At 40.4% G+C, this 67,564-nt stretch overlaps 1 protein-coding gene across 1 annotated transcript; it reads left to right on the top strand.

The window, feature by feature from the left end:
* The first annotated feature begins 4,606 nt into the window (after nt 1–4,606).
* On the top strand, nt 4,607–43,081 carry ddc (dopa decarboxylase). The gene is made up of 14 exons (XM_077208083.1): nt 4,607–4,747; nt 6,529–6,737; nt 8,749–8,862; nt 9,503–9,622; nt 14,900–15,034; nt 15,367–15,510; nt 16,364–16,430; nt 16,544–16,638; nt 20,485–20,552; nt 22,159–22,235; nt 28,434–28,453; nt 29,361–29,459; nt 30,649–30,750; nt 41,059–43,081. Exons 2-14 carry the CDS (start codon nt 6,537–6,539, stop codon nt 41,257–41,259), a joined length of 1,443 nt encoding a protein of 480 aa, XP_077064198.1. The 5' UTR covers nt 4,607–4,747; nt 6,529–6,536; the 3' UTR covers nt 41,260–43,081.
* The last annotated feature ends 24,483 nt before the right edge of the window (nt 43,082–67,564 follow it).

Here is a 67,564-nt window from a genome sequence, read left to right on the forward strand (position 1 = left end):
CAGGGCACTGGGCTAGGAACCAATGTTTATTCCACATGATCAAGGAACGAAGGCACCTTCGTGTAACCTTGATAATGAAGGAATGAATGAGGCATTTGTATAGCGTGTTTCATATGTATTACTGTACACGCAAAGCGCTTTACAATCATGTCGGAGTCTCTCCTCAACCACCACCAGTGTGCAGCATCCACTTGGATGATGCGACGGCAGCCACAGTACAACGGCGCCAGTGCGCTCACAAAACACCAGCTATAGATGGGGAGAGGAGAGAGAGTGAAAGAGCCAATTCAATGGATGGGGATTATTAGGAGGCCATGATTGGCAAGGGCCATTGGAGGGAATGTGGCAAGGACACCGGGCCATGGGATTTTTAATGACAACAGAGAGTCAGGACCTCGAATTAACATCTCATCCGAAGGACGATCATACTAAATGATCATACTAAATGGGTTGCCCCTCGGGGAAAACCCCTTGGTGCTGAGCCACAACTGTAGTTGTCTCATGTGCAGCAGGCCAAAAGCTATCAGGTTGGACACTGCTGCCATGAGCACTAACAGTCTCTGGAACTGTTTTAAAGTGATGCGTTGGCCTAGCATTATTCTGGACACCATGGCCAGAATCGATACATACAGGAGACAATTGTGCCCGCATTGTGACCGAGTCCCACACTAATCCTAAATATGTCGTCCATTGGACAGGAGTGAGCATGCCCTTCTTCACGTTGAGCTTCAGCCCCAAGCACTTCATAGATGTCGTGCTGGCATCTCCTGAGACTGTGCTAGTATTAAACAGTCGTCTATGTAAAGTAATTGAGAAGTCTTATACCCTGGAGTCTGAGTGATGCCAGGGTTGCATCCATACATTTCGTGAAAGCGCGTGGGGATAGCGCTAGGCCAAACGGAAGAACCCGATATTGGTATGCTTCAACTGAAAATCAACTGAAGATAAAATAAGACATTAAAACTCTCAAGATCTGATTAAACAACTCCACAAATAGCATTACCAGCTTCACCTATTACTAACCAGATTGTACATCTTAGTCATACATCTACAACAATTCTTATTAAGAATTAACAAAGATTTAGATGTTGATGATTTATTGTTTGTTTGACGTTTCCATGATGGAGATCATTGTGTGCTTTAGTTGGGCTCTTGACCCTGGACTTTTTGAACATTAGTGTTTCTTTGGCTGCTTTAACTTGATCAGAGGACATTGGTTATTTATTAATGGTCACAATCATCATCTAATGGCCTGATCCACTGATCCCATTCAGAGTCTAATTTGTTGACTGAAATCACATGAATTAGGCAGTTTGATACACGCTCAGAACCTGATTTAAAAACAGAAGATTTGTAAAGGTTTCGAAGCTTCATGAAGCAGTGTTTCGAAATCATGCATCACTAGTAGTAATGATGTAAAATTAAAGTGTATTAATATCACAAACTTTTGCCAAGGGATTTCATTATCAAAACACAACCAACAACACCTGATCTATTTTTTCCTTGGCTTTTTTGCCACAACAAATGTCTTAAAACCAAATGGTAACAGCAGCCAAAGAAAAACTTAGGTTAAAAAGTCAAGGGTCAAGAGCACAACTAAAGCACACTCTGATCTCAAATAAAGCAATAAATCATCAACATCTAAAGCTCTGTTAATTCTCAATAAGAACTTCTGTAGATGAGTGGCAGACATTAAGGCTGTGGCTGGAATACAGTTGTAGTTCTTGTGTTTCTGCTTGTCTCTTTTCTGTTCTTGTTGTTTCTCTTTTGTTCAGTGATTCTGCTTGTTAACAGCAAGTGTTCAATTGATTATTTATCAAATAATGATCAATTATCACATATTTATTCGCTGATTTATCTCATTAACTTCAACACTGCTTCAGTGTTACTCTAACACTAGTGTGGTCACATATAAGTGTTCATTAAACACTGAGGATTTTGTTGTGGGATTAGAAGGGTTAAAGGCATAAGATGAAAAAACTGTGAAATGTAATTTAACAGTAATAAACTTTAAAATAATTTAGGGCAACAAACTGAGAAAAATTAAGTAGTTTTGTGGGTCACCATTGTGCTGAAGAGTAGATCCTGTGCTTCAGTCTATGCTAAGCTGAGAAACATAGATATTATGCTGCATGTTGTTTTATTTAAAGGCAGTAACTGTGGAGTTGCTGATACAGTGATAAGCTGTTTGCTGAGTACTTTAGCACATACATATGTTCCCTTTTGAAACGATCTCTCACATTACGTGAAATACGCTTTGAGGAAACTCTGTTTTCTCCAAATACTGAAGCCTGATTAGTTCACGTATGTGCACTGGACGAACATATGGCATTTCAGCCCGCAGAAACGGGCAGAGCCGACTGCCTTTATAAGTCGGTGAAGAATGTCATATCATCAGAAATATTCAGTTGTTGTTTTTTTCATCACCAAACACTTTGGGCAGTTGTGGCCTAATGATTAGATGGATGTTGGAAGGTTGCGGGTTTGATTCTCAATACTGGCAGGAAATTACTGAGGTGCACTTGAGGAAGGCACCCAATCGCACCCTGAGGTGACATGCCATAAAGATGTCTACACTTGTTAACACATAAAGTTATTACTGAGATTCCTGAAGCTTTACAAATCGAAATCAGACTGATTATTAATTCAAGCTTTTATATGCAGTAATTATTTCCTCAAAATTGCTTTAGGAGCATTAGTTTTAGGAATGTAATGACTGATCCAAAATGCTTCTTTGCATTTGCTGGCTTGTTTGTCTTCAGAAGTATTCTTAATAGTTTATCAGCTTTTTTGAATTAGGGTGAAGAGATAACTGGCATACAAATAATTAATAGTTGTCACTGTCACCAACCCTGCTGATACAGCCAGAACTCTTTTAGAACAACCTAACCCCCAATTGCTCCCCGGGTGCCACAGCTAAATGGCTGCCCACTGCACTGGGTGCAGGGGAGGTGTGGCAATCGGGAGAGTCGGGACTTTTCCCGGTGGGCCGGTAGTGTTTCGAGGGCGCAAAGGCCGGTCTGATAATAGTTAAACATTGCAAGTTCTTAGCAACACCATCTGGCGGCCTGGTGTGCGGCCGCTGCCCTCTTGTCAAACTGTGCATCCTCTCGACTCAACCTGTAAATAATTGCATCGATCCACAAAATATTTTGAGTTTCTAAATGGTCTAGTGGTAGATCTTTTGCCAAGCGTGTCAGAGGTTATGGGTTCTAATCCGCACTCGTATAGTTTTTCTTTCTCTCATCAAAACTGAATATGTTCATCAGTGGTTAAAGTCTATATAGAGCAGGGACACGTTTGTGTGCATTTTATTTTGTGATTTCACCGGAATGAATAGAGAGTCTCCGCAACAGCGATAGATTGAAGCGAGTGAAGACTGCGCGAGCCAAAAGATAACAACTGTATCCATGCAACTGATGGCAGCGGCAACGAGCGCTCAGCTTGATTTAAAAAACATCACATTTAGCACTAGATCTCTTATTTAATAGCGAACTAAATGAATGATCTGCTAGTTAACTGGAGATATTTTATTTATTTGTATTACGTACATCCGTGCCTCAATGTTTCAAAAAGTGGTGGGGGACAATATCGATCCTGAGAAAATGTGGTGGGACACGACTTCACTGGATCTAAACAAATCAATCTAACCATAGATGTGACCAGTGGTGGCTTTCTTAATCTATTTAAAATAATTTTGCAAGTAATTTTGCAAGTTATTTAAAATAATTTTGCAAGTAAAAAATATTTTTTACAAAAAAATACTGCCCCCCACCAGGTCTACGAAATTTCCCGGTAGATTTTTTGGTACCACTCCTCCCCTGACTGGGTGTGTCCGCAGTTTGCAGTGTGTGTGTGTTCACTGCTCACTGCTCCTAATGTGTGTGGTGCTCATAACTTGGATGGGTTATGCAGAGGACAATTTCCAAGTAGGGGTTGCCATACTTGGCCTTAACATCACTTCACTTTATATTATGGTTTTATTGATCACATACATTGATTAATGGGTGGCTAGACCTGATAGATGTCTTCAATATGTGGCTTTTGTGGTTAGCTTTTAAATAGTCTGTTTCTGTTTTATACACTTTGGTTCCAGTGCTAATTCACTCAAGATGTGAGAGTGAAACCTGTGATCTAATGCAGATCTAATGACCAACTTAACAAGAAAACACATTTATTCCATCATACAATATATTATTGGCATATTGTTGAGTCATGTTAATGTGAAATAGCTGTAAACTGTACATAAGCACTTCAGATGCTTATAATAACCGCAAAATAACAGTTCCTTTAAATATTGACCAGGATAATCTACGTGAGATCTTACATATGATCTTGTACGTAAACCATTTTTTTCAATTGCTATATGCTATTATTGTAATAATGTGATTATTCAGAGTGATATAATGGTCTGCACTGTACATTACAGAGGGTGGTTGCATTTTTTTATCTGGACTTGTATTGGTCTGTAATTGTATTAATGTTTGTGGAAAGTGAACAGGTTCTCATTAACTCATGAATCAGCTCCTTTTGCCCTGCCTGTGCGCGCTGCTCTGAATGAAAGCCTCGTTCTGATTGGCTGTCTGAACGGTGGCAGGGCTGATAAACCCCCAGGCTTCCCTGCTGTTCCACATCACTCTGCTTTGCTCTCTCTCAGTGTGTGTGTGTTTATATATGTGTATTTAAAACAAACAGAAAGCGTGTGAGGACCGACGAGAGGGACATCTCTTCTTTTTTGCCTGACACTGTAAGTACAATGAAAGCTTTTAAAGGAAAGAGAGAGTTATTATGAGCATAACACTTGTTGAGTGTTTAGAACACAGTCCAGGTACAAGGTCCAAATACAGGACTATTATGGGATTTTATCAGGTTGATGATATGCATAACTACTGAGGTGGATAATGTCTTTACTTTCTATCTGCATTTTTTCTTAATATAAAGCACGTTGAGTTTAATATTCATTTTAAAAAAATGTCACCTTGCCAGTTAAATCTAAAAAGGCAAATGTCAGCAGACTTTAGCCGTTACTGCATTTTTACAACACCTACTTCAGTGCAGCATGACATGCTATAATCTTAAAGTATCTTTACAAATCAAAATCAGACTGATTATTAATTCAAGCTTTTAAATGCAAGTTTTCTTTCCTAAAAATTGTTTTAGAAACATTATGATATTGACTGATCAAAAAATGCTTCTTTGCAATTGCTGGCTTGTTTCTCTTCAGAAATATTCTTAAGTTGAATTAGCTTTCTTTTTCATTTAGGACATCTGGGAATGTATAGTAAAAATGCTTGCAAAATACAAAAATAAATTCAAAAATTTCCTTTTACGGATAGGGTTAGTCAATGTAAGTCCATGATATGTCCTCAAATAGCTCATTTACACGTGTGCAAATATGAACAACTAATAGTACTTACTAGTACGTAATCAAAACGACCAGCCACCTTCTGGATGAGTCATCACTTGCATACACACACACACACTGACACTTCTCAATCCATTTGCATTATGTGGATTAGGGTGAAGAGATAACAGCCATACAAATAATTAGTAGTAGTCACTGTCACCAACCCTACTGATACAGCCAGAACTCTTTTAGAACAATGCTTTCACGGACATACTGTAGTTTCTTTCTATTATATTTGCTCTAAAAAGTAATTTTAACCAATTTAACCAATAGCCTATGTATGATTGAGTGAGGAAAATCAGTGTAATAAATTTGCAAAATGTGTGAAATTAGCTATGCCAGCACACTGTAAAAACTTTAGTTTGGAAAGTTCATATTGTTCATTTTTTATAGTATGTATTTGGCATCCTGTGATGTTCTTATCAGCAAATATATTGCTACTCCTGTGCAGGGATGATGGTTGATTATGTTTTAACATACATTTTGCACTTTATTTTACAGTACTTGCATTTTTTTGTGTGCAAATATTACCTTGGCAGCTAAGTTGAAACAATAAAATTAACTAAAAAAAAACTGTACAAAAATTAAAACTGAAATAAAAATAACCATAAACAGTAATATAAAAAAATAGATAGATAGATAGATAGATAGATAGATAGATAGATAGATAGATAGATAGATAGATAGATAGATAGATAGATAGATAGATAGATAGATAGATAGATAGATAGACAAATAAATAAAGTAAAATAAATGAAAACTGTTAAAATATTAATAAAAACTAGGCAACACTTTATTTTCCATTGTCTTTGTTAAACGTGTCTTTGCTACATGTAGTAACTTTAGACATACAATAGAGTACAACCAAAAACTATAAGAGAAATAATACTAAAATAACACTGATATGTTTTCAGCATTGTTTACTGATCTACTGATCCGAATTCTTAAAATAAAAAAAAATAAAAATACTCATGTCATGTCCATGAATCATGTTGTCCATGAAAACAGTCTCAATCACACTAATATAATTACAGCTCTCCTCATTTAAGGAAATTGAGAAGGAACCTATATATCAGATTGACTTTTATTCTTCCCACTGAAAGACTCTACTCCTCTTTCAGCCAAAACGATGGACACTGCAGAGTTCCGGAGACGCGGGAAGGAGATGGTGGACTATATGGCAGATTATGTAGAGAACATTGAGAAGAGGCAGGTTTACCCTGATGTGGAACCTGGATATCTAAGGCCTTTGATTCCCGAGGAGGCCCCGGAGGAGGCAGAGAACTATGAGGATGTGGTCAAAGACATAGAGAGGGTGATCATGCCAGGGGTGAGTCAGTGTTAACCAGCTCTGACATCATTTTACTGTCTTAAAGGGATAGTTCACCCAAAAATTTGAATTCTGAACACAAAAGAAGATATTTTAAAGAATGTCGATAACCAAACCGTTTCTGGTCAAATGGGGTCCATCAAGTGTTTGGTTACCCATTTTCTTCAAAATATCTTCTTAAAAAGTCTTGATGGCTAATAAGATATTGATAATTTCCACCAAATGTACAACTTACTGAACATGTTTACGTTTGTGACAAAAGCACCACAATAGCAGAGGCAACGACTGTTTATAGACACTGATTAGAGAAATATACCTTCTTATAAAATATAAAATACTAAAGTGAATATGCAAAATATCTGTATTTAAAATGTGTCTATATTTTTTTTTCTATTAATAATATTTGTATCTATTTAACAAAAAATGTGTTAAAGGAAAAAACTATGAAACTAAATTTATGAAATACATAACACAAAAATCAAATCATTATTTTGGTCACTGTAAATAATCAGTAATTTAAATTTAATTGGTAACACTTCATTTTACAGCGTCCTTGTTACGCTACATGTACTTACTATAGTAATAAATGTAAACTATGTATAATTACATGCAACTAACCAAACCCTAACCCTAATTATGTAGAAAGTACACGCTGTTAGTTAATATTACTTCGTACTTAAATGTATTGCTACACATTTACACAAAATAAACATATTTAAGGTAACAAGGATACCTTAAAATAAAGTGTAAGCATTTAATTTATCGAACGTTTGTAAAAACTAATCAAAAGGATAATTTCAGTTCTACATTTATTATAAAGTATACTGTATACCCTTTCCTGAATCTATGTTATGTTGTTTTTTTGTTTGTTCATATGCTTATCCAACAGCTATAGCAAAAATATAATCATTGACATTTTATTTTAGAAAGCAAAATTCACAAAAACAAAGTTGTTGCAATGGGGGAAAAAAACCCACATTTGTTTAAACATTCTAGTTATAGACATAGAGCTCTTTCTAACATCTAGTTGAATCAGTCTTTTTGATCTTTGATGAGCCAGTAGAGCCAGGAGATTGGAATGAACCTTTGCCATCTTTTATCTAAAGTTGTGTGTATTTGGCTCACTGACATTATGCCCGCCATTTAAATGGATAGTCTACCAAGTATTAAACAGATAGGATGATTGAGTTATGTTATTCACAATGCCGATGATGCGTAACCTGGGCAAATATTCATACATCCATGTGATTCGTCTTGTACAGATAAAGATAGCATTTTGTTTTATGGGCCATGCTTTATGTATTTTGTTTTATGGGCGAGTGGCCATATTGAGAGACCCTCAAAGTTTTCCTTCCTTAGACTTACTCAAAGTCCACCTTTTTTGTGGCTGGTAATCTGATAGTAAGGAAATGAATCATTAAACTCTGACCTTGGGTCAGAGAAAAACCTCCCCCACACCTTAATTTCATAGCTCAGAGGAAAAAAAACTAACATTTGAATTCAGTTAAAGGTGTTAACCTTCCCAATGTGTCCACTTAGACCAATTTTCCTTTTCAGAAGTCCTGTTTTAATGCTTGTTTAAAAGTGTGTGCTGAAGCTAATGAATGACTCACAATAGGAAAATCCTGCAAGAGAGAGACAGAAGCACAGTGCCTCAAGCTCTCACCTCTGCTAAACACATGGAATAATGTAATCTAGCCTTCATAATTTCTTCTAACCTTTAACTTTCTGAGAAAAAAAACCCCAAATGTCACTATTTCTGAAGTCATAATCCCTGTTCAAAATAGTAAAGTTGAACAACAACAGAGCAACCAAGCTAAATCTGACAGATCACAGTTCCCTTACTCTTTAGCTTGATAAAATGTTAAATTACAGAAGGAAATACAGAGGTTGGATCAAGATCTAAATCTGGATCTAAATCCAGATCTATTGGATTTTTTTTTTTATGAACACTGAATATAAATTTTAAACAATTGTTTCTACATGTTCTACAATTTATGGACTATTTCAGGTGACTCACTGGAACAGCCCGTACTTCTATGCATACTTCCCTACTGCCCACTCTTTTCCGGCAATGTTGGCAGACATGCTATCCGGAGCCATTGGCTGCATTGGATTTTCTTGGGTATGTTTTCTCTCTATTCATCTATCCATCAAGTTAGCTCTCTGTCTGTGTCCATCCATCCAGCCAGTCAGTCAGTCTTTCTGTCCATTTGTCTATCTATCCATCAATTTATGAACCTAAACCTACCTGTGTGTCTGTCTGTTCATCCGTCCACCCATCCATCTGGTTAGCCATCTGTATATCTACCTATCCATCCATCCATCCATCCAGTTAGCCATCTGTATATCCATCCTCCAGTTAGCCATCTGTATATCTATCTATCTATCCATCCATCCAGTTAGCCATCTGTATATCCATCCATCCATCCATCCATCCAGTTAGAGTTCTGTATATCCATTATCCAGTTAGCCATCTGTACATCCACCCATCCATCCATCCATCCATCCATCCATCCATCCATCCATCCAGTTAGCCATCTGTATATCCATCCATCCATCCATCCATCCATCCATCCATCCATCCATCCATCCATCCAGTTAGTCATATGTATATCCATTATCCAGTAAGCCATCTGTCCATCCATCCATCTATCCATCCATCCATCCATCCATCCATCCATCCATCCACCCATATGTATATCCATCCAACCATAGCCACCTGTCTGTTCTTGTAGGCTGATGCAAGATTTTTTCTTTTGTAGGCAGCGAGTCCTGCCTGTACAGAGCTGGAGACAGTGATGCTGGACTGGCTGGGAAAGATGCTGAAGCTACCAGAAGATTTTCTTGCTGGTACAGAGGGCAAAGGGGGAGGGGTCATCCAGGTGAGATAATTAAGAAAAGATTTTGGCTGCTAGTACTGTAAGTTTATTAGAATGGCATCACTTATACAGGGTTTGTGTGAGTGAACATTAACTTTTAAGCATCTGTAGGTCTGAAAAGGTTGATTTATATAATCAAAAGGTCTTTTAAAACCGACAACTCGCATTGTAATATCGAAAATTTGTTTAAAGATATCTGAATTGACAACAGGATCTTGCGTCAGGTGTCAAAAACGGGATGTTTCAAACCACTTAAATGCCACATGCTCAATCCATGTTTACGGGTAATTTCTTTTGAACAACAACAAATATCACATACATTTCAATGACAGCAATTTGTTTGTCATTGATTTCTTTCCTAGGCCCTGACAATTGTTATGTCCAGTAGAAATTGGCTTTTAAGATGTAAGCTACACATGAGAGGAGACAGTCAGGCAGGCGTGCGTTGAGAGCAGTACTTGCTCATTTCATCTATATTGTTGCAGCAGTTGAGCAGCTGTGACCATTTGGAGAGAGACACAGGAAGCACAGGGTATGGAAAGCCCACTGATGACAGTCAGTTTGATGCTCTGTCATTAGGGCCGCTTTGGAGTGTGTGTGAGTGTCCTTCTCCTGGATGGTTTTGTCTCTGGGCTTTTCAGAGAGCTCACTATGGCAACAGGCATTATTTTCACTGATAGCACACACTAATGAGGAAGTTTGTGGGTTCTGTAAGCAATGCCTTTCAGCAAAGGTGGGCGCAGAAGAGAGGGGAGGAGAACAGGTGTAAGAAGTAAATTATGCAGTAAGAACATGTAGCGTTTGACATTGCAAGTGTTGGAGTGCATTAATTCTCATCACAATATTAATTTGTCAGAAGAATCCTTTTTTTTTACTGAACAGTTTATCAAACCTTTAGACAAAAAAAAAGTTTTTTGTTGAGTGTCATAATTGATACATTAGGCTGTTATGGCTCATATAGTGTGATATAAGAGAATATGGAGCTCATATTTGAGGAGGAAAAACACCTAATTTTTATTAGAGGCCCACACTGAGCAAAAAATATGCAATTTGGTGCAGTTGCTAAAAGTAAAGTAAGGGGGCTTTCACACTGGCAGTTTAGTTCGGAACGGGGCACAGTTCGCATGAAAAATCGCTAATGTGAACGCTATCATGGAACCCGGGTGCGCACTGGGGTATCGAACCCGAGACTACCTAGAGGAGGTGGTCTGAGTTCGGTTGCTTCCGTACCGTGCTGCGGTTCGCGTGTATGTGAAAGCAACATGGACTCGGGTGCCAGTAGCATATATCATTAGTTCCTAAGCCTGAGCTAACTCAATCACGTCGAGCTAGGTGGGCGTGGTTTCAGCAACCAGGCACCTCTGCTCCACCCACATCCCACCTCTTTGCCCATTTTCAGTTATCCGGGAGTGACGTGTGGTGATGCACTGCCAAGATGGCGACGTCCGGCTCTGCCCATTTAAAGCTACACTGTGTAACTTTTTTAGTTTATTCTTTGCTAAAAACACTAAGTTCTTTCAAAAATATATGTGCTCATTAATGTATATTTACTTCGTTCAAGTAATAAAGTATTCTCGTGAGTGTATAATATGCCATTGAAAATACATACGGGTGGGGGGTTCTAATGTCGGTCGCCATGTTGCCCCTCCATCTTGAAAGTACATTAGCCAAAGAGGGACATACGGTTAGTTCAAGCTTCACCTTTCACTCATGGACGAGGTCGAACTGGAAGCCATGCTAATCTTGGACTACATTGGCCACCGTAGGAGTTAAAACGAAATCGGAATTGAGAGGAACAGAAACTAATATTCACTGGATGGTCATATACCTTTTCACCGCTAGATGGGGGTAAAAATCACACAGTGTAGCTTTAAGCTTCAAAAACGCTCTTCAGAAACCTACGGATGACGTCACAGACACTATGTCCATATTTTTTTTACAGTCTATGGTTTTTACGCTATCACTGTTTTGCCTAGTCTGCTTAATCAATTCCTTATGAACTAACCATTCACAAGGTCTAAATCATGTGTCATGTCCGTAGTCCTGAATTAATGCTAGAGTTAATCATTAGCACTAGCAGCTAGAGAATGTGCATTTTATATTATTGCAGCAGCAAGCAGGCAATGTAAGGATACGGAGTAAAGCTTTTCTGAAGTCTTTAAAGTGAAAGGCTTTTATTTGTATCAGATATATAACAAAGCCACAGCATTTCCCATTATTTTTACACCAGCAACAATCAGATTGCAATCTTAACGGATATCAACAGCAGTAGCAGACGTTGCGGTCAAGTAGACACCGTATGTGTTTGCTAATTTGAGTCATGTGTCGGGTAATGAGACGATCATGAAATGTAAACATTACCATTTTTAAAATACAAACAATGTATTCGCCTTATTTACATACGAAGTATGGGAGCAGCTGCATTTTTGGCAGAATTATATTTGGGCATATATTATTTCATAAATACAGGACGAACAGTTATGTATGCTAATGTCGGATACCTTTTGTTTAGACTGACTGCTCACACATAGAATGATAATTGTCATTTCAACTTAGCTAGAGCGTGCAAGGCAGTTTTCATGTATTTCTCAAACTAAAGCAGAGCCCCACAGTGATGCTGTATCATTTTGGTAAACGCTCCACCGGGTATGTGTGTGTGTGTACACTGGAGAATGTCAGGATCCCGGTGCGTTGCGTTTGCAGCGATGGGCGATTTGATCACGGACATGTCATTATCATATGTGGTGGCCATCAGAGGCGTTTATTATCAGTCAAAATCACTCACTACTTGGAACGCAGACGTATTGCCTTAACAACAAGAGTGTAAATACGAGACTCATTGCAGTTTGCACAACTCACTGATGTAGCGGCACTTTCTGAGATCGCACGGGCTAAAGATGAGCGAGCAGTTTGCACGATCTAGCGACTATGTGTCATTCATTGAACAAGTGTTCATGCGTGGTGAGGACAGACAGTCGGGTGCAGCTGCGAAGTTCAGGAGTGACGTGGGATCCACTCTCAAATTGTGTTGTTGACATAACCATTGCATGGGACAGATGAAATGCCAAGAAGTAACGGTTCAGTAATGTAACTCAGTCAACGGATATGGGCCTAATAGAATATCAGCTCAAATATTTGAGTTCTTTCCCAAATTGCGTAAAATAATGACTCGTAAATCTAATGTTAATGGAACTTTTCTATTCTCTTGGTGGACACTGCTATACAGCATCTGCATTAAGCAGCATCACTAAATTTTGGGAACACTGGGTTTCAGAACCAGGAAAGGCAATTCACGTTTAAATATTAATATTGCTTAATCTATGAAACAACAAACAATGAACACAACTTGGTTTAAGAAAGGTGTTTCACAATCTTGCATTTGACACAGGAGTAAAATATTAGCATACAGCAGCAGAGATAGCCTACGTGTTAAGATACAGCAGCAGCAAGCCTTTTACGCAAGGTTACTGCGACTACGCATAGTGGACATGAGAAAATGTTCATGAGAAAACATATAGCCATTTAACTGGGGCTATTACTTTATTTACCAACTTCCAACAACACTTTTCAAGGCTGATGTTTCATTTTCTCGTGCGTGTTCGGGCTCGGTCAGCTGAACACTCGTAGTCATACTCCATAATTCATCAGTTGACTCCACATTTACAAATAGGAATATAGAGGGTTTGACAATGACGATTATCAAACGATGCTAAATCATCATACTATTTGCTCGGGTGGTTGTGAGGGGTTTCTCATAACTATTAGCCTGGAATGTGTTACCATTTGTTAAAGCCACACATAATGCGCTTTCTAATTGGATATGTTTGAGCTTCGGCTCAAGCACACATAGTCATAGGCCACTAGAGTTAAGCCATTCGGCATGGTAGCCCAGACGCACATAGTCACAGGCTGATAGAGTTAAGCCATTCGGCAAAGCAGGCCCAGGCACACATAGGCCATCTAATAGGCCACCAGAGCCAAGCCTTACGGCCCAGACTACTTAGTTTAGTCGCACATATACACTGGTAGACATACGTAGAACACTACATTGGTAAGTCATTAGGGACACTCCTTGAAGAAGGGAAAAAAAGAAAAAGAAAAAGAAAAAAGGGGTACACTAGTTCACATAGGGCAACAGTGCGAGATGCTTCACGCACCTTATATGCACCTCAAGCAGCCCAAACGTCTAACGGCTAGATCTGCTCAGGGGAAGACTGTGTAGGCAGATCTAGTCTGCCTAGACCAAGCATACGCCCCATTTCTCATACTCAACTAAAGGGCCAGGCAGACATAGATAGCATAAACACGTTCCTATGGCTCTTCGAAGAAGCATCAGAACATAGAATAGAATTGAATGAGACATTTATATAGCGCGTTTCATATGTATTACTGTATACCCAAAGCGCTTTACAATCATGTCGGGGTCTCTCCTCAACCACCACCAGACTGCAGCCACAGTACAACGGCGCCAGTGCGCTCACAACACACCAGCATATGTTTTGGCGGTAGATCTGCTGGAGGTGGGGGGTTTTCTGACACACAGTACACTTGGCTTGTATTGTATTGTCAAATACCATGTCACCTGCTCTGTTGGGGGGTAATTCATGTACGCTATATTGTACAGCAGCAGCATGTCTTACTTGCTCACAGCAGCATGTCATATATGTACTGGCAGTAGCAAGTCCCGTACTTGCTCTGCTGCAGAAGCAACAACAATAAAAGCATCAACAGCAGCGTAGCAGATCTAGTCCGCCAAGACCAACATACAACATTGTCACACCCATTACCATGCCAATCACTCCGAGTTCTCTAGACAGAACTACAATCACTGACATTTTCACTCCAAATTTGAAATTGGTTTCATACTTGTGTTGCCAAACAAATGTGGCAGTAGTTTTCCTGTAAACTGAATCATTAGTAATCAGGATGTGGGTGTGAGCTGTCAGGCTGACAAAGGGAAATCAAAGACAGCTCATGACTCACAATGAGCTGAGGTGATCTCTATTGAGGGGTTTCAAGTGGAAGTCTTCTCGTTCACTCATTGAGAACATACAAAACAGAGCTTGAGAGCTGATGAAAATTCATCACCGCTGAATCACCAGGGGATATTGATTGAGGTTGTTTCGCTCAATGAAATATTCAAGATGAGAGAAATTATGTCTCAAATAATATTGGACATGCCAACCAATTATGAGAATGGCTCAATATAGTTAGCAGCAATTGGTGTACTTGTGTAGACATGTTCAAATGTATAAATAAATATTCTGTTTGTTCATACAGGGCACTGCCAGTGAAGCCACTCTCATGGCTCTTCTTGCTGCTCGTTCCAAAATCGTCAAACTGATCCAGGCTGACCATCCTGACCAATCTGAGGCAGATATTACATCCAAACTAGTCGCCTACTCATCTGATCAGGTGAGACAACAAGCCCAGATGAAAGACTAATGCAAGGGTATATTTAACCTACAGTACATAAACTACAAGTCTGCAAGATAATACACATCATTCAACATGCACTTTAGTAGAGTTAGTAGGGAGGAGTATGGATTATTAGCAAGAATTCTCATTGAATGGAAATGTAAAATAATGCAGTGAAGTGCCACTTGTTTATGAATGTGCTTACAGTATATATGTGTCTGTAAAAGTCTAATTGAAAACTAGGAATATTTGGCCATGACTGTAATGGTCGTGTGTTTAAAACAATCATTAATTCAGAAATAACATTGCAGTGTTTTGTTGATTTTCAGGCGCACTCATCGGTGGAGAGGGCAGGGTTGATAGGTGGGGTGAGGATGAAGAAGATTCTCTCTGACAATAAGTTTTCTGTGCATGGAGATGCACTGCAGAGAGTTATAGAGGAAGACAGAGCCACAGGACTCATTCCATTTTTTGTATGTATCTTATCACCACATGCTTCATTTAAACAACACATCACTAGTGAAAAATAATAAATAAAGCAAAGTAGTTTTATTACTTATTATTATTATTATTATTACTCAACATAATTTGTTGATCCTAGAACAACATTTCTGTCCGAAAATGAGACTGAACAAAATTAAGTATTTCTTGGTAATTGGTTACCTAAATTGGTATTATCTAATTGTGTACTTAAATTTACAGATGACAGCTGACAGCTATTCAACCTAATTAATTTGTGAGACAGTATAACAGAAGGATGGTCAAAACCAGTGAAATATCAATTGATTTGATAACTCTGAGTTCTTCTAAACTAGCGAATAAACTGTGATAATGTGAAAAATGTTGGTAAATTTTGGTTTGACTGTACATGTATTGTAGTATAGTAGTACAATTAGTATTATAACGTCCATCCACTATGCTGTATAAAATTAACAGTACAAAATTATAGAATCAGTCAAACATCGTGGTAGAAAGATAGCAGCCACTCAGACTGTTAGAGAGCATGAAATGAGAATAAATTGTACATTTGTCTCTGCTCTTTCTCTGAACCTGTCCCCCACCGTCTGCATGATGGCTAATGCTGTTTGGAGAGCCTGTTTTCTGAATCACATTAGTCAAATTAGCCCCAGGCTCAGCCAGCAGATTTGTGTTCGAAGAATGACAAAATAAGCATGAACAAATCAAGCAGGGATCAAATGAATTTTTCATTGAACATTGTAGGTTGTTGACTTATTTGTTTGAGTAGCACATCAAATATTAAAATCAATACATATTAATTCATATGATTTAATCAAATCCATTTGATTTTCTGGATGTTTCTCTTAGTTGTGTGCGACATTAGGAACAACTCCATCCTGTGCTTTTGACTGCATCACTGAGCTCGGCCCTATTTGTAAGACCAAATACTATTTATTGTTATTTTCTGTTGTAGCTTATTTGTGGTTGTAATAAAATCAATATTTGATGAATATTTTAATGTAAACATTGTCAATATTTCTTTGTCAGGTAATGCAGAAAAAATCTGGATGCATATTGATGCCGCTTATGCTGGGAGTGCATTTATCTGTCCGGAGTTTAGACCCCTCCTGAATGGAGTAGAGGTGAGATAACATTCAAATCACACATTGTGTTCTTAGGCACACTTCACACAGGCTGCTCTTAAACCCTTGAAAGGTGTGAGTGATAACAGAAGAGCAGTCTGCGCTGGGCTCAACAATTGATCCTGTTACTTTGGGAACGGCATGTGGAGGACGGAGTCGCGTGTGTGCGATTGAGAGTATTTAAATGTCACAAATGATGCGAGCTGGCATGAGCGATGTCTTGTGGAATGGGCGGGAAATTAGACATCCCTGATCGTCCTTTGAGTTGACGTGGCACCCAGCTGGGTGTCGCAATGATAAGGCTAAAGTAATTTCCTGAGGCAAAGAAAGACCTTTAGATAAGTTCCCTCTTCCCCCACTAAAGAAATATCACCGTTTATTATTATCACAAGTTCAAACAATAGTGCAGACAGTGCTGCCCTGCTCAGACGATGGTTTTTATTATTGACCGGAATGACAGCAGGCTGCTGTTTCCTGTTTGCAGTTGGTAGCCAGGGAGTGAAAGACAGGCAAGACTCAGCATGGCAACATTCAGACCGTCATGATAGTGTCTGCCTTCTTTATTGCAACAGAGAGAAAGGATATTGGAAAGGGGAGAGTGAGCAAAAAGATTAGACTTTGAGATAGTGGCTCAGTTCGAATGCTCATTGGACTGATGCAATGCATCAAACTCACAATCAACAGCAGCATCTGAGTCAGGACTCAAAGAGTAGTTCATATCCAACAGGTAGGGGATAGATGACTCATCTTTAATTTTATTTTCATATTTCAAAATTACAGTCTTTATTTTTACACAGATGCTTTGAATATTGGGATAAAAGGGGCTCCAAAACTGAGCATCAAGGAATTATTTTGGATTAAATTATTCAAAGTTATTCACCTATGTTTGGGTGCAACCTCCATCCATGTTTTCACAAATCGTTTTTTTCTTGCCCAAATACAAAATATATATATATATTTTTATAAATATTGACAAATCTAGCAATCACTTAATAAATAAATGAATAACAGAATTTGGCACCTTTGTTATTGGTGTTGCTAGATACTGTTAGGACCTATTTAATATGATGAAAATTATCTTAAAATCCCAAACAGTTCAGATGTCATGGTTGTCATAAAGACGATCTTAGCAAAACATCATATGTAAAACTTTAAAACCTTGTTATATCTTCCCCATGTCTTGTTTGGACTTTTGTGTTACTTCCTGTTTCTGTGCCATGTTTCTAGTCCCTTATAATGTTTCATGTTGATTAGTTCCCTGATTGTTCCCAGGTGTGTCTTCTTGTTAGCTTGTTAACACTTGTGCATCGCACACTCTACCTTCATTCACTATTATCTACAGTATTCCACTAATATAGTTACGAGTGAACGAAATTGAAAAATGAGTGGTGCAAAATTTGTGTTTGCTGTTTAAGAATTATTTGAAACTTTGCAAACTGAAAGCTTCAGTAATAAGATGAAAAGTTTTATCTTGAACTCTGTAATGGGTTATAGCATGTATAAACCTTAATTAAACAATTTAATTATCAATTAAAATTGAATGTCCAAAACATTGACATGAACAGAACGCTTACCAACAGTGGTTACACAAACAATACTTGACAAGGACACATGGCAAACATGAGGGCTTAAATACACAAGGACTAATGAATAGCCACTGGGACACCTGTGAACAATGAAACAATGAACCAATGACAACATGACTCATCAGACAAGGGAACACATGGCAGGATCACATGACTATAACAGGGAATCACATGACAAAGACATGAGACATGACCAAAACAAGACGTGCTAGATTGAATGAGTTCACTCGATAACTTCCATTATGGTTTCGGACACCAATATAAATGGCTGTTCCCTCAAACAGAGTCCTATTAGGGGGTGATTTCGGACACAGCCCTTATGTTTCCCTTTTTCCTTGTCTAATATAGATTGTAGATGGTGTGTGTCCTTGTTTTTTGGTTCTCTGTATTTCTCGTGTTGCCTGGCTTCTCGATGTTTGTTTGTTATTAGGGCTGCACAAAAATCGCAATGAAACTGCATGCGATTTGGCAAAGGCTGTGATTATTTTATGCGCAGCTTGTCAGTGCAGTATGGCTGATCAGTAGTAAATGCTGCTCCATCTGAACGCCAGAGGGCGCTCTCATGCAGACACGCCAAATAGGCCCCGCCGCAGAAGTACAATAAAGACAGGCATACACTGTGCGATTTCAGCATGGTTACCTGCTCACACTTAACGAGTAGATTGCATGCGATGTAAAGCCAAAGCTTGCGTTTTATTTGCTCACACTATACGGTCCGATCACCGAGCTGCGACTTGACTGCTCACACTATACGTGTGAAATATGTGCGATAAACCCCCGTGCTGATATTGCCGATGTATATACACCATGATATTGTGTATCCAGCGATATTGTCAAAACAAGCATCAGCTATCAATATCAAGAGTATTTAGCATTTCCAGTGCATGTATTAAATTATTAATATTATTGTATTATTATTAGGGAAGGCCTAATTTTATTATTAAATTTATAAGCTATTATAATTCATTTGCCATGCAATAATTGTTATAGCGCATCCCTGCATAACCGACATGCTGCGAAGATTAGATAGAAGCTTACTCCTCATTGCAAATTCCCTGAAAATATTTAGGTTGATTTCAATGAATTATAAGTCTATAATTAATATTATTAACAGTCTATGTCCGAACACTGTAAAAATCAGGCATCAATGAAAATTAAAAAGAGCTCTATTTAAAAAACAGCTTGTTTAACATGAGCATTTAACAAATTAATAAAAGAGCCACAGTAGCTACATCGCAGGTGGCTTGGAAGACGTGGGTAATATGGTTTATCCATTTTGCAACACGAACTGGAGGTAAGCAACAATAATTTGTAGCTAGTTTGATGTCTACAGAACTTAAAGGGTTAGTTCACCCAAAAATGAAAATTAAGTCATTAATTACTCATCCCCATGCTGTACCAACCCCGTAAGACCTTCGTTCATCTTCGGAACACAAATGAAGATATTTTTGATTAAATCTGAGAGGTGGATCACTGCTACATAGGCTGCCTAAGGGAATGAAACTTGACGGCCCAGAAAGTCATTAAAGAACATGTTTAAATATTCCATGTGCCTACAGTGGCTCAACTATAAGTTTATCAAGCGACGAGACTACTTTTTTTCCGAAAAAAAAAATATAAATAACGACTTTATTCGAATATTCCTTTTCTTCCTTGTGGGCCTGAGACGAGAGTTCAAGAGATTTCCTTGACGCATGCGCGAGAACTGAGAAGAGGACGTTCTTCTTCTAATACTTCTTGTTCAGTTCTCGCGCATGCGTCGAGGAAATCTCGAGGGAAAAAAATGAGTTTAGGTTAATCAGTTCTTAGCTCTGCTTCAACTGTGCGATATAGTCAAGAGTAGCGACCAAAATTTCTGACGTTGCAGAAATTCATCTGACCATCCGATTGCCTGTCCGGGAGAGGTTAATCGCCTCTCGTTTCTGCACGACAAAGCTGATAAGTGGCCCGACCCTAAAAAGGGTCGCACGAGTCAGAATTTGGCTCAAAATCGGACAAAAATCGCACAGTTTACGCCCGCCTTAACACACATCATTCCAGGAAATCCCCATCGCTGTAGCTGAATAAACTTAATAAGCTTAATATTTTAATAATCTGAAGTTGTTGACATTTATGTTAAAAACTTTCTAGTGATCATCCCTGATTTATTTCAAAGTGAAAATCTCATAAATTTTACCAATGGCAGGCAATTTTTGTGACTTTTGCCCACTGTCGCAAGAAGATTAAGTGTTAAAAACATCAAAATGTGTTTCTCTTTTAGTTCGCAGACTCTTTCAATTTCAATCCTCATAAATGGCTCCTGGTCAACTTTGATTGCTCTGCATTGTGGTAAGTGTCAAAAGGCTTATTTAATTTATCCTCTGACCCAATCTACTGTATCCCATCACATATGGGTCAGCTTTGTCAGTCAACAGAGAAAACGGTTCCAGCTGCCCTTCATATCAGCACTAGGCAAACAGATGCGGTCATGGTTATAGAAAGAAAGTAAAGACACAAATTGACCTTGATGTACACTACCATTCGAAGGATTAGAGGCAGTAAGATTTTTATTTATTGAGTTATTTGAATGAAATTAATACTTTTGTTCAGCAAGGATGCATTAATATGATCAAAAGTGACAGTAAAGGCATTTATAGTGTTACAAAAGATTTGTATTTTAAATAAAAGTTTAAATTTTTAAAGTTTAAAACATTTTATTCATCAAAGAATCCTTAGAATCCTGGCACCCACGAAATTTTTTTTAACATTGAGAAATAATAACAATTCCTAAACACTATATCCTTTTAGACTGATTTCTGAAAGATCGTGTGACACGGAAGACTGGAGTAATGGCCGCTGAAAATTCATCTTTGCCATCACTGGAATAATGTAAAAATGTATTAAAATAGAAAACAGTAATTGTAATAATATTTCACAATATTGCTGTTTCATTGTTGATCAAATAAATGCAGCATTCATGAGCTTAAGAAACGTTTTTCAAAGACATTCAAAAAATCTTAGTTCGAATCTTTGAAAAATTTAAATGGTTAATTTAAAAATTCAGAAATGGTAGTGTATACAGTGGCTTCAAAAAATAGTTTGACACTTAAGACATGCACATGTTAAAATGAAATTCTTCACTTTGGAAACAGATCTTGAATCCCTGCCTCTGTCAAACAGTTTATCCTTCTCAATTGTCTGTAAAAGTGCTGAATGGCAATAAAGGGAACCTTCAACCTTGAACCTTAAAACAAATGTTGCGTGACCTTTTCTAAAAACTAACTGGACTTTTCTTAGCCAATGACCATTAGTGTAGTATTTACTGTACTGCAAATACATAAAAAGAAAGATTCTCACATTCATATATACAGTATATACTACAAATATAAAGAAGCTACTTCGTTGAGAAAAATATGATTGTATCTCAATGCATAACCCCCTCTTATACCAGTAGGCTCTTTAACAGAACTTGATCGGCACTGTCTTGAGTCAACTCTGAGGTTATATCATCTCTTTATACCTCACTTTCTCTTTGTTTGTTCTGAGTCATTCTGAGCTCCTTTGAGCTTCATTTGGTCTGTGGGCCAAACTGTTATAGATACTTTTAAGCCACACTAGAACAAAAATTACAATGCAAAACACTTATTCTTAATATTGAAAAGGAACAACACTTAAAACAGACTCCCACATACTAGACACTGTGTCTACATTGTGTAATACTGTAGCTTGTTTTTCAGTGTCTGTATATTCTAACTTTGTTAAAAAAAAAATGAAGATAAAGCATTTGCATACATTCAGTATAAGCTTACTCTGTCACATCAGGATCCATAATATAATACCAAATAAGATATTAGTTAGCCATTATTGAACATTTAAATACTAATGATATATACTGTACACACACTGATGTACAGTAACTGACTGTTGTCTGATGAATGTGAATGTCTTTGTGCAGGGTGAAGAAAAGATCAGACCTTATTGGAGCATTTAAAATGGAGCCGCTTTATCTAAAGCATGATCACCAAGAGTCAGGTAATTAATCAGTGGCATCACTACATCACTTTGCACCATATACCATTACATTTCAGTTGCTGACACAATCTTACAAATTTCGATTTTTAGTTTAGCACTGAAAACTATCAGCTGTTGTAAAGAATAAGTATAATAACACTAATAAAAGATTGAAGTGCATTAGCATGGGGTGTAAAGAGGATGACCGTGATCCTCATTAGTGAGACATGACGTTTTGTGCTGACATCCGCTTACCGTCACACTGAAGGCTCGATCAGATTGTTCCCCTTAGTGCTCTGTATTCTTTAAGCCTCTCTGTGTGCTGGTAAACAACAGCTTTTCTAACCTCCTACACTGACCTCAAGTAGATTTTTTGAAGTAGTGTTATGCATGTGTGTGTGGCAAAATACAGAATTTGACATATGTTATGAACATTTTTTGGATGCTTAAGATACACTTAAAAATGCATTAGACATCCAAATGTTATAATTATAATACTATTAATATAACATCTTTTATTTTGAAGACAAATAGAACTGGCACATTTTTCAAACTAAAACGTAACAAACATTTCTAAATTAAGATATTATTTATGTATTTAAATAAATGTAATATTAAATGTCTTGGAATGGTTTGCTTGTTAACAGTCTTAAAGTCGGTATGAAACAGAAATTGCAATTTTCTTTTTTCCTGTATATTTACATTTAGATTTATTTATTTAGCAGACGCTTTTATCCAAAGCGACTTACAAATGAGAACAATAGAAGCAGTTAAACTAAGTCAGACCACGATATGTGAGTGCTATGACCCTTCTCAGTTTAATCTAACGCAGCCTATAGCCTGTAGCCTATATGTATTTTTATTTTATAATAAAAAATAGAATAGAAGGAAAAGTGTTAGTATTTCTGGATCAATTTTACTGTATATCTGAGTAAAACGGCTTTTCAAACAAACAAACAAAGAGTAGGACGGGACTTGATTTTGTCCATAGGGAATTAATTGGATCGTTGTGTTCTGCTATTGCAGTGATCTCTTGCGAGTGTCAGGTTGTCCCGCCCTCACGCCAGTAAATATGCCATCAGGAAGAGATGCTGTTGCAAGAGGGAAGGGGAGTTATTTTGATTAAAGATTACGAGGGCACATGAATAAAAAAAGAAAAGAAGATGTGCACTTATTGTGCACTTAGATGTGTATATACTTATCAATTATATTCAGTGTTGGGGGGTAACGCATTACAAGTAACGTAAGTTACATAATTAAATAGCTTTTTTAAAGTAACTACTAACACATTACTTTTGAATTTACAACAAAATATCTATTGCTTTTTCAAATGAATAATACAAGTTACTTATTCAATCATACGAATAAGCAAAAATTACTTTAGATAAACATTACATTTGGGATTCATTTTTTGGTTTTGGTTTTATTACTAAAGTAATATTGTTGTACTTTCTTCTCCTGCATCCTATTCTTCTGCAATCCAGAATGGCACAGCTGAAATGTTTGTTTGAGCTGCACCCTCTACAGTACAGGAGTGAATTTGCATTTCCTTCAGCCTGAGGCTTATTCATTTCACTTTTGGTGTGAAAGGGCCTTTACATTTGCCAAAAATCGAACTTTTGTTTTCGTTTGTTATTACAAAATAAGCAAGCAAGCCCAGATAAGGAAAAGTAACACAAAAGTAAGGTAACACATTACTGTCCATAAAAAGTAACAAAATAATGTCAAGTCAAGTCAAGTCACCTTTATTTATATAGCGCTTTTTACAATACAAATTGTTTCAAAGCAGCTTTACAGAGATAACAGGAAAATAAAGTTGTAATAGTATTCTTAAATTCAAAATTAAATGTTAAATGTCCCCAACTAAGCAAGCCAAAAGCCAATGGCGAATAAAGGCGAAAAAAGGCGACAGTGGCAAGGAACCAAAACTCCATCAGGTGACAGAATGGAGAATAAAACCTTGGGAGAACCCAGGCTCAGTCAGGGGGTTAGTCCTCCTTTGGCCAACAAACGAACAGTGTACGACTTAGGCGGCATTATAGGTCAGAAGTCAGATTGGATCGGAACTTTCACAATATTTATCCAGTTCATCTGGTTAGGGGTCGGAGTCATCACGCCGGTATGGAGATGAGTTTTTTGAGGTGTCCATGAGGCCTTCACAGTGTTGATGAGGCTGGCACATCAGGGATGCGTTGTCGTCGTGTCCATGTGATGGTCCTTCATCAGATCTGGTTATGGCCTGCATCCGGCGGTTTGCGGTAAACCTCGGGATAAACAGAGAGACTAATATTAGCGTAGACGCCATCCTTCATATGATGTACAAAGTACATCAGCCGGAACCAGGAACACTCCCTATAAATCCCGATCTAAACTATGCAACCTAACATTGAATTATAGCAATCTATAATGTGTTATGTGTATGCTAAACCAAAGAGATGTGCTTGTAGTCTAGATTTGAACTGACAGACTGTGTCTGCTTCCCGGACAAGATTGTTCCAAAGTTTTGGTGCCGAGTAGGAAAAGGATCTACCGCCAGCAGTTGATTTTGATATTCTAGGTATTATCAACTGGCCAGAACTTTGAGATCGCAATAGACGTGAAGGAGTATAATGGGTTAAGAGCTCGCTCAAGTACTGCGGAGCTAAACCATTTAGTGCTTTGTAAGTAATCAGTAATATTTTAAAATGTATACGATGTTTAATAGGGAGCCAATGCAGTGTTGACAGAACCGGGCTAATATGGTCATACTTCCTGGTTCTGGTAAGAACTCTAGCGGCTGCGTTTTGAACTAGCTGTAGTTTGTTTATTAAGCGTGCAGGGCAACCACCCAGTAGAGCATTACAATAATCTAGCCTTGATGTCATGAACGCATGAACTAGTTGTTCCGCATTTGTCAATGAGAGCATATGACGTAATTTAGATATATTATTAAGATGGAAAAATTAGCTTTTACAGATACTAGACAATGTAATTACTTTAAGGGAGTAACACAATATTGTAATGCATACATTTTTATATACTTTCCCCCAGCACTGCTTATAATAAATACTGCGGTATTCCATAAAAAAAACTGTTAAGTTTGATTTCATTTCAGTGACCATTTCATACTTGTTCTGTAGTCTGACAACAGAAACAGAAACATATATAAATAAAAACATCTCTATTATTAATTCAGCTATATTAAATACAGTATGTGTACACCGAGACTGAAGAAGCAAACAGATACTTGCTATTGATAATTAGCACATTGTGTCATCTAGTGATAATTAGCAACTTTTCAAGCAAGATTTACCTACTTTCCTTTGAAAGTAGTTGGCATCAGTGTCAAAAGTTAGCTAGTTGTCAAAAGTTAATGGAACATGTCCATAGTGTGATGAACTAAACACGTGGTTGCTCAGTTAGAACACCAATGTAAACGTCTCAGGTTACGAATGTAACCATGGTTCGCTGAGAAGGGGAACGATACACTGCATCTTGGAGCGATGCTATGGGGAATGCTATCAGTGTGATGTGTGTCTAAAGCACGTGTATACATATGAAACTATAATTGGCAGACGTCACCCCCAGAGCTCCCGCACGTTTAAGAGGACGCCTGCAATAATCAACTTTTTTTGTCTGAATGAGACGTGCAGGCAAGGCCGAGGCATGGCAATGAGACGCAGTTTCTCGTTCCCCTTCTCAGGGAACCATGGTTACATTCGCAACCTGAGGCATTCCCTTTCGAATTGGAACTCAACACTGCATTTTGGACCGACGTTATAGGGGACCAATACTCACTCCACCATGTTGAGGGAATGCCTGCCTCATTAGCTGTGCATGTGACCACAATGGACATAGCATTATTGAGTCTACAGACTTGTTTAGCTGGAATCAGAAGCATCAATCATACAGGGCGCATCCTTAGACTGATAGACCATCAAGTGGTAATATTACCCTCAACCTTTACCCACGATCATATGCCCCCGGGACAAGGAAAGTCCCAGCCTTTCTCAACCTTCCTCCCTTCCTTGTGGGCCCACCCTTGGCCATCTGCGGCCCAGGAGCAGACCTCTAAGATTTAGTTTTTACAGCTTCTTTAGCTTGACACAGCCATCCAGGAATACTGACCCAGGGAGACCATTTTTATATGCTACCCTGGTCTACCACTACTATTGATAGAGGGAGCAAACACATGGGGTTTTCATTTAGAATAACTATTCACCCTCCTCTCTACATAAAACTCTACCCTCTAGGAAGCCGCAGGGTAGCTTCAGCTCTACTACCCCAGTACAATCTGTGGATAGCACTCACACCCTGCCTGGACTACTCCAGGACCCCAAGACTCCCAGCACCTGACAAAGGCGCCTGGTAACAAGAACACAAAGGCGCCTGGTAACAAGAACAGCTGCCAGAAGGCAAATTAACCCTTTACTTGCCAGATTCTAAGAGATCAGTTTAGGCTCCAATAGAAAATAGAGAACCCTACTTTAAAACCAGTAGTGGAGGGTTTTACTCTACACTCAACACAGAAGGACTGCCCAATCATGTCCAGGGTAACAAGAAGAGCTGCTAAAAAGCAACGTGCCTAGGACCCTAGCAACGTGCGTCCTCAACGAAGGCAGGGTTGGCCTGACAGGAATCGCTTATCAAAAGTGCTACAAGCAACTTCCTCTCTATTGCACCCTCAAACCAGATCTAGCCTAGTTGAAGTGTTACCCATCACCTTCAGCAACTTATTGTAGGCAAAGCTGGCAGGATGGGAGAGCTCACTATAAGCAATATACCCTCATCAAACACATTCACCTCAACCTGGCTGGATTGCTATCTGCTTGTGATGCAGAGGGGGCGGATTTATTAAAAACATCCTCCTCAACTCTCTCTGCAATACCTCACAATTCCAAATGAATCAGTTTATTTCCTTCTCTTTTTTTGAGATTAGAAACGGGCATGAAAGTATTAGAGCTAGTAGGATGAGTCCTGAAAGGTAAAGGACTTCCTGTCAGACTTTTCCCACACTCCAACTACAATCCCCGCGATTGTAGCTGCTACGGCACCGCGGGCTGTAGGCGCTGAAAGCTCATCCCTCAAGAGAGTGTCAAGCATATGTGGAGCTTCTCACCACGACCACATCACAAAGCTTGCATTCAACTCCCTCGAGAGTCGAACACGTTCTGTTAAAAACCAGATTCTTATCACCAGAGTCTGCTACCACGATTGCAACGCTAATAGTGCCTTCAATTCCATCGAGAGCCAAATGCGCTTGTGCAAACGGTGACTACTATTCCTCGGGTGAGAATCAAGGAAGAACAAAGATTATTGCCAGTCTCTTTCATTCAGTCTCGCCAATGCATCATAAAGAGCACATCCAGCTTCCTCGAGGAGTCGATCACGCTCCATCCGTAGCGTTTGTTTCATCTGACATATAAACAAGTGTCTCCTGAAGACAAAAAGAGTTGATGATGTCTACTTCAGGCGCCCTCTTTTACGTGTGGGAGCGTTCCGGTAGTGACGTTATTGACTGTCATCGGCCAATGAAATTGTTCTATGTATACACGTGCTTCAGACACCGTTTGGGGGCGTTCCGGTAGTGACGCATTGACTGTCGTCGGCCAATGAAATTGTTCTGTGTATACATGTGCTTCAGACACACTGTTGGCTTTCCACATAGCGTCAATCCAAGATGCAGTGTTGAGTTCCATTTAGAAAGAGGAACTTAAAGCTTCATACATTCACTAAAAATCACCTTTACACCATTGTTGGATACAAATAAAAATATCAAGAAAGTGGCATCTGTAAACAAATAATGAATTTTACATCTAATTCAATATCATTAATCTGATTTCCTACTATTTCTGTAGTTTTCTCAAATCCGTCAACCAATGAGCTGCCTGTTGCTTGTTGGCCATTTAAACTTGACTAAACAAAGACAGTTTATCTGGTCATGTGTCCTTAGGCAGTGTGCAGCTGTGCAGACGACTGTAATTGTGCTGACAGCAAGACAAAAGAGCAGCCCTGTCTCTCAACACACACACACACACGCATACATGTGCACATATGCATTCACCACCTTAAAGCCATTTCTATCATGAACAACTTCCTGATTAAAGTAGCATCAGGCTTGGCCAAATGGAAAAATAACTGTGTTATTCTTAAAATTGTATTGCTTTACTTGTAAAGAATCATTGTTGAGCTTTATTGTTAGTGTGATTTGAATAAATATTTTTTTTTGTTATTTTATAGGACTTGTCACTGATTATAGAGTAAGTATTGTTTGTTGTGTGTGTTGTGTGTGTGTGTTGTGTTGTGTGTGTGTGTGTGTGTGTGTGTGTGTGTGTGTGTGTGTGTGTGTGTGTGTGTGTGTGTGTGTGTGTGTGTGTGTGTGTGTGTGTGTGTGTGTGTGTGTGTGTGTGTGTGTGTGTGTGTGTGGTGTGTGTGTGTGGGGGGGGGTGTTTTCAGTGAATTCTGATGTGGTTTATGCATTCAAAAACAAAAAATATGTAATATTCAAAAATATTGGTAACACTTTACAATAAGGTGTTATAGGTATTTGTTAACATTAGTTAATGAATACACAAACATGACATAACAATGAGCGTTTGTTACAGTATTTATTAATCTTTGTTAATTCATGAAAATACAGTATTTCATTGTTTGTTCATATTAGTCCACAGTAACTAATGTTAACAAATACAACTTTTGATTTCAATAACGTATTAGTAAATGTAGAAATAACATTGATTAATACATTATGTAAGTATTGTTCATTATTAGTTCATGTTAAATAATGAAACCTTATTGTTAAGTGTTATCAAAATATTTAGCAAATTGTAATTCATTAACATTTTTAATGCATGATTTAAATTTTTATTTGCTTTCTAATTTTATTGCTGTTAATGTAATATACTTTTTAAACAATGTAAAAATTTTGGTCTAGGAAAAAAACCCGTTGAGAACCATATCTAAGAACTATAAGAACCAATTTAAATGCCAATTAACGGTATAATTTCTCTACGTGTATTTAAGTATAGGTGATAAGACGAGAGCAGTAAAAACTTTTGTATAAGTAGAAGTGTATGTGCACTGGTTTGTATCTGTGTGACTCACGTGTACTTCATGTATTTATGTGTGCACAGTTCATATGTCATATCTCATCTCATCTCCCTTCAGCACTGGCAAATTCCATTGGGACGTAGGTTCCGCTCTCTCAAGTTGTGGTTTGTGTTCCGCATGTACGGACTCAAAGGTCTCCAAGCCTACATCCGCAAGGTAACTGCCTTTAATCCATGCTGTCAATCAAATTAGCCCTGCCAATCACATCTTATTTGGCTCCACAGCCGATTTGGAATGACGCAAATCAGTGCACTCTATTTGTTTTTGAAAGACATTATGTTTTCGGTTCTGCGGATGTACAGGAATATATACAGAATATGTATAGCAAGTCTCTTCCAGGTGCTATATTTTTTGAGAAATATAGTGCATGCATTTTAAACTCTATGTATTCTTATTCTTGTTAGCTTACTACTAACTTGTAAGTTACACTTTTAGAAGAAAAGATTCGATATAGAACCATAAAGAGTTCTGTCAGGTGCATATACATAGAAGCATTTAGGGGTTCCAGAGCCCATCATGGGATCGTTTTATGGATTTACTTTTAATTAACTTGTTTTTTAATTCATTCATGCAATAAGTAGTTTGTTTACATCAAAAGAAAAAAAAAATGAAAAACCCCTTAATATCACAAGTGGAATGATAGTGAAGCGAGGATTCAAGTGCAGGAATGAAGGATCCTTAATTAAATGGTCAAATAAAAATACAAACAAAACTACCCCGAGGGGGGAAAACAAGACAGGCATCTCAAACTTTGGCAGGAAAAGCAGAAACACAAGGATACATAAAAGTGATAAACCAGGACAGGACTGCAAACACAGGGAGAATAAAAAGGGAAGCAAACAAAAGAAGGTAAAGAGGGAGGACAGGTGGGCAAATTAATCAATAATCAAGTAACAAGATGGGACGGCTAGACAATCAACAGGAGAGGACATGCCTCAAGGAAACACATGACAATCCATGTGCTCACAGCAGACCGGACTATAACACAAGCACATGACAAACCGGGAGTGTCAGAGCTCTTTCACCAAACCAAGATATAAACTAGACAGAAGTGACAGAACCCTGACAATCCTTATACAATCCTTTTAAAAATTTCGGTAGCACTTTATTTTACAATCCAGTTTAATATAGGACAATTTGTTCTAATGATTAGGACGCGATCATTCACTTTTTCATATTTTGGTTGTTTATTTTAATCTACAGACTGCCCTCTGCTGGTATGATTGAAAGAGTATTTCACTCAAAAAATTATGAAAATTCTGCTATTCTGCATTTACGTTTTGTTTTCTGTTCTACCTGTCGATCTGTCTATCATGTCTAAAATGCTTTGTTCGTCTTGTACCAGCATGTAGGGTTGGCCAAAGAGTTTGAGTCTTTGGTGAGAGCTGATCAACGCTTTGAGATCTCAGCTGACGTTGTGCTGGGCCTCGTCTGCTTTAGACTCAAGGTCAGAGAAAACACTCTCTCTACAGAAACACAAAAGATCTCTTCTTGTTGTTATAATAGATTGACGCTTGGAGGTGGTTAACTATGGAAAATTGCAGTATGAATTATTTTAATTTCCGAATTTGTGCAAAGAGAGCAACACAAATTACACAAAATGATGTTGTTACAAAGAGTAATGTAAAAAAAAAAAGTATATATATATATATATATATATATATATATATATATTGTCTCTGCTACCACAAACCATTTCACCCGAATAAACTTACTAATGTGTTAATTCGCATTTTAGATGTAAACTTGCATTCAATTATTTACACTTTATTTAGGCAAAGGTAAATATTATATATATATATATATATATATATATATATACATATATGTTGTGTTATTTAAATATGACTGATATATTATAGTTTTTGTTAGAATTTTTAATTGGAATTTTAGTTAAAGTTTTAGTAATTTTGCTGTTTTTTTTCTTCATTTTTACTATTTTTATTTGTGTTTTTATTTAAATATGTTGGTAACACTTGGCAAAAAGCTTCCATTTGTTAACAGTGGATATAATTTGTTAATCATTTCTTCATTTACTAATACATTATTAAAGGCAAAATCTGCATCTGTTCATTTTAATTAATGTAACTAAGCTTACATGAACTAACAATGAACAGTTTTTTTATTGAATAACATTAACAGAGGTTAATAAATGCTGTAACAAATGGGTTACTTGATGTTAGTTAATTCATTAACTAATGTTAACTAATTGAACCTTATTGCAAAGTGTTACCAATATGTTACAAGATGTAATACCTATATAGTTTTTATTAAGTTTTAGTTTTTAGATTTAGCTATTTTAGTACTTCAACTTAAACTAAACGAAATTGAAAAATGTTGCCTTGGCATAAATACAATTATTTATTTATATATTTGGTTTTCTGTTGTTTTTTGGGTGTTTTTTTTTTTACATTCTACATCCTTTCAATCTTGGATAGAGTGGCTCTTATGAAATCTTGAGCAGTCCTTTGACTAATTCCTACCCTTGGATGAATGATAGTTTTCGTTCTTTTAAACAGATTTGTCTTAAAACTGAGCGCTTGTGAAAATCTACTCGCTTATTTCCCTATCAGCATTTAAAATAACTTTTAATGGATTTCAATAGTTAAGGATGCCAGAATTTAATACTTCTCCAATCTTATATCTAGTAGACGCAATCAAATACATTATGTTTGACACCATCAATAACATTATCTCTCCTCCATCACCTGCTGTTCAAATCTTTTCAATTGATGAGTACAACAGTTTACTTTACTTTTTTTTGTGGGTAAGATAAACAATATATGAGATAGCATTGCTCCTTATCCTTCCCTTCCAATACCTTGTACAGTATATACAGGCTAACAACCCTGTAGAATTGTTTTATGTTATTGGAGAAAATCTCCCCAAACTGGTTTGCTCTATAAAAATATCTTGATATAGCACCAACTGCTTTGTTTAAAAAATCTTATTGAAACCATTGGTCCGTGTGTGCTTTATATAGCCTAATTAAAAACTCTTTGGCATCTGATTATGTTCCAATTTATTTTAAAAAAGCTGTTGTTCAACCACTTCTCAAGAAAACTAAAATCTTGATAAATTTTTTGCCCCAAAATTATAGACCTATTTCTAAGTTCTCTTACGTGAGGTTCTCTCGTATTGCGTAAGTTTAGCTTACGCTACGGGAAAGATTCATCTTCTCGAGATACTGAAGCCAAAAAATTATCCTTAATTTTGTATTCCTTGTCAACGCAGTGCAGCAGCTAGCAGACCTAGAGCAGGCCATCTCGCGTGCTCATTGGCTGCCCTGTGGGCAACTGCTGCAGCCTACCAGTGAGCCCGGCGTGACGTCACGCCCAATGAAGGGCGCCCGCGCCTTCATAGCGTCACAGCCCGCCAGAATGGGCGTGGCTTAGCGTATAACACTAGGGGCTGTAGGCTGAATTCCCTGATTTTCGTCTCTTCAGCGAGCTCTTCGCATCGCTGGATCTGAGAGAAGCCACCGCCGCCGTCGAACAGCGGACAGCCAGCTTAGGAGAGCGCTGAGGAAGCCGGCCGTCTTCGCCACCTTCAGCCATCCGTGCGAGCTACGCTATCCGGCGACGTATCCTTTACCTTGCTAAAACCTATTCTAAAACCTATTCTAAAAGAGCAGCGAGTGTCTTTTTTAAGACGCCTCGCAATTCCAGCTGTGAAGCGCTTCCGCTGTCGACCCTGCGGGCTCGACCGAAGCCTTCAACACCCCCCGCCTCTCCTCACCGACGCGCAGCTGCCGCTCTCGAGCCTCACTGCCGTCGCATCTGAGAATGAGGCCGAGGGACACGTACGAGCACGCGGCTAGCTCTCTTTACGTTACAAGAGAGCCACCCCGCCCTCGTGTCCCCGTTCGCGCGTCATGAAGAGCCCTCTCGAGCTCTCTGCATGACCCGGACGGGCATCATCTGTGTTACATGTAGGTCCCGTGCCCACTACTCGTGCGCGCGCCCTCGTACAAACACTGTTCCAGTTCTGCTCGACCACCGAGCACGCGGCTATCTCTCTTTACGTTACAAGGGAGCTACCCCGCCCTCGCGTCCCCGTTCGCGCGTCATGCAGAGCCCTCTCGAGCTCTCTGCATGACCCGGACGGGCTTGCGCGCCGCCGTCGAAATGTCTCGCCATGTCAGTCCCCTTAGATAAGGCTACTGCAGTGGTGTATTTGGCAGCCAACGAGCCGGTAATGCAACCCGCTCGCCTGCACACATCCGCCGTTCTCGCGGTGACCCAGAGAAATCTCAAGTGAGTATAATGTCAGATTAAGAATGTAAGTTACGTGCCCGCGCACGAGCGCTCACGCTTACTAACAGACACATCGCCTCCGAAAAGACGTGCGTGTTTAAGTTTATTCCCTGTCAGTCCCCTTCAAACAGGCTACTGCAGTGGTTCAATTAGCAGCCAACGAGCCGGTTTGTTGACCCTCTCGCCTGCACACAAACGCCGTTTTCATGGCGACCCAGAAAAATCTCAAAAAGAGTAAAATGTCTGGTCCGGCTCATGCCGTCGGTGTTGTAAGTGTAATGAAAGTGCCCACGCCCCAGTGTTCACCACTACACATAAGCACTCCGAACCTCGCAGAGCACACTCTCATGAAGCGCAGAAAAGCCGCTCGAGTGTTGAATGTAAGAAATGTGTCCACAAGTCTGTGCCCACTATCTGCCCACTCTGTTACACGATCAAGAAAGAAGGTTATGAATGTAAGTCTCGTGCCCGCCAGAGTGCGTTCACGCTTGCTAACACATACCTCCCCCCGGGCTCCGCCCGCGCGTTTAAGTGTTATCACAAAACGCAAGGCATTAATAAAACGCTCCCCATCCATTATGATCGGGGCGTCAAATACACTTGTAAGTCTAGTGCCCGCGCTCACGCTTACAGGAAGCTTTTCCGCCCGGAGCGCTGCTCGCGCGTCAAAGAGTGAAAAAAGAATGTTCCCCATTCCTTATGATTGGGACATCTCACATAAATCAGCCGGTCTCGTCTTTCAGCGAGCAGCCATTGCCCAGAACCGAGAGCGCGCGCGCCGCGCTTTCGGCTCCGGGTCAGTTTCACAAAAGAAAGCAGGTTATGGATGTAAGTCTCGTGCCCGCCAGAGTGCGTTCATTTTTGCTAACACAAACCTCCCCCCGGGCTCGGCCCGCGCGTTTTAAGTGTTATCACAAAACGCAGGGCATTAATAAAACGCTCCCCATCCATTATGATCGGGGCGTCAAATACACTTGTAAGTCTCGTGCCCGCGCACACGCGCTCACGCTTACAGGAATCTTTTCAGCCCGGAGCGCTGCTCGCGCGTCAAAAAGTAAAAAAAAAAAAAAAAAAAAAAAAAAAAAAATGTTCCCCATCCCTTGTGATTGGGACATCTCATATAAATCAGCCGGTCTTGGCTTTCAGTGAGCAGCCATTGCCCAGAACCGAGAGCGCGTGCGCGCCGCGTTTTCGGCTCCGGGTCAGTTTCACAAAAGAAAGCAGGTTATGAATGTAAGTCTCGTGCCCGCCTGAGTGCGTTCACGCTTGCTAACACTAACCTGCCCCCGGGCTCCGCCCGCGCGTTTTAAGTGTTATCACAAAACGCAGGGCATTAATAAAACGCTCCCCATCCATTATGATCGGGGCGTCAAATACACTTGTAAGTCTCGTGCCCGCGCACACGCGCTCACGCTTACAGGAAGCTTTTCAGCCCGGAGCGCTGCTCGCGCGTCAAAAAGTAAAAAAAAAAATAAAATAAAAAAAAAAGAATGTTCCCCATCCCTTATGATTGGGACATCTCATATAAATCAGCCGGTCTTGGCTTTCAGCGAGCAGCCATTGCCCAGAACCGAGAGCGCGTGCGCGCTGCGTTTTCGGCTCCGGGTCAGTTTCACAAAAGAAAGCAGGTTATGAATGTAAGTCTCGTGCCCGCCTGAGTGCGTTCACGCTTGCTAACACTAACCTGCCCCCGGGCTCCGCCCGCGCGTTTAAGTGTTATCACAAAACGCAGGGCATTAATAAAACGCTCCCCATCCATTATGATCGGGGCATCAAATACACTTGTAAGTCTCGTGCCCGCGCACACGCGCTCACGCTTACAGGAAGCTTTCCCGCCCGGAGCGCTGCTCGCGCGTCAAAAAAATTACAAAAGACTGTTCCCCATCCCTTATGATTGGGACATCTCACATAAATCAGCCGGTTTCGGCTTTTCAGCGAGCAGCCATTGCCCAGAATCCGGTTCAGTTTCACAAGCCCGCAAATGGCGGCGGCCTGAACCCGGAGGCCATTCGCCCCCTAGCGGCTCACATAGCTGCGTGGGAAACTATCCCAGGGATTTCAGAATGGGTGTTGAGCACAATAAAGCAGGGCTATACACTTCAATTCATTCGTCGTCCCCTGCGCTTTCAAGCCCGGACCGCGACGATAGTGAATGCGGAAGTAGCACACCTACTTCACGCAGAAATAGCAAAGCTGCTGTGCAAAGGGGCTATAGAAACGGTACCGCCTACTCTGAGCGAGTCAGGCTTTTACAGCCGATATTTTCTCGTACCCAAGAAGGACGGAGCCTTCAGACCTATCCTAGATCTGAGACATTTCAACTAAGTGCTTGCGAAAAGACCGTTCAAAATGCTTACGACCAGGAAAATCCTCGCGCACGTTCGCCCGAGGGACTGGTTTATTTCTCTAGATCTGAAGGATGCCTATTTTCAGATTCAGATAGTACCCCTTCACAGGCAATTTTTGAGATTCGCCTTCGACGGTCAGGTATATCATTACACCGTCCTGCCGTTCGGCCTGTCCCTGGCACCCTGTACATTTACAAAGTGCATAGACGCGGCGCTCGCCCCCCTGAGAAGTCAGGGGCTGCGAATAATGAACTATCTGGACGATTGGCTGATATTGGCACAGTCAGAGACAGAACTGCTATCTCACAGAACAGTGCTTCTCAGTCATCTGGAAAGCTTGGGTCTCACGGTCAACTGGACCAAGAGCTCATTACTGCCCAGCCAGTCAATTTCCTTTTTAGGAATAGCACTGGACTCGGTGACCATGACGGCTCGTTTATCGACACAGCGCGCGCGCGCCGTGTTCACCACCTAGCCGCATCTTTCCAGAAGGGCACAGCTTTCTCCCTTTGAAAACATTTCAAAGGATGTTGGGCTGTATGGCATCAGCTGCAGCGGTGCTCCAGCTGGGCCTACTGCGCATGCGCCCGCTCCAACGCTGGTTGAATGTTCCGCCGGGTGTCTGGCGGCCAGAAAATCAGAGTGACTCAGGCCTGCATAGCAGCTCTGCAGCCCTGGTTAGTGGCCGACTGGTACCAGCAGGGAGTAATGATGGGAACCATCTCTTATCGTAAAGTCATCTCGACAGACGCGTCCAACTCGGGTTGGGGCGCACTGTTCGAGGGCAGACCGGCCTTTGGCCAGTGGTCAGACCAGGAGAAGGGTTTTCACATAAACTGTCTGGAAATGATAGCGGTCGAGAACGCGCTGAAGTGCTTCCTCCCGTTCATACAGGACCAGCATGTTCTTGTCCGCTCGGACAACATGTCTGTGGTATCCTATGTAAACCGTCAGGGCGGTGTCAGATCCAGAAATCTCTGCAATCTGACGGAACGCCTCCTTATTTGGTCTCAGATGCACCTGCGCTCGCTGAGGGCGGCGCATGTGCCTGGCCATTTGAACGACGGCCCAGACAAACTGTCCAGGGACAATGTTCCCCCAGGGGAATGGTCCCTGCACCCCAAACGGTCCAGAAACTGTGGTGCCTATTCGGCAGAGCGGAAGTCGACCTATTTGCGTCAAAAGACAACGCTCAATGCCCGACGGTCTGTTCGAAGGACGAGGACGCGCTGGCCCAGGTTTGGCCCAGCCTCCCGCTATATGCTTTCCCTCCGGTCTCTCTGTTGCCACAGGTGATCAAGAGAATCAGGGAAACGCGCCACTCGGTGCTCCTCATAGCCCCGCGTTGGGAGAATCAGATTTGGTTCCCGGAACTAGCAGGGCTGTCACATACAGCTCCGTGGCCGAATCCGGTGAGGGCAGATCTCCTCTCTCAGGCTCGCGGCACGATCTGGCATCCCAATCCAGAGCGCTGGTCTCTGCATGCATGGTTGATCAACGGGTACTCGTTGCTCTGCCAGAAGGAGTGATATACACGATCACGCAGTCTAGAGCCCCTTCCACGAGAAGGCTCTACGCGTCTAAATGGTCGGTTTTCTCTGGATGGTGCACCGACAGAGGTCTGGACCCGCGGACATGCGGGGTGGCGCATCTGCTCACCTTCCTACAAGAGCTGTTGGATAAGGGAAGGTCCCCATCCACGCTCAATGTATACGTGGCGGCCGTGGCAGCGTTCGCAGAATCGACGCACGGCCAGTCATTGGGAAGACACGAGTTGGCCATCCGCTTCCTTAGAGGAGCTAGAAGGATGTATCTGCCGCGCCCCCCGTCGGTTCCCATGTGGGATCTTTCATTGGTCCTCGAGGCCCTGAAAGCTTTTCCATTTGAACCACTAGACACCGTGGGGTTGAAATATCTATCACTGAAAACCGTCTTTCTGACTGCACTGTCGTCAGTAAAACGTGTAGGGGGACCTGCATGTGCTGTCTGTCAGCGCGTCGTGTCTTGAGTTCGGACCGAAATGACTCTAAAGTCATCCTCAGACCTAGACATGGCTATGTCCCTAAAGTGATGGGCACTCCATTCAGAGCGCGAGTTATTTCGTTGTCAGCTCTCCCAGCATCTGACAGCGAAGGTGATGTGAATCTCCTCTGCCCTGTCAGAGCGCTGAGGTTTTACATTACGCGCTCCGCCTCCTTCAGGCGTTCGGAACAGCTTTTTGTTTCGTTTGGTGGGCGCACCAAGGGTCTCGCCTCCTCGAAACAGAGCTTGTCCAGATGGATAGTAGACGCTATAGCGGCCGCTTACGCGTCAAAAGGTCTGCAATGCCCTCTGGGCATCAGGGCTCATTCCACGAGAGGCGTGGCCTCTTCGTGGGCATGGTCCAGTGGAATTTCTATCCATGACATATGTGTAGCGGCGGGCTGGAGCTCCCCGTCTACCTTTGTCAGGTTTTATAACCTAGAAGTTCCTGCCTTGCAGGCTAAACTGTTGTCAGTCTGAAGGAGAGGTGTTTTCTGCCCAGATCTCCTGCTCAGATCACTCTCACTTGACTCAGCTCTCCTGGTTGAGCTGCACTAAGTAGGGTATGTGCCATGTGCCTATACAGACCGGCGCGCTGCTCTGTATTCCCTATGTGTGCTTATGTACAAGTGATGGCCCACGTGGCTGGCCACCTTATTTTTTCCACTTATGGGGTTCCCCTGAAAGCTCGGGGTCTCATGTGGATGCTTGGCGCGCACGGCGTTGACAAAGTGTTCCCGTAGCGTAAGCTAAACTTACGCAATACGAGAGAACCTCTCGTAAGAGAACGATACTCGGTTACTAACGTAACCTCGGTTCTCTCTAGAGAGGGAACGAGTATTGCGTAACCGGCCGTGCTCGCGCCACGAGCGACTTCTCTTCAGTCGACGAAAACCAGGGAAGTCAGCCTACAGCCCCTAGTGTTATACGCTAAGCCACGCCCATTCTGGCGGGCTGTGACGCTATGAAGGCGCGGGCGCCCTTCATTGGGCGTGACGTCACGCCGGGCTCACTGGTAGGCTGCAGCAGTTGCCTGCAGGGCAGCCAATGAGCACGCGAGATGGCCTGCTCTAGGTCTGCTAGCTGCTGCACTGCGTTGACAAGGAATACAAAATTAAGGATCATTTTTTGGCTTCAGTATCTCGAGAAGATGAATCTTTCCCGTAGCGTAAGCTAAACTTACGCAATACTCGTTCCCTCTCTAGAGAGAACCGAGGTTACGTTAGTAACCGAGTATCGTTATCTTTTATGGCCAAGGTCCTGGAAAAAGTTGTTGCTAATCAACTTTGATCATTATAATGTGTTTGACAAATTTCGATCTGGTTTCCATTGGTTGCATTCTACTGAAACTGCTCTCCATAGATTTTAAAATGATTCGTTAATGCAAGGTGATGCATTTACGAATTGATGCATTTATGAATTTACAAAAAAATATATTCTCATGAAGGTAAAATAATGCCATAAAGAATCACATGTGTAGGGTAAGATTTGTGAAAGTGTAGGCTGCATAAGATTGCAAGCTTAAATGAAATTTGCATGTGCAAGAGAAGATTTGTAAGGGTGTAAATCGCCTTTCAAGTGTAAGAAAAAAATATTTGCAGCATGTTACTGTTATTTGTAACTGTAATGCATTTATTGTGAAACTGCAGCTTAGAAACTAGCAGAATAGGATCTGTATTCTTCTGACTTCCATTTTTCCACGCTTCCACTTTTGGCAAGTTTTTTTTTTTTTTCGCACAAATACGGGCAAAAGCACTGCGAGCCTTTGAACAGCAATTTGCAACCGAAAACAACAGAGTCAGGAACTGCTAAACAGATTGATCACGTAAAATCAACCTTTGTGTTAAAAAATAAACTGTTGATTTTAAAAAATAAAATGTCTAAAGGACCTGTTGTGTACATGCGGCAAAAAGTTCCCGAAATAGCCCGTTTTGTACAGTTGCGTCTTTCTTTTACCTGCGCTTACAGTTTTGGCACAATTCTCTCACTCATTGAGTTTTGCAAGCGTGAAGAGGAGGGCGGGTCCACCTTCTTCATGCAGCCAATGAGCTTCTCGTTTTACTCTTATCTGAATGGTTCAGTAAACATGCCAGTCTCTAGAACACATCTTTATCTTCATTTGGCAAGTTCTTTTTTCTGCTCCTGCTGGTGTTTTCCCAAAGGTGATGGAAAGTATTGGCCTTTTATCTAAGGCTATGTTTACACGGAAACGATCTGAAGAGAAAACGCAAAAGCGGCGTTGCGTTATCACTTTTTATTCTGCGTTTAGACGAGCGTTATCGGGGGGAAATCCGCGTGCATATGGTGACGCAAAAGTGTGTGAAATTCGATGTAGTATGCACTCCAGGCGGCTAGGTGGCAATGTGAAGCACTGCCACACAACAACACCAATATTTGAGAATATTTTGTACAACTGCTGAAAAGACTCTTGTAAGTTTATCAGAGCTGCTAGGGCAACTTGAAGGTCCGACGTATGGAAATAATCCGACATGTTGATTGTTATTTTCCTGTACTGGCGCATGCCTGCGACGTAAACGCGTACGTAAACGTAAACGAGTGCCACAGTGAGCAGATTTGCGTTTCTACCATTTAGACGTGGCGGTGGAGCGTTTTTAAGATTTCCACTCTGGAGGGTGGTTTCACTTTTTTGCGTTTTTAAGCCCCCAAAACGCCGTCACCGTGTAAACGAAAGGCACATCCGATAAAATATTTTTACGTTTTCACCCGAAATCGTTCTCGTGTAAACAGGGCCTTATTCTGTTTAACCTACCCTTCGTAATGTAAGTGTCAAAAATCTTTTTGAGGATAAAAAAAAAGGAGTGAATGGATTTTTAAAAGAGACATTTATATGCAAACACCACATAAAAGTGAATTTTGCATCCGGTGACACCTTTTAGGGTCTGTGGACACTTTTAAAAAGCGGCGAAAGCCCACTTCTTTAAACTCGCTATCATCTAAATTGTTCTCTATTACTCTGATTATCTGTTTTTAATGTCTGCAAGTCTTATTTTGATTTCTGATGTAAAGCAATTTGTGAAGTTTTGCTCTAGAAAGGTACTATAGAAATAAAAAATTCTTATTTACTGTACTTACTAACTTACTTACTGAGCTGTGTATTAAACATTTCAGGGCTCCAATGAATTGAATGAAACTCTGTTGAAGAGGATCAACAGTGCACGAAAGATCCATCTGGTTCCATGCCAACTGGCAGGCAAGTTCGTCCTGCGTTTTGCCGTGTGTGCCCGAACTACTGAGTCACGGCATGTTCAGGAGGCTTGGTGCCACATCTGCCACCTGGCATCAGAGCTGCTTCATGAACTGCCCCACTGACTATGGGGGGCATCACATGTTAAGTCAAAAAGGGTGATCTGTGCCACACCTGCTATCCACACTGTCTTACTTTAACTCTACTGCTGCGAATTGTGCATAAATGTGTGTGTGCATTGTCAAAATGTGCATATGTGTGTACATGTTTGTCACAAAGATGTTCACCAAAAGTGCAGCGTGTCTGTCTTTTGTGAGCTGGATCATATGTGTTGTCTGCTAAAAGCAACGTTGTTTTTTTCAACACACACACACACACACACACACACACACACACACACACACACACACACACACACACACACACACACACACACACACACACAAAAAAAAAATATATAGTACAGTTCTGGCCAAAAATTATACTTGTTTTTAAATGACCTTACAAGTTTGATTAAATGATCAAATTATTTTCAAGGTACACTATGTAGGTTTTGGCCCTTTGGCTTTTAAAAAAAAATTGCATGCATTTTCCAGGAGAACATTGTTTTGGTTGTGCTTCGGCTCATGACTGTGTGGATGAATATGGTTATCCTACTGGTCATAAAACATTCACTACAAGGCTTAAGCGATATAACCAGTTTAGTTGGAAAGGATCTCAACCTGAGTTGCTGAAGACGTTACTCTAGCTATATCCATTAATAGACACGGTACTTTCTTAAAAATAAATTCCAGCACAACACTACAAAAACCATAATGAATTGACCCTTCACAATAGATAATGCTTTACAATTAACCCTGTTAGAGAGCTACATATGGTGATTTATCTTGTTAAGAAAATACCTTATTAACTTGTTGAGTACTAAATACGTATACGAGATAAAACATCTCCGCGCCGCTTTTTACACATTTCAAATCCCAGTTATCAGCATCTCCGAAAAGCCAAGCCAATGTTGATGTCAATCTTTGTCATTGGATATGACAAATAACCTATGCCACTCTTACAACATGGGCGCGTCAAAGTTGCCAGAGCAACTTTTCTGTATTTATGGATATAAGACACGCACGGGTGAGTGACGCATGTATGCAATTTCCAGCGAAAACCACCCCGACAGGTTCAAAATATAAACACTTATAATAGGCTCATCAAAGTGAATCAGGGTAAGACAAAAACATTTTTTGGAAGAAGGATTGATGATGTATTGACTTATTTAAAATGTGTTAATTTTGAAAAAAAAAAATTTTTACATAGTGTACCTTTTGAATAAGCAAATAAAAATAAAAGATAAAACTAAACATGGTTAAGCTTTTTATCTGAGAAAATTATTTGGCAAAAAAAAAAAAATCTACAGCAACAGGTTTGATTTTACTATGCAAAAAAAAAATGCATTGAAAAACAAAAAAGCTCACAGGAAAAAGCACTGACTACAACAAGATCAGTTATTAATATTTATTAAAATTTCTTTGTATGACAGCCTGTCCAAAAAAATATGTCAGCACAAGTTGGCATGTTTCATTGCTTTATCACAAATAAACTATTGACTCCAATCACAACTACTTAATATGATTACAAAATCGTTAAATAAATACGATTATACGATACGAACTAGAGTATGGAGCAAGTTTTCAGACTGCTTTTACCAGAGCATTGGCCTTTATGGTTTCTGCTTTGCTCACTATTTGCATTTTCAAAAATCTAAATCAAATATTAAGCCTTATCTCTTTCCTTTCTTTTTCTAAAAGCATTGTGCTTGACTCAGCACAGCTTCTGTGACGCAATACCTCACCAACCTTCTTTGACACAGTTGTGCCCAAAAAAATGTGACTGGTACATATTAAATAGTAGTGTATATGTATTAACATACACAATAAAGTGGATTTCTCCCAAGATGTTGCGTTTGAATTGTATATTGCTACATTCTTCAGAGATGCTAAGGTTTATATAATGATGCTAGGTTTGAATCTGTTAATTCACTATGAAGCACTCATAATCTTGTTCACTCCAAGAAGACGGGTTTCTGGAGTGCAGATGATTTTTTCTCATATGCTGTATATCTATACATTCTATATTACTATACAATAATACAAAACAAATACAAAGCCTTCATAGACAATAAATACTAGACTTCTACATCCTAAGATTTTAAATGTTTAAAATATAATTTAGTTATATTAAAAATAGGGTTGGGAATATTTAAGGCTGGAAACTTTCTATGGGAATTAACGGGAATATGTGGGAATTAACAGGAAATAATTGGAATAAACTGGGAATTTGCAAATTTCCAGTGAATTCCCGTAAATTCCTGTTAAATTTCCAACTTAAATTCCCCAGATTAAGTTCCCATGGAAAGTTTCCGCCCCTTTGCAACCCTAAGTTTACTCAGAGTAAACTCTTTAAACTAAGGTATTAGTTAATTGGCTGACATTACAATGAGCTATACATTTTACAGCATACAACCTCATTTATTAATCGTATAAAATTTATAAAATAATATAACTGTTCATTGCTTGTTCATGTTAGTTTGCAGACAACTAATGCTGACAGATACAACTTTTGATTTTAAACATGTTAATAAATACATTAAAAAAAAAAAAAAATATATATATATATATATATATATATATATATATATTAACCATAGAATGCAAGGGCGTCAAATTGACCTGGCATGCTATGATTTTTTAAAATATTGTTGTTGTTTTTTTGTTTGTTTGTTTTTTGATATTCCATAAATTCTTCAAAAACTTTGTTTCTGACTCTAATTAATGTCATTTTCATATTTCATGGTCATAGGGGAAAATCATATTTTTGTATTGCTACCCCAAGAATGTATAAAGGGGGTCAAATTGACCCACATTAATTTCCTATGGAATTTTGACTCAACACAGTATTTTTGGATACATTTTTGGCAATACTAACATTTCTTTATGGATTACTTACAAGATACAGTATTGTGACTTTTTTGCTCGGAGGCAAGAATTCAACTCTGATACCAACCCTGTGTCTGGATATGCAAATATGTACAGCAGTAGGACCTATATACTGTAGTATTGCTAAATAAGTACAATGTTTAAATTCACAGTATTCATTAAACAGTAGGCAAAAAAAGACCTACTATTTCTGCCATGATTATTAAGTTCACATCCAGTGGACATTTTACTATCCATAGGCCATGGGAGAAGTCATGATTGGCAGGGGAAACAACACAACTGACTACAGCTCACATGACAATGCTAACATGGCAGCGGATGTAGTATGTTCAGATTGCGCTCACATTCATGCTAGATAATATTTAATTCATAATGTAAACTTGCATACTTTTTAAGCTATGAAGTTCTCAAATGTAGAACAGTATATGTGATTTCAGATGCAGTAGACTAATAGAGAAAGGCTACAGGAAATGACAGCTGAAGGACCAGACAAAGAGGTGCAAACTCTGCCCAAGAGTTAAAGCGAACACTTACACCCTTAAAAAGGTGAACATCTTATGTGAAATGTTTTGCTTCTGTCTGCAAAGATCATTTTCACATGGTCTGTGAGAAATGTTTGAGTGAGGGAATATTCAGACTAGAATATACTTTACAGTAAATTTAAATTAACTAAAAGTTTGTTAAGAAAAAAAACATGTGTTTTAAAAATAATAAATGTCTTTTTTTTTTGCAATGCATAAGGAAAGTGGACAAATAAACATGATTGATATATTAACATATTTGTGTATAATTAGTTATTTTAATTATTTAATTAATAGGAAACCTACTTGTTTTTTTTAACAGTTAATTCCAATACGGGTAATTTTGAAAGAATTGTGTGTAGGTTTTTTGGTTCATGGTTATATAAGATTCATAAATAGTGTAGAAGTATTGTTAATTTTTAACCCTATTCCCATACTCCATACCCAAAATGTATAACACAATTAAAAACTGCATGGCCTAAAATTATGGCAATAAATAAATAAATGAATAAACAAACATAAGCACACCATTTTTGTTTGGCAGTAGGAGTTAGTCAATTCCATAATTAATTAACTTTATACACAATTATTGAACGGAACGGAATCAACACTGAACTGACCTCAGATGAAAAAGCTTTTTAGAGCTGCTTTGAACTGAATTTTGTTTGCATCATTGATCATTACTTTTCTGTTTATAACAGTACAAGAGTGAAGAAAAGCAATCAATCAATCAATCAATAAAATCAATCAATCGACACTTTTATTGATGAGTTAGTTGTTGCAGTGACTATTCAAACCCAGCAGATGGCAATATGGCTTAAAAAAACAATATCATTGTTACTTTCTTGCAGCAGTTTCATTTCCTGAAGCACGGGGTACAAAATATAATGAACAGTCGATAGGTTTCCCACAATGTTTTGAAATCAAATTTTTAAGACTGTGTTTATTTTAAAATAGAGCAACATTGCAATGTAAGTTGTCAGGTTGGAAGTAATGGTTGGCAAATTGGAAGTCATTTGGTTGGAAACTTAACAGACGTACACAGAACAGCATTACTGCCACTGCTGCATCTGGACTATAATGAATTCTCTGAATGAATACATATCCCCATATACCGATATTCTCAAAGCATTCAGATCATTAGTTTGAGGCCTGTGAATGGGTTTCCCAAAATGTTGCAAATCACACTTTTAAGATTATTGTATGTTATTTTAAAATAGAACAACATCGTAATGGAAGCTGTCAGGTTCAAAGGTAAAGCACTAAGTTACCAAACATGGAAATGGAATGTTATTTATTGAGGCACAGAAGCTCAGAAATAAAATAGCTTGCTATAGATATATGGATAAGGTTGCAGAAATGATAATGTCACCTACATGGAGATTACAGAGAGTAGCCTGAGACAGACACATGTAATGTGATTACACACTCTGACATTACTGGTAAGCCTATTGGAAGTCTGTTGATTGGAAACGGATGTCAGACATCCCAACCTGCAAGAAGTCATTTCAGGGAGGTATCTCTTTTTGTTGAGGGGAGGGGGTGGTGGGGGGTTTGTTCGGTTTTGTTGACTTTGTCTTTTTTTGGGGGGTGGGGGGGAGGGTGGGGGGTTGATGGGTTTACACGCACTTCAAGAGCTCTAGATTCCGGAAGATTTGAACTAATTTGCGGGCATCAGGGAGCCGATATCAATATGCAGGAGACTCCCGGAAGTCTGGGATGTACATATAACAGCATTACAATATCAACCACTGGTGCATCTGGACTTTAATACATACTTTAAATAAATCCATATCTCCAAATACAAATGCTTTAAATGCTTTTCTATCTATCTATCTACACTTTATTTCCAAAAGTTTTGGGACATCTGCCTTTACATGCACATGAACTTTAATTACGTCCCATTCTTCATCCGTAGGGTTTAATATGGAGCTGGCCCACCCTTTGTAGCTATAACAGCTTCAGATCTTCTGGGAAGGCTTTCCTCAAGGTTTATGAGTGTGTTTATGGGAATTTTTGAACATTCTTTTAGAAGCGCATTTGTGAGAAGGTCTGGCTCTCATCCCAAAGGTGTTTTATCAGTTTGATGTCAGGACTAAAAAACAACCGCACACCATAATCCCCCCTCCACCAAACTTTACACTTGGCACAATGCAGACAGGCAAGTACCGTTCTCCTGGCAAGAGTCAAACCAGAAGAGAAGCGTGATTCGTCACTCCAGAGAACACGTCTCCAGTGCTCTAGAGTTCAGTGGCGGCGTGTTTTACACCACTGCATCCGACGCATTGCACTTGGTGATGTGAGACTTGGATGCAGCTGCTCAGCCATGGAAACCCATTCCATGAAGCTCTACGCACTGTTCTCCAGCTAATCTGAAGGTCACATGAAATTTGGAGGTTTGTAGCTATTGAGTCTGCAGAAAGTTGGCGACTTCTGTGCACCTCAGCATGCGCTGACCCCGCTCTTTGATTTCACGTGGCCTACCACTTCATGGCTGAGTTACTGTTGTTCCCAATTGCTTCCATTTTGATATAATACCACTAACAGTTGCCCGTGGAATATTTAGTAGTGAGGAAATTTCAAGAATGGACTTATTGCGCAGGTGGCAACCTATCACAGTACCACGCTTGAATTCTCTGAGCTCCTGAGAGCTACCCATTCTTTCACAAATGTTTGTAGAAGCAGTCTGCATTCCTAGGTGCTTGATTTTATACAACTGTGGCCATGGAAGTGATTGGAACACCTGAATTCATTGATTTGGAGGGGAGTCCCAATACTTTTGGCAATATAGTCTATCCATCTATGAAGTCAGCAGTTAATTTAGAAATGTGACATTTTTAGGCACTAGAGTGCTCATCTATGGCAAGAATGAAATAAAGTGAAATGAAAATAAAGAGCTAGAGAGAGACAGCTTACTATATAACTTATTATTTGTCAACTTTTTCTTTTTGATATTTTGATATCTTTAAATATCCTTAAAAACCTTACAGACATTACAGAAGACTAACAAGGACACATGAAAACAAACTAAAAACATCCATCCATCCACTGGTTGCGTGGTTGCTTTGTTTATGTGTATGCATAAGCTGTTGGGTGTGGTTGCGTATCCGCCACTCATATGAATGTTTTATTAGGTGCGCATATATTCTATGTTTATATCAAGTGTTGATTGACTGGTAAATGTGCTGTATGAAGAGCTGTCACACAGTGCTAATGATCTCTATTATGAAACATAGATGCTGTCGAAATATGTTGACTGACTCCTGTCATCATCATAATTCATGTTTAATTTGATATCACTCAGTTGATGTTACTCTAAATGGGTTCAATTTTAAAGGGGATACATATTCACCCAAAATGAAAACTTAGGAATTGTATTATTTTATTGCAAACAAGAGATGTCAAACTCGAAAACCAGAACAAAAAAAGTCCTATAAAAGTACTATAATCCTGAAATATTTTTCCTAAATGTATTATATTCTGATTCTACTAAAGCCCTTCGACAACCCTGGGTATTTATTTCATACAGTCACCTTCATTTATATAGCGCTTTTAACAATATAAATTGTTTCAAAGCAGCTTTACAGTGATAATATGAAATTAAAGTAACAGAGATTGTTTTGGCTTTACAGCAGCTCTAGAACAAAGTTATTGTCTAGCTTAAGTTTTGATTGATTCACTTCTGTCTGTCAGGCTTTTGGCTGCGTGAGGCACGTCGAAGCAGACTCAGACGACAGGATGAAGTGACTACAGGATTTAATATAAACAGAAAAACGTACCAAAACTACAACTCAGTGTTGACGAGAACCGACAGTGAAGAGAGAGCCATGAGGAACTTAAATACACAGATGAAATAAGAAGACAAGGTGACAACAACTGAACATGAGTGAGTGATGATGATCGCTGCCAGGTGCGGGTAATTGTGAAGTAGGTCCAGGTGTGAGCCGGAGAGGATGATAGGACATGTAGTGAAGACGGTGACAAGCAGGTGACCGTGACAGTACATCCTCTGGAGGGTCACCAGGGTATGTACCGTACTGGCAGTTCGGGAGACCAGGGCGGATTCACAGTCGCAGCGATCATTAGTTATTAACTTAGGGGCCGCTAACATGACACCATTCTAACAGAAAACCCTTAATGCGATCCGGCCGCTCATTTGGACAAAACAGTGCCTGGTGGCTCAAGATCGGCAAACCATGAAATAGGTTACAAGGTTACAAGCCTTAAAAAAAAAAATAAAAAAAAAATAATACAGAATACAATCTCTTCCGCGTAGCCGCGTGAACTGGAATTATCTCACAACGTTTATCTGTATGTAAAGGGAAGCGAAGGAGGCCTTCACAGTGGAGAGATTAGTTGACACTTCAGGACTCCCTTGTCGTCAACATTTTTTGAAAAAAAAGGTTATCTCTGTACAAACCTCAAAAATGCAAACCCGCGAAAACGCAGACGGTGTGCACATAACTATAGTCTATAGGTATGCGCGTTTTAATATATATATATATGTGCTCTCAACAAACTACATGTCTGGCCTTTAATTTTGCCTTTAAATTTATAATAAAGAATTATTTATCGCTTCCGCGTAGCCACGTGAACTGGAATTATCCCCACAACGTTTTATCTGTACAGAGGTAAAGTGAAGGGAAGGAGGCCTTCACAGGGAAGAGACAACACTTCAGGACTGCGTTGTCTACGGAGGTCCTTCATCAGATCTGGATACGGCCTGGATCCGGTGGACTGCGGTAAACCTCGTGATAAACAGAAAGACTAATATTAGCGTATATGCTAGCGTAGATGCTAACTAAACAACCGAGAGGAATATATGTCTACTACCGCAGATTTAACGTTTTATCTGCACATCAGCATCAGGGAATAACATTATAATGTCATTCACGCTAGAGAAAGCTGCTTACATGTGCAAAACTAACTGTGAAGACTTAAATGTAAACACAGCTTTGGTGTCTTTTTCAGCTTTTCCATATATAACCTGGTCCTGATAATCATCACAAATACTTACCACTTTGCTCCATTTCTGTAAATCCGTTTTCATGAATGAATGACTCTCTCACCCGTTGCTCTAGTCTTCTTCGTCAACACGCGCTTGCACCCCCTGCTGGTAATGTCGACCTACAGCTATGGAGATTATCAATCGGCAATCTACTGATATTCCTGCCGTTCCCGGTTGTCAAATGTTGAATTTTCTATCGAATTTGAACCACTGATTTTGTAAAGTGAAATAAAATGGACCGAAAATTGCCTGTCGAATATTATAGGTTATGTTTTTTAAACAGAATTAATATTTTTGAAAGGGAAATCTGTTAGGTGAATATGGATTATTGAATTTTTAATAATGAAAATGTGTGTGAAATGTTTTGAAATGAAATATTCACAGCTTAAATATACAACCATGTTGAATTTCAGCCCATAAAAATGCAAGCCCTAAAAATACAATGCATTAAAATGCAAGCAGGGTTAATGCAAAGCATTTTTTTTTCAACATTTTTTTTTGTTTCAAAAACATTCGTCATTATTTTACTTCCATGCACTTAACCACACGCTGAAACATTCTAAGACTGAACTGAACACCCTTACAGACTGTTTCCAATGACTGCAGCAGATTTTTAACACTTGACTGTGAACACTGACTGAACGCAACTGTCTCTGACTTGGCACATTTGGGCATGATGAGTCGTAAGTATCAAATTACATTCATAATCGGCCTTACAGTCGTTAATTGTGTCCCCGGTTTAGTTGTAAAATACTGTAGCATCTGATAAGATATGGGAATCACTTTCTCCTCCCTTTTAACATCCCACCATTTAATGATAAGCCTATTTATTTTGCTATCCTAGTTGTGAACAATTATGTTGTTTGGTTATATGGATTTTTTTTGTTGCCTTTTTGCTGCTCTTTCTGTAGTTATTTTTATTATTTTTTTGGATCACAAGCCACCAGTTAAGAACTGCTATAATATATAAATATATATAAATAACTATTCCTGCATGCATTCAAGTTTGAGTTGTCTAACAACTGACTAACAATGCAAGGACACAGAGGAATGTTCTAATGGGAAGAGATCACAATAGTTGTGATATTATGTGCTAATGCACTTTGCCACAAGCCTGTCTCATTGCACACTTAACAGCTACATTTTGATTAATGGACCAGACCACACAAGCTACAATTATATTAGAGGATGTACAGATGTGATATAACACTAATGACTTTAGTCTCCTAGTCAGGCCCTGTTTTTTTTCTCACACTAATCTATTGATATCTACAGTATATCCCGTTGAATTATTAATTTATATATCATTAGGAAGCATGGCATTAGTTCTCTTACGAGAGGTTCTCTAGAGGCATCTCTGGCTGACGCTTGCGGATGTGAGGGAGTCAGAGCACTCCGCGTTTCTCGACGCTACTGGTCTCTTCGGCCCAGGGGTGAACGGGATCGTCGACCGTTTCTCCAAAGTACAGAAGACCACGCAGGCCATGAACCTCTTCCTGCTGCAACGCTCTAGCTCCTTTGCAAGCCGCCCACGTGAGCCGCCTGCACGACATGCTAGCCAGCGCCCAGATCAGCCTCAACCTCCGCAGCGTCGACAGGGGACCCCGGCCCAAGATTGTGCTGAAGCCCGAGCAGGGAAAGTCTTCCTAGCAACACCAGAGAGGAAAAGACGGCTGGGTCTCGCTGCGGCCAGACCACCATCAAAATATCTTGTCCTGTCAGTCCCCTCAGAGAAGGCTACTGCAGACGCACATTTAGCAGCCAACGAGTCGGCAACACAGCCCGCTCGCCTGCACACGAACGCCGTTTTAATGGCGACCCAGAGAAATCTCAAAAAGACTATAAATTCTGGTTATCCGGCTCACGCCAATTGTGTTTTAAGTGTAGAAAAAGTGCCCACAAGTCAGTGCTCACCCCTACACATAAACACGATACCCCACGTGTCTCACACAGAGCCCACTGTCATAAAGCTGGCAAATGCCGCTCGAGTGCTAGATGTAGAGAATGTGCCCACAAACCTGTGCTCACACCTACTCGCTGTCCGCTCTGCTACACGGCAACAGCCTCACAGCGGCTAAGTTATGAATGTAAGTCACGTGCCCGCTCACGAGCGCTCACGCTTACTGACAAACACTTCGCCCCAGGCTCCGCTCGCACCAAATATCGTCACAAAATGTTCCCCATTCCCAGTAATCGGGCCATCTCAAGTGATAGAGACAGTCACAGCTGTCAGCGAGCCGCCGTTCCCGAGATCAGAGGGTGTGCGCGCCCCGCGCCCGCGAAGTGCGGCGATCGGAACCCCGGAGTCCATTCTGCCCCTAGCTATAGATGTAGAAGCATGGAAGGCTATTCCAGGTGTGTCAGAATGGGTGCTGAGCACAATAAGACAGGGCTATTCGCTTCAGTTCGCTCGCCGTCCACCTCGCTTTCAAGCACGGACCGAGACGAAAGTGAAAGCGGATGTAGTGCATCTACTCCGCGCAGAAATAGCCAAACTATTGTGCAAAGGGGCCATAGAACCAGTGCCTCCTTCTCTGAGCGATTCAGGTTTTTACAGCTGTTATTTTCTCGTACCCAAGAAGGACGGAGCTCTAAGACCTATCTTGGATGTGAAACATTTGAACAAAGCTCTCATGAGACGGCCGTTCAAATATGCTCACGACCAGACAAATCCTCGCGCAAATTCGCCCGAGGGACTGGTTTATCTCTCTTGATCTGAAAGATGCATACTTTCAGATCCCGATAGTCCCCCGTCACAGGCCATTCTTGAGATTCGCCTTCGACGGTCGGGTATATCACTACACCATCCTCCCGTTCGGCCTGTCTTTGGTACCCCGTACATTTACGAAGTGCATGGATGCGGCTCTCGCCCCCTTGAGAGTGAAAGGGCTGCGAATTCTGAACTATCTGGACGATTGGCTGATTTTAGCACAGTCAGAGATAGAACTTTTATCTCACAGAACAGTGCTTCTCAACCATCTGGAAAGCTTGGGCCTCACGGTCAACTGGACCAAGAGCTCATTAATGCCCAGTCAGTCAGTTTCCTTTCTAGGAACAGAACTGGACTCCGTGGCTATGACGGCCCGCCTATCGACACAGCGCTCGCGCCTTGTTCGACACCTGGCCGCGTCTTTCCAGGAAGGCAGCATCACACCTCTGAAGACATTCCAGAGGATGCTAGGCTGTATGGCATCAGGTGCGGCTGTGCTTCAGCTGGGCTTGCTGTGCATGCACCCGCTACAACGCTGGCTGAACGCCCAAGTGCCTCACCAGGCTTGGGTTTCAGGCTAGAGACGAATCAGAGTGACTCAGAGCTGCGTTTTGGCTCTGCAGCCCCGGTTAGCGGCCGACTGGTACCAGCGGGGAGTGACAATGAGGGCTGTCTCATACCGAAAGGTCATCTTGACGGACGCCTCCAACTCAGGTTGGGGCGCCGTCTTCGAGGGCAGACCGGTCTATGGCCTGTGATTAGACCAAGAGAGACGCTTCCACATAAACTGTCTGGAAATGATAGCGGTCGAGAACGGGGTCAAACACTTCCTCCCATTCATACAGGACCACCATGTGCTAGTCTGCTCGGACAACATCTCTGTGGTGTCCTACATAAACCGTCTTCTTGTATGGTCTCAGTTCCACCTGCGCTCGCTGAGAGCTGCACATGTGCCAGGCCACTTGAACGACGGTCCAGACAAACTGTCCAAGAACCACGTTCCCCCCCGGGGAATGGTCCCTGCACCCCCAGACAGTCCAGTTACTGTGGCGCCCTTTCGCCAAAGCGAAAGTCGACCTGTTTGCGTCAAAAGACAACGCTCACTGCCCACTGTTCTTTTCAAAGAACGAGGATGCGCTGGCCCAAACATGGCCCAGCCTCCCACTTTATGCTTTCCCTCCGGTCTCTCTGTTACCACAGGTAATCAATGTCAACCCACATTTGTTAGGTTTTATGGTCCCACTTTATATTAAGTGGCTTTAAGTACTATGTACTTACATCGACAAATAAGTACAATGTACTTATTGTGTTCAGGTTATATTGTAAAACACTTTTGCTGCTATTGAGATGTGATACTGGTAAGGTTAGGGTCAGGTGTGGTGGTATGGGTCGGTTTAAGGGTAGGTTAAGGTGTAAGGGAAGGGTCAACTGTGGAATTACAAATGTAATTACATCAATTAATTACAGTTGTAATTACGTGCAGGTATTTTCAAAATATAAGTTCAATGTAAAAACATGTATGTACACAACAAGTCCATTGTATCAAATTATTAATTTCAATGTAAGTACATAGTACTTAAAGCCACTTAATATAAAGTGGGACCAGTCTTATGACCTGGAAGTTCCCGCCTTGCAGGCTAGACTTCTGTGAGTGTGAGCGGTGTGTTTGTCCTGCCCAGATTATCATGCGCAGACTACTCTCACGCGACGTTAGCTCTCTTGGTTGAGCTGCACTGTATGGTGAATAGTTATATGGACCGGCGACGCCGCTCTGTATACCCTGTATGTGCTTATAACATGTGCTGGCCCGCATTGCTAGGTACCTGTTTCCCACTTATCTATGTTCCCCGGGAATCCCTGGGACTCATGAAGTGGAGGCTGGGTGCACACGGCGTTGACAATGGGTTCCCGTAGCGCAAGCTAGCTTACGCAATACGAGAGAACCTCTTGTAAGAGAACGTACTCGGTTACATACGTAACCACGGTTCTCTCTAGAAGAGGAAACAAGTATTGCATAACCCGACCGTGCAGGCGCCACGAGCGATTTTCTCTTCAGCTGATGAAACCAGTGACGCAGCCTCCGAGCCTGGCTTTTATATGCTAAGCCCCCCCTATTTTGGCGGGCTGTGACGCGTAGAGGGGGCGACGTCACGCGCGAGGCTCAGTGGTAGGCTGCAGCAGTTGCTGCACGGCAGCCAATGAGCACGCAAGATTACCTGCTCTAGGTCTGCTGGCTGCTGCACTGCGTTGAAAATAAATGCAAAATTAAGGATAATTTTTGGCTTCAATATCTCGAGAAAAGATGACTTTACCTGTAGCGTAAGCTACCTTACGCAATACTCGTTCCCTCTTCTAGAGAGAACCGAGGTTACGTATGTAACCGAGTACGTTTTCACTGTTATACTGATGATACTCAGCTCTATATTTCTTCACGCCCTGACGAAACTTACCAATTCACAAAAGTAATGGAATGCATAGCTGGTATAAACAAACTGTATGACTAGTAATTTCCTACTACTTAATTCTGAAAAAACAGAGATTCTAATTATTGGATAAAAAACTTCCTCACGTAATAACCTAGAATACTGTCTAACACTTGATGGCTGCTCTGTCAAGTCTTTGTCGTCGGTTAGGAACCTGGGTGTGCTCTTTGATACCAATTTTTCATTTGAAAGTCCCGTCTCTAGTTTCTGTAAAACCGCATTTTTCCATCTTAAAAACTATATCTAAATTACATTATATGCTCTCAATGACAAATGCACAACAATTAGTTCATGCGGTCATGACATCAAGGCTAGATTATTGTACTGCTATTATGGGTGGTTGCCCTGTTCGCTTAATAAACAAACTACAGCTGGTCCAAAATGCAGCAGCTAGAGTTTTTACCAGAACCAGGAAGTATGACCATATCACCCCAGTTCTGTCAACACTGCATTGGCTCCCTATTAAACATCATATACATTTTAAAATATTGCTGATTACTTACATAGCACTAAATGGTTTAGCTCCTCTGTACTTGAGAGAGCTCTTAACGCATTATAGTCCTTCACGTCTATTGCAATCTCAAAATTCCGGCCAGTTGATAATAATTCGATAATTCAATGTTAGGCTGCATAGATTAGGTCAGCCAGAACCGGGAACACTTCCCATACATCCTGATGTACTTGTTACATCATAAGAAGGATGGCATCTACGCTAATATTAGTCTTTATGTTTATCTCGAGGTTTACCGCAGTCCGCCGGATCCAGGCCATATCTAGATCTGATGAAGGACACGATGACAAAGCAGTCCTTAAGTGTCAACTAGTCTCTACCCTGTGAAGGCCTCCTTCACTTTACCTCTGTACAGATAAAATGTTGTCGGGATAATTCCGGTTCACGTGGCTATGCGGAACCAATAAATAATCCTTTATTATAAATTCTTAAGGCCAGACAAGTAGTTTGTTGAGGGTTGGTTTGTAAAGAAAGACTACACGCCTGCACACTTATATATTCAGACCGCATATCTATAGACTAAACACGTGATGCGCAGGTGCACGCCGTCGGCGTTTTCGCGGGTTCGCGTTTTTGTGGTTTTCGCAGAGATATATTATTATTTTTTATTTTTCTTTCAAGGCTTGCACCTTGGAATCTATTTCAAGGTATGCCATTATCGAGCTACCAGGCACTGTTTTGTGCGGATGAGCGGGCTGGAGCGCGTTGAGTGTTTTCTGTTAGAATGGTGTCATGTTAGCATCCCCTAAGTTAACAACTAATGATCTTTGCAATGGAAGTGAACCAATCAAAACTAAACTTAGCTGGACAATAACTTTATTCTAGAACTGCTGTAAAGCCAAAACAATCTCTGTCACTGTAATTTCCTATTATCACTGTAAAGCTGCTTTGAAACCATCTATATAGTTAAAAGTGCTATATAAATGAAGGTGACTTGACTATTGATATTTGCTGATTTTCTTTCATTAACCATTCAAATTCTTCTAAACATTTCTTATGAAATTGCAGGACTGGGATATTTCACCCCCCAAAAAAATGAAAACACGAAAAATAAAACAACAATTCAAACAACAACCCTCTGGATTCCACTCACATGTACGTCTTCATTTTAAACCTTTTTGACTTTCTGTCTTCTGTGGAACACAACAAGAGAAGATAATTTGAAAAACAAATCTCAGTTTTTTTGCAGGCTTGAATCAACATGGAATGATGGCAAAATTATATTTTGGCTGTACTATCCTTAAATGAATCATATTGGACTATAATTCAGGAAATATTTCACATGTTACATAGATATATGATGAATTGCTAACTGAATTATTATTATTTTCCTTTTAATGCACCAAATTAGCCTAATGGTAGTTGCATGCAACAATTTTCAAAGTTGGGTGGCCAGGCAGTATCCTGGCAGATGATTATAGCGAATCGCACACATTGCACACAAATGTTCAATTGTGTAAATGGCATTTTGAAATCTACTTTTTGACTTTGAGGGTCTCCAGAAAGACTATTCATCTCCCAGTCAAAAAAAAATAAAAAAATGACAAGGACAAGGACAAGTGTCCAATTGTGACGTCACACTTGGTATGGACACAGGAAGCACAATTAGCAGATGGGAAGTCTGTGCAAAGTGCATACCAAAAATTGTACATTCATTGTGTTGATCATCCCTTTATATAAATGGCATCTGAAATTTTTTAGTAAATGTGTAATTACACAACAGTCTTGATATGTTCCATTGGCTTGTTTGTTTAAGTGTCTGGTCCTCTCACATTATATCTCTAGAATAATACAGGATATTGTATGGCACTCATATAAACGCCTTTTTTTTCTTCAAATATCCCATACAGGGATGTCCCAGCACACTTAGATTCCTTAAGATTCCTTCTTTCCTTAATTGTTAAAGAGTTTGAGGAAATGCACTCTGGGTAATGAAGATGTACAGTTCACCACAAACATGACATTATAACTCTTTAGACATAAGAAAGGAATGATTTGTATACAGTTACAGTACGTCAACGTTGTCCTCACTTCCTGAATCTGTGCTATTTGATTAACAGCTGTGGATGTAAAAAGGACATTATTTCTTTTTGTGGCCAGTGTCTGTCGGCTGTAAATCCAAAGAGCACTTGCTCTACTAATTGCTTATAGAGGAATCTCACACATCCCATCCTCTACTTTTTCAGATGCCAAATAGAAGCGTCAATGTGTTCTGAAAGCATTTGATAGAATAACTGATACAGATGTATCAACAAAACACAATGTTTATTTACAGTATACACAAAGGAATGCATCATCGGTGATATAGCTGCAGCATTAATGTTTCTTAATTAATTGAGAATAATCTTTTTGTAGATCCAAATTGTGGTAATTTATTCTTGATTATTATTGCTATTCACCACTTAATTTATTAAAATGACCAATGTTTATCTGGGGATAAGTGTTATTTTAGCCTTATTAGGGGATAAATGTTATTAAGAAGTCTTCTAAACACTTCAACTATCAAAACATCAGGGATATTATGATGAATGAGTTAATCGTTCATATTTCTTCACACTTAAACTTTGCATCAACTCCGGGCTCCCTATCTAATGGTGGTAAGCCGGTATTGAGTTTCACTGAGAAGTGAATTGAATTGCTATTATATATTTCAGTTGTTGTATGATATATTACAATTAAAGGAACACATTTTTTTCTGTCTACCATCACACTCATTATACATATTTGTAAAGGAGACTGTACACACAATTGGAGAATTGTACACTGAACATGAATTTGAAAGATTGCAAAGTGGCAAAAAGAAAAAAAAAATTGCAAATTGTATATTATATTAAATATACATATTAATTTATATTACATATTTTTAAACAAAAATAATTATAATTCGAATAATTATACAAATAATATCATATATAAAACTTTCTATGCGTTAACAAAAGTTAATGCAGTAGCCAATGGCGATAGTAAATTTTAAATATTGACCTAGATCAACAAATTGTTGTTCATTGTTAGTTCAGGATAGACTGTACATTAAATAATGTAAAGAATTCAACCAATTAGTTTATATACACTCTAAAGTGTTATCCTTTTTTTAACGAAGAGGGTTTTTTTACACTGTAAAGTATATATAAATTTAAAATATATGCCCACCAAATCAACAAACAATTTATTTAAAAAAAAAAAAAAATATAGAAAAAAAATGTAAAAGGGATGAAGTGGATTTTAATGTCATTAAATCACTCAAACAAACAGCAACACAATAATCTGCAGTAAAGCATGCCGTCAACACGGTGATCACATTATTGATATTAAACACCATTGACAAGCAAGGGTATTTATAGATGCAAGGCCTTTGTACGTGGCAGAGAACCCAAGAACTGCAAAGGAGGTTATAGCATAGTGAGAAAGGCTTTAATATGCCTGTTTTCCCTCCCTTCTCCATCCTAATCCAATTGCGAAGAACTGACTTTCCGGCTTCTTCTGGCTAATGGAGTGTCAAATCACACTTCCAACAGCTAAAAATACATGTATTCAGCACACCCTATGACGAAAAGAACAATCTAATTCAGTTTGGCTGTCTTCATCTCCAGTCAGTGTTAAGGTATGCTTAATCTCCTCAGGCTATAGCAGCTCTGGCTATATGTGTGGCGTCCGGGTGGCGAGGATGCCCATATTTTCTTAGAACTGCATTGGAGGACAGATGAACCTCAACACAGAGAATTCAAAATATTTTATGAACAAATAAAATTATTATCCAGTACGATCTTGGCCTGATCATTACACTCTGGCAGAGCTTGGTCAAGTAATAAAAATAAATGTAAAAGATTTACAGAGGTAATGTGAAATGAATTAGGCAGCAAACAATTAGCGCAGTGTAAATAATGTGATATAATTATAGTGAGCTTAAAGACATTTTCTGATTCATTTGCTGTAAGTTAACGCTACCAACATTTTTATGAGCACAACCTACTTTTCACAAACAGGTTAAAGCAGAGAGGATGCAGGTTCTAATTGCAGTAGTGTTTCTTAAACCAACTCAAATCTCACAAACAGGATCAAAGAAACAGGAACAGAACAACCTACTAAAACCCAAGGTCAGCAGACAAAGATAATTCTGAAACACAGGGCTTAACTAAACAGAACAGGTCAGGAAAACGAGAGCTGACAAGACAACGAGTAATTAACAAGACAACAGGTGAAAGGGATCAAATAAACAACATAGAAACACATGCTGCGTCTTAGTTCGCCTACTTATACTATGCCCAAAAAGTATGTACTCTTTTTGTGAGGAAAAAGTAGATACTGTACTTTTGAGTGTGTAGCAGAAGAGTAGACAAGCTTTGAGACATACTTTCAAGTCATACAATTGTGTCTTTAACGGTTGTTCTCTGTCGCATCCTGTCACAGTAAACTGGCCTGTCAATCCTCTTGTCACAGTTAAAATCCTCCACATTTCATTTCATTTCATTCCTACCGTGTCGGAGAGAAATGCAGAAGCACGTTGATCTGCCAGCAGTGGGTCTTTCATGCGGAGACTCTCCTCATATTAATGCATAATGATGCATTTAAAAGTTAATGGCCAAACAGATATTTATAAAAGTCCAAATTGTTATTGCAGATGGAATATAACATTAAAGGGGTCATGATCTGAGAAATCAAATTTTCCTTGAGGTTTTGATAATATAATAATATCCTGAAAGTTTCAGAACTGAAAAGTTCCTTGTTAGTCCAAAATCAGCTTTTATTGTGTCCAGGCCCAGCGAACAACTCGGATAGGAGCAGGGAGAGCAGCAACAACCCCCCTTAGGGTCAACAGAACCAACATGAATGTATTGCAGATATCATTTGTAAGGGGTATACAGTTAAAGACCCAGAACCAGATATGAAGAATGAAGACCCAGAGTCAGAATTATAAAAAATTAAAGAAAATATTTACTGAAGATAGTTTGCAGTTTCATCAGCAGAAGTCAGCTTCAATACTCGCACAGGAGTTCGTAGGCCGCCCCGCTTACAGTTACAAAGATCACAGCAGTTATACGATTTCCAAGGTCTGAGCTACGTCATTGCTTACAGGATGAATGATTCTCATTGGCTATGAAATAGATAAACACAGTAATTTTCCACACATATACAGATAGACTGAAGCATATCTCCATCGATTATGCAGCTGAAGTTAGGCACGTCATGACCTTCCAGGTCGCAGATTTGGGTTGCTGGGCGCCAGCATGTCCAGAACAACAACTCAGTCAATCTCCAATAATGCCAGTGGTTCCTTAACCTGTAACCAAGAAGACTAACACACACACCGACACACAGCTTTTCCAAGGTTGGATTTGGCCAGGCTCTCACTATAAACAGGAGAGTCCTCTCAAAACATCAAGATAATGCATTCTTTCTCTCAAGGATAGCTAAACTTTAGTCTAACTGGAAAGAAAGGCTTTAACAAAGAAATGGCCCCTTAAACTATTGGCTTCAATGACCCCTATATGTTTTAACACATTGAAGACCTTTCTCAAACACAAAACAAGTCCCTATTTCATTTCTGGAAGCTGGGTTAAATAAGCAAGCACTGCATTCAGATATCAAATACAGACATTAAAGAATACATGAAAAGAACATTTCAGTAATCACAATGGTAACTTATATAAATAAAGTAAAATCTCCAGAGAAGTCATTCAACTCATTTGATATTTAGAAGGAAAAATATTGATTAATACCTTAATTATAATCAATCATTACATATACATTGAAGCAGCAGTGGATTCCAATCCACCCCCTTCACATTAATTCAAGATTTTAAAGTACAACATAATTGGAGAATTTATTCTGATTAAGGGGAATCAGAATAGCATACTGACTGGACGAGAGGAAGAGCTGGGGATGGAGGAGGGTAATTAGCTCCTGAGAAATGCGATAGCTGCTTATAATAGTGAAGGAGCTTATATATCTATACACTGATGGGTGTCATATTCCTATGTAGACGTGTATCAGCTGAGAGTCAGCTGATGCAAACTTGACTAATGTGACCTGCCAGAACTGACTCTACGCTTAGTAGTTGTTGCTGTTTTTAACACTTTTTACTCTTGTTAGTTCCTCCTCCAAAGAGCAATGGGTTGTGGGCAATATTAGCCTTTAGAGTGAGCACGGATCCACACTTCGGGAATCCACCGGATATAGTAGACCATCCGGCGACTTCTGGCATATAGTCTTTTCAACATACTATGCTTTGGGACACATTTATTTTAATCTCACATACTGTTTAGGATGGATAGTATGGACACTGAGACACAGGGACAGACAATCACAGAACAGGAAACAGATCAAAAGCCAACTCATCACTGTAAAAAAAAGAATATTCTTGGTTTAACTTACAATTTTAGGGCAGCCAGGTAACTTAATTTTTTTAAGTTCATTGAAATTGAAAAATTGAGTTAATACAATGAAGGAGATTGGTTTAATCATCAGAAACTCAAAATATGATGTTATCTGAACCGCATAAATTATCTCAGTTGATTTGACAAAAGAAAAAATTTTGTGATTACAAATCATGAAAATGTTTTTTACAGTGTAGCAAACAAACTCAAATCGCAACATTTATATCATGTCAATCAATTACAATGTTTTTTTCAACCAGCTTCCAGAATCAGCATGCTGGTCAAGGTCTTTTTTTGCTTTCACAGTCATCTATTTAAAATATGTAATTCTTTTCACCACTTTCCTCTTACAATAACAAAGGCGTAGATTAATGACGCAGTGAATAAGCGGAATCATGAAACTAGTCATCATGCCGATGGATCTAATAATGTTTATGGGAAATAATGTTTATGGATGAGTGAATACATTGATGTTTTTTAACATGACTGTGGTATGTAGCAGGTCGCGATTGCTAGGGAGAGATAGATATCAACACGACACGCGAGTCCCCCGGATATAAATGAATGAGGATATTTCATTCTACCGAACTACTCGCAAGTGCTGAATTACTAATACAGGTCAGTTTATGTAACAAATTAAACGCAGCGCTGTTTCACTTGGTCTACACTATCATAATAAACTGCATTTGAGTGTGTTGAAAGTTATGTTATTCTATGTGTTAGTTTGTTGGCTGGATGAGACTAGCAGTAAGCTAGATCAACATTAGAATAACATATTGATCATATTCTAACATTTCATCATGTTGAGCTATATAACAATGATTTGTTTTATGTTCATTTGCTCACCTGTCTAATAAAGTACATGCAAGAGCGGCGTCTCTGTCAAGTCGTGAAGCTCAGTGTTAAGTCTTGGCATCTCGAATACACCACGCCGATATTGATCCGGTTTTATTTCTCCTTTTGTCCCCAAGTCTGCTTGCCATGGTCCATAATGTTTGAACGAAATATTCCGCTAGACGTTACGCAGTTGTCCACGTCTGTCGCCATGGTTAATATGGCAGTACAAGCGGAAACCAAGGATAACGCGGATATTACGTCATTGACTGGCGACAAGGGACAGGCACTATTTAAAATTGTGTATTTCTCTGAATTTACAAATTATTGGAAACGTTAAGTACACAATTGAAAGAAGTATATTACACTGTGCAAGTGTTTTTTTTTATTTTTTATATTTTGATACAAAATTCTTACATACTGTACCTTTAATCTGGATAGAATTTCAATTTTCTTGAAATATTTTTTTTCTTAAACAGTAAGACAACTGGTTGAAAAAGTACAATTAACTTATTACAAGCCACTGTTGGTAGTTCAAATCATTTGAGAATTTGATTCAGAATTTAACTGAAAAACTTTTTAAAATTCCAGTTAAAGTTTTGAATTTGAATTAAATTTAACATTAGCAAAAGGAATGCGGAATTGCATTGAGTTGTTGTTTTAGTTTGCTTCTCATTATTTCCTGTGTTTCCTTGGTTGTCTTGATTACTAAGTATGTTTTCCTTTGTTGTTGTGGGGACATGACCAGAGCAAAGGCAGAAGACACTGCTTGCAGTCAATTCTAATTTGTATTGACTTCAGAAAAAGAATAACAAATCAAAAATGACATAAACAAAGACACTGAAGGTGACCCTCCTCACGGAGATCCTTCACCAAAACTGACTCGAACAGACAAAATAAATTATTTTATACTGAAAGGTTTAACCATTTCATAATAATATGACATTTAAATGACATATTCATGTACTTATGAATAATACATATATGAACTTGTAAATGAAAATAATATTCAAAATACTTATAAATAATAAACAATAAACCAAACAAACACAGGGCATAAACCGCAATCAGGGGGTAACTTATGACATCGTCACAGTGGTGGTGGTAACTTATTGTTTGATTGATTTGATTCACTCAGTTTGAGTTATTCTTTTTCCATTGTCATTTATTTTTAGTTGGTTGTGTTTCTCCTGTGTCCCTGTATTCTCCTGTGCTTCTGAGGGTTTTTTGTTTAGGTGTATTGCTAAATGAAGTGACTGTTCCTGCCTCAACTCTGCAACCAACTGTGATAAAATCAAAATTTGAATGGAGCTTGAATTAAAGTAAAATTAAATTCAAAGATATGTATATAACTGCAATAAAAAAGCAAAGTTTGTAAATGCAACTTTTGTTTAAATGTTTGGCAATGCACACCATGCTCGACGGGCGCTCTTTGCAAGGCTGACAAGACAAAAGTGTACTGTTAATTATTTCCCTGTTAAATAACAGGAAATTACTGGCAGCAGGGTTACCATTATTTACATGTTATTTTAACAGTTAATTCCTGTTAATGTTTTTTTATAGTGCACTCCCCGTAATGTTTTTCAACAGGAATTTACTGTAAATCGCAGAAAAAACAGGAAACAACTGGCAGCAGTTTTACCATCATTTTCCTGTTGAATCACCATTTATTTTGTTTCCATTAAATATTGTTAATTATTTTTAGCATAGTGTTACTATGCTAAAAAAAATTAGCAATATTTAACTGATTGTTGTAGACATATTCTAGCTTGAGTTAATACAAGTATAGGCATAATCCATCAGATAACACTTAAGTGAAAGAAAACGTCTCGGTTACGTATGTAACCCTCATTCCCTGAGTAGGGAACGGAGACGTTACGTCGGATGACGACGAATGGGGTTTCGCTTAGAACACCTATCGACTTCGAGTATTACAAAACGAGCCAATGGCAAAGAAATGCCATGGGTCTGCGGAATTTGCATAGCGTATCTCCGCCTTACCCCGTGGGTATAAAAGGAGGACGCCGGCAACATGCAGATATGTTTCCCCGCGGCACTGCGGAAAGTGGCAGGAAGACGTAACGTCTCCGTTCCCTACTCAGGGAACGAGGGTTACATACGTAACCGAGACGTTCCCTTTCGTTGTCACTCCGAGTTACGTCGGATGACGACGAATGGGGTTACTAGTCTAATCACGCCACCTTCACAGCTGTCTTCCAGTGCCCTGCGTAAATCTGAGATCCCTGTCGTAAGACTAGCAAGGACTCCTATTTAACACAGGAATACCAAGGTACACTGCGGAGCATATCCCATAGTTTATAAGAAATATGCAAATATTGCCAGCCCAAACGGGGGGGACTTAGAGAATAGACATATGAACCGAAGGATGCATATGGAGAACACTGGGGTGTCCAGCCGCAGGTGGAATATTTCAACCCCAGGGGTGGCAAGGTGGCTTGCCAAGGGAAAGACACATGCTCAGAGAGGCTTACAGTGGAAATACAAATGTGGGGGTCGCTCAGAGGAGGGACCATGCACACGGGAGGCACCTAGCCGACGCGCAGGCAATAGACACTGGCGCCGACGTCAGGAGTGCTGGAGGAACTCAGGGCTTTCGGTGAAGCTCACCTGAGGAGAATATCGCACGTATCCAGTCCGTGGAGTGGAATGGCAGGCAAGCGAAGACACCTGAGCAGGTCCAGAACTAACTGGTTGAAGCGAGTACATGAGAAGACACTGGGTCCAGTCGGAGATTGTAGAATCTGGCGAATGTGTTAGGTGTCGCCCAGCCTGCAGCTCTGCAGATGTCTGTTAGCGAGGCGCCATGCGCTAAAGCCCAAGAGGACGCCACACTCCGGGTGGAGCCAAGGGGGCACGGTCGACCTTGCTGCTGGTATGCCAAAGCAATGGTGTCCACTATCCAGTGAGACAACCTCTGCTTGGAGAGAGCCTTCCCCTTCAGCTTCCCACCATAACAGACAAGAGCTGGTCTGAGGTCCTAAAACACTGCTTTCTGTCTACATAGGTACGGAGAGCACATACTGGACAGAGCAGTGCCAAGGCTGGGTCTGCCTCCTCCGAGGGCAGCGCTTGCAGGTTCACCACCTGGTCCCGGAAGGGAGTGGTGGGAACCTTTGGCACATATCCAGGCCGGGGTCTCAGGATCACGTCAGAGTAAGCCGGCCCGAACTCCAGGCACGCTTCGTCAAAGGAGAATGCGTGCAGGTCCCCTACCCTCTTGATAGAGGCCAGTGCAACCAGGAGCGCTGTCTTCATCGACAGGAGCTTAAGCTCCACTGATTGCAAAGGCTCAAAGGGAGCACTCTGCAGGGCAGTTAGAACCACCGCGAGGTCCCAAGAGGGAACGAGAGGAGGGCGAGGAGGATTCAGTCTCCTCGCTCCGCTCAGGAACCTGATGATCAGGTCGTGCTTCCCCAAGGACTTACCTTCTACCAAGTCATGGAGTGCGGCAATAGCGGCAACATAGACATTGAGGGTGGAGGGAGACAGCCTTCGCTCCAACCCTTCTTGAAGGAAGGAAAGCACGACACCGACCGAGCATCTCCAGGGGTCTTCTCGGCGAGAAGAGCAACAGCTGATGAAGAGGTTCCACTTCAACCCGTAGACGTGTCTCGAGGACGACGCTCTAGCGGAAGTGATGGTAGCCACCACCGCAGGTGGTAGGGTACTCAAACCTGCCTGGTCCCGCCCAGGAGCCACACTTGGAGGCTCCAAAGATCGGGACGAGGGTGCCACAGGGTGCCCCGTCCCTGAGAAAGAAGGTCCTTCCTCAGAGGAATGGGCCAAGGAGGTGTTGTCACGAGGAGTATGAGTTCGGAGAACCAGGTCCGGGTGGGCCAGTAGGGCGCAACCAGAAGGACCTGCTCCTCGACCTCCTTGACTTTGCACAAAACCTGCGCAAGAAGGCTTACTGGGAGAACGCATATTTGCGGCCCCGCGGCCAGCTGTGCGCCAGTGCATGCGTGCCCTCGGTCAGGGAATAATACAGGTCGCAATGGGTCGAGTCATGAGAGGCAAACAGATCTATCTGTGCGTCCCTGAACTGGTCCCAAATCAGCTGAACCGACTGGGGATGGAGTCGCCATTCTCGAGGGAGGGGCTGAAGCCGTGAGAGCTCGTCGGCTGCACAGTTCAGGACTCCGGGAATGAAAATGTCTCGAAGCGACCTCAGATGCTTCTGACTTCATAAGAGGAGGTGGCGGGCGAGTTGCGACATACGGCGCGAGCCTAGACCACCTTGACGGTTGATGTACGCTACTGTGGCGGTATTGTCTGATCGGACTAGTACGTGTTGACCCCTGAGCAACGCCCGGAAGCGGTGCAGGGCAAGGCGTACTGCCAGCAACTTGAGGCAATACACATGCCATACTGCTCAACACTACATGCGAGAATCACTGAGCTTCAGGAGCAACCTTGCTCAACACCTAAGTGTGAAGAAATTCACTGAACTTCAGGACCATTTCTGCTCAACACCTTGGTGTGATAAATCTCACTGAATTTTTCAGAAGCATTTCTGCTCAACATGAGAGTGAGACAGCATGTCCATTGCACATGGTGCCCCAGCCCATGGAGGCTTCTGTTGAGACACCAACATGCCGGGAAGCTTGGCAACAATACCGGGCAATACCGGGGAAAGGAGTACCGGGGAAACAATACCGGGGAAAGGAGTGGCCCTGCTACCAACTCCTGGAAAGAACTGAGTCTCATCTCTGAGCAGCCCATCTCAAAAGTGCCGCTTAACCCGGCGTTTAGCGGGGGGCGGGGCTGGAGAGGGCTGTGGCATCCCCCCTACGGTCTTCCAGAGCCAGGCCCGAGTGAACGGGCGGGGTTGGAACCGTGGGAGGGCGCCTTCGGCGGTGGGCAGACTGAGGGATCTGAGCGGGCCGCGGGGCCGTCGGGCACAATAACCTCAATTTGCTCACGGGCGGTTGAGAACTGTTGGGCAGAAGCACTCAACCGCACCGCCGAAGAGGCCGAC

This window comes from Siphateles boraxobius, unplaced genomic scaffold (assembly GCF_051911475.1).
Source record: "Siphateles boraxobius isolate OS27281-9 unplaced genomic scaffold, OSU_SipBor_1 12, whole genome shotgun sequence".
Taxonomy (NCBI): domain Eukaryota; kingdom Metazoa; phylum Chordata; class Actinopteri; order Cypriniformes; family Leuciscidae; genus Siphateles; species Siphateles boraxobius.

What these genes read in the sequence shown, in the direction of transcription:
- ddc (XM_077208083.1), top strand. Translation starts at nt 6,537, where the DNA reads ATGGACACTGCAGAGTTCCGGAGACGCGGGAAGGAGATGGTGGACTAT. An exon ending in AAGGGGGAGGGGTCATCCAG is followed by an intron (nt 9,623 to 14,899) that starts GTGAGATAATTA and finishes TTGTTCATACAG; the next exon opens with GGCACTGCCAGTGAAGCCAC. An exon ending in GACTTGTCACTGATTATAGA is followed by an intron (nt 28,454 to 29,360) that starts GTAAGTATTGTT and finishes ATCTCCCTTCAG; the next exon opens with CACTGGCAAATTCCATTGGG.